The sequence below is a fragment of the Cavia porcellus genome, unplaced genomic scaffold (genome assembly GCF_034190915.1).
Source record: "Cavia porcellus strain 051 isolate PalLab524CR breed Dunkin Hartley unplaced genomic scaffold, mCavPor4.1 scaffold_2, whole genome shotgun sequence".
NCBI classification, from domain to species: Eukaryota; Metazoa; Chordata; class Mammalia; order Rodentia; family Caviidae; genus Cavia; species Cavia porcellus.
The window spans coordinates 102925436-102997524 of record NW_026947485.1 but is presented as its reverse complement, the minus strand read 5'-3'; positions in this window follow the sequence as shown (position 1 = coordinate 102997524).

Here is a 72089-nt window from a genome sequence, read left to right as displayed (position 1 = left end):
GAAGTCCTAGTGTTTTGTGGTAGAGCACAGCAAATACACTCAACAATGATGCTCTGGGTATCTCAGAATAGTTAGAAGAGAGGATCTTGAATATATCCACCATAAAAGAGTGCTAACAGTGTAAGGTACTATGTATGTCCACAGTGGTAGACTGGAGCAAGCATAAACATCTTTTGATTATTTTCATTCCTGTTACTTCCATCTCCCTTCTTTCCCTTCTCTTAATCCTTTACCTGTTAATAGAAAGACTAACTTTTAGTTTCCTGCCTTCTCTCCTTTGTAATTGGATTTTTTACATAAGAAAAAGCATGCAGTTTTTAACTTTCCAAAACTAGCTTTTTGTATTTTTTTTTTGCTTAACATTATAGTTCACAAATTCATCCACTTTGCTCCAAATGACAAGATTTCATTCTTCTTTATGGCTGAATAATACTCCATTGTGTATAAACACATTTTATTTATCATTCATTTATCAGTGGGCACTTAGACTGATTCCATATCTTGGTTATTGGAAATAGTGCTTCAATTTACATGAGTATATTTTTGTGTGTTAAATTTATCTCCTTTGAGTATGTATTCAGGAGCATCTAGCAGATTCTTATGTGGAACAAAATCAATTTCTACATTATCTATTCTGGGTCCTATATCTATATATCTATATATATCCTGCTCTTAGTACTGCCATTTTTAATTATCATAGATTTTCATATATTTAAAGAACTAATTTGTTTAGTCTCATGTCATTACTCACATTTCCAATTTGGGCTTTCGGAATAAACTTATTTTTTTTTTTTTTTTTGCTGAGAAAATCGGACCAGAGTCATATTCTCCAAAATTTTCACAAAAATTTAATTTCATGAAGATCATTATGAGATTTGATTCTGCAGAGAAACAGAGCCAGTGGGCTAAAATAGATACAGCTGTGTGTGTTCTCTAAATGGTAGAAAATTTTAATCTCTTCTGACAGCAGAAAATAGTAATCAGACAAGTTGAATGATGCAGTGGAAATTTAATCTGGTCTTATTTTAGCCAGGTGTAAAAATCATGATTGTTGATATGGCTGGGAATCTTAGTGACTCCTGAAGGTTGCTGCTCCTTCTCTGTCCTGGTGCATGACTTCTCAGAGAACACAAACATGGTAAACTTAGATTCGTCACCTCAGTCATCGAATGGGTCATCTCATTTCCTTGCAAGTGAAACTAAACAAGGAAATCATAGATTCTAGATGGTATTTAGAATCCCAAAGTTAAGATATTCGTGTAATGTGCTCTCAAGATAGTAATGCTTTGTTTTCCTTTCAAGTAGGTTCTGGGTATAAGTGCAAAAAAAACTAAAACACGCAAATGACAAAAATACCCAAAGAAATGCTTGTGAATAAAACATCTTAGCCACAAAGACTGATCACCTGAGGGACAGGGTTAATGTGGTGTCATTTTTCAGTTCTCTGGTGTTAAAAAAGGAATCCTTTCTTTATGGTTAACAAGACAAGTTACAATACAAACATAAATAAATAAAAGGAGATTAGAGAAACAATCAGCAGTGCTGGACTCATCCCTGAGACCAGCTGAAGTGTTTTCCTTTCTTTTCTTTTCTTCTTTTCTTTTCTCTCACTTCACTTCCCTTTGCTTCATTTCATGTCATTTTGCTTTGTTTTGTGAGACTCTGCACTGAGCTGCATTCCCCCGTCCTATTTCTAATTTTTTTTAAATTTTAAGACAGGATCTCAGCAAGCTGCTAAGTTGCTCCAGCTAGGCTTGACCTTGCAATGCCTGCACTTCAGGTTCCCAGAATGCTGTGTTTGTAGACATGAGCCACCATGCCCAGCGGGTTTTAACTTTATGCACTTTTATTCATACTTATTTTAGATTTGTGAATTTAAAATAATGATAAGCTAAAATCAAGGGAGTCAGCTCCTCCAGTATAGGCTGAACGAAATAAAAAATTCACTATTCAACACTCACAAAACTAAAGTCAAAGGAATTTTTAAGTTTTATCTCAGACTTAATGTAAAGCAAAAACATTCTGAGATGAAATGAATTTTTCATACATGACTATGAGAGTATAAATATAAAGGTACATATAGGCAAATATTCCAGACTCTGTGTGAGACTTTTCAGGCACAGCATTAGTGGAGTCCTAAGCAAAAGCTCCAGTGGCAGAGAAGGGCACAGGTTTTAACTTAGTCACAGACAGAGCAAAGAGGACAGCTTCCATGACCTGAGGAAAGGCTAGAATGGGAAAACAGAACTGAGTGGCTGGGCATAGGGGTGTGCTGGGCAATGGTATGGAAAAAGCATTAAGCACACCTTCCTCGGATTGTTTCTGCCTCTAACCTCAGAACCCCTTTCTGACTTCCTCCTGTTCTGTGATCCAGACTTAGGAATATAATTAAGCTCCTGAACCCTCAGAACTCAGTTGCCTCAGAGCCTTGTGATCCAGGTAATGGAAAAATTCTCTTTCCTGAAGTGCCAGATACCGAGCCATAGCTTTGGCTCAACTCACTTACATTCCAGCCCCAACTGTGTTTTCCTGAATGCTATGGGGTTGCTTTTTTTGTTCCTGTGCTACCTGCTGTTGAAATGATTTCTACCAACACTTTGGAAAAATAAGAACATCCACAAGGTAAGGAAATGTGGGTTAATCCTCATAATGAGTTATTTGATATTTCCTATTTACCGTGGAGTAACATGTATTTGGTAGCTTGGGAAACTCTTCAGATGGGATGTCTGAAAATAAGATAGATCATTGCACTTTAGAGGAAGTGGGCAGGCAGGGAGAGGGGCTGAGGGAGAACTAATGTCTTCATCTGAAGTTTTGCCATTACCTCTCTGGTGAGCTTACCAGGTAACAATCCCAAAGCATGCTTCCCTAGGTGCTGTTTGGCTTAATTAAGACTGCAGATATCCTGAAGGGAGACAATCATCTTGACACTTGACCATGAGTCCCATTCCCATGCCTGATGTCCCCTTTTCCTGTTGTACTGATCAGGAAAGCAATAGTGAGCTTTGAGCCTCTGAGCAGAGGCTGGACCCTGAGCTCTGTCCCCAAATCAAAGGATCCTCTGAGCAGTAAATGCTAGCCTCAAATTCTGTTCCCTCCTGGAGCAGAGAGCTTCTGACTGGGAACACCAAATGTGAATCACAGACTAAATCCTGTCTTGAGTTTTTAAAGAAGGAAATATTGCAAATAATTGATTATCCTTAAAAGTTAATAAAAATGAATAAATCCCTATTAAATTCATAGTCATGTTACTCTTATATAATGGATGTTTGAGCTTCCTCAGAAGAGAAGCAATAAAAATGAATCCCAACCCCTTATTTTATTCCTTTTATTCTCAGTATCAGTGTAAAGCAGGAGAAGAACAAAAGGTAAAACATTTAAAGGTATGTTTGCTGAGCTACCCAAAGTGACACCTCCAATTGCTTCCATGAGGTCCCAAGTCTATGACCCCCAACATCAGGTGATAACACAGTCTCCCCTAGAACACAGAGCCCTCAGAAGTGAGGCTCACAGGAAAAAAGTCAAATCTGAGACATTTTCTAGAGTCTCCTCCCTGCCAATCATGGGTATGAAACTATGATGGAATTGAGCAGTGAGTGTTAACAGGTGACCATGAGAAATGTCTGTGGAGTGGGAGCTTCTCCTGACACTATGTAAAGTACTTTATTCCTGAGTGTTCAAACCCATTAATGAGTTAACCACTGACTTCTGCATGTCATATGTTGACTGTGAGCATCACATGAAATGATGCGTGTGAAGGTACTCTAACAGTGAATACACATATACATGGGGAAGTTCTTCACCATTTCACCTTGCCTACTGATTTTGGGACTTTCAGACTTTAATAACTTGTTTCCCATGAAAGAACTCCTATATAGGATCCTGTGTTTCTACCTTCACAATATTTTACAACCATCTTGGTTTTCCAAGTTGGAGAACATGGAAGAGACAAGACAAAGATGGGAGGACAATACTCTTTATCCTGAAAAGATGATTAGTCAACTCTCTTACTTTGCTGGTCCCTTTTCTTAACACTCTATGAATTCCAAAGATTCAGGGCAGCCTTTCCCTCAGAGGGGTAGCTCAAGTAATAAGTATGTGAGTAAAGACCCCAAGGTGAAGCTGAGAGTGTTTTGTGAAGTTGTCAGTGTGGAACACTGTGAAGGGGACATCAGGCTTCAGGTAGCTTCCATTGCTGGACCAGCAAGCCCTCCTTTCCCTGTGCTTGTCCTTCATACAGCTTTTTCTACATCTTGCAACCTCTGTAGGTTACTGTCATAACACCTCCAGCTTTTAACAACTGCTGTGTCTAGAACACAACAGATGCTAGATTTAGTCATCTGCTATATCATACATCCTTGGAAGACACAGCTCATTCTATGTCCACTAGTTCTATGGCAGAGCTGTCATTCACTCTGACCTTTACCCTCTTGCCAACTCTTCCAGTTCCTCTTCCTGAGCCGCCTTCTCCTCTGCCCGTTTTCTCACCTAACCAAGTCACCTTGTTACCGTCATCCTCAGGACTGGGTAACCATGCACCAGAGCCTATTTCTCCCTTGAGGCCAAAGTCCTAGTGGCCCAGTTCCTAATACAAATGCCTTTATTTCCACCCCTCCCACCACATCACAGGGAGCAGACAAAGAGAAGCCACTTTGTGTCTGGTGGAAAGTCTTGGTAAATACTTATGTTCCAACAGCAGGGGTTAGGACCTTTTCAGCTTGGCAATGTATGAAATCACCTGAAAAGAACCTTGTACCAAGAAGACAGTCCCTTCCCAGTGACATGATATAGATAGAAACTTTATTGCCCTTTATTCTTGAGGCCAAATTTGAAAAACACATTGCAAGCTACCTCATAGAGTGCGGTAATTCCTGAGTTCTCATCCCTGACACTCTGGAAAAGAGAAATCAACAATAGGGATCATTTCCTAATATAAGACAAAAAGAAAGAGAAAACAGAATCTTTTCCAAAACAATCTGTAGGATTACCAGGAAAAATGTTAGAATCCGTTGCTGAATAGCAGAACTTGGAAGTCTCCTTTATCTTTTGGAGCAGAAAAGGCAAACCTGAGGAGCTGCACCTAAATCAGAAGTCCCATATCTTTGGGGTAATGAATCTCTGAATCAGTTATAGCAAAAATAGATCCAACTTTTTTGGGGTGTCCCATCTCTGCATAGTGAGTCCCTGAATCCTACGGTCCCTTTCTCAGGTGACTATTCCTCAGTCTTTAACTGATCAGTTCAATCTCCAGTGCCTCCACAGCCCATGAATCTCCGGTCCTTCCATACCCTGTCCTTACTTGGGATCCAGCCTCAACCCTTACCCCAATCCCGTAACACCTCCCTTCTCTCCAGACCCAGGTTCAGCTTGAAGCCCCACTCCAACTTTGCCACCCACTTGTCAGTTTTAGACCACAGAAAGACCAGATGGAGCAGGTGCAGGAACTCTGGATCAAGAAGTCCACAAAGGACAGGGACAAGATGACCACCAGTTGTCAAGAGATGAGTTTACCAGAGCAACTAAAACAGGACAGCCTGTTAATGGGGATGCAAGTTTGGTGATATGTAAGCCAAGAAGGAAGAGCCACCGATCCTTAAGACAGGACAATAGAGGAGACACTTAGAAGAAAATCCTCCTCCACCTAAAGGAACAGACCCTGCCTGAAGTCATTTCAAGAAGCAGATGATGCACTTTTCCAACGCCTTTTTTCTTGAATAAAACTCAGAGGAAAAGAAAGTGCCTTGGAAGGGGCAGCCACTCATCATCATCTGTACCGGGTGGTGGTCTCATTAAGAAAGCTGCCTTTCCTGGCAATGCCAAAGATCAGAAAGAGATCATGAGAGACTATGGGAAGGTCCTAGAGAATAAATTGGAGATTAGGCATGGAGAAGACCTCACTTACCACCATGAAACCTTCTTATCTCCAATGAAGTCTGGTACAACTCAACACAAGGAAAAACTTCAGATCTAAGTACAGCCCATCCAAGGACATCACAGAATTCCTGGCTCTAAAGTAACAAGTACCAAATCTTCTGCACTTTTCTCAAATTGAAGCCACTCAATTTGGTCAGCAGATATCCTGGGTTCAACATTCACATTGGAAATAGAAATAGATGGAAATTTTGCATCAAAAATCTGAATCCATTTTCTTCCTTCCAGCCTCGTTTTCTTCCTTATTTTATTTCTTTCTATTTTACAGAAAGATATTTCTTTCCAGGGTCCCAGCCTCAAAGAAATTATTCTTCCTGAAATATATTCATCAAGAGTTAGCTAAACTCCTTGTCCTGATGGACTGATCCACCCTTCCCAGCCATCTTTATTGGACTGTCCATCTCTGCATGAAATAAATCCAATAATGTCCGATAAAGCCAGTCTACATCTTTCAGGTTTAAAGGTTTCATTCCAAAAATATTTAACCAAATGCAGAGGCAGATACAAAAATGTAACTTCCCCCGTACTCTCAACTCAACTTTCACAATTATTATTTGACATATGTTAATGTGTCATATTTTTGAGTTTATGAATAAAATGCAAAACTCCACTTAAATATTTTGATATCCATCTCTTAGATGATATATACCCTCTGTTAAGGCTTTGATATTTATCATATAAGAAGCAGAGTTATCTACAACATAGGTATGTAGGATTGGCAATGAAAAGCATAGAAACTTTTAGTCTTTTTTGTCAAACATGAGAAATTATTTGCCTAAGTCCACACCCTCTACAACACAAAAGAAGGAATCCTTGAAAACTCAGGACAAGGAGTTACTTAATCAGCAGACTAATCATAGTACAAACTATATAAATAGAAATCTGTACATGTTTTCAAATTGTCAAACACTTGAGAATTCCATGTCAATATTTTCAAATATTTAGAATCAGTTTTCTTGTCACACAATTTTATCCTCTCCTTCCCAAAATGTCAATAAAATAACTGATTACACAAACATGCTCAACATCATTAGTCATCAAAGAAATGCAAATGGAGTTCCTGATGAGAGAGCATCTTACACTGACTACACTGGTAAGAATCAAAAGGTCAGATAAATTTTTGGCAGAAAAGAAATTAGAAGTATATACCGTTAGTGTAAATGTTAAATGATAGTTACTTTAGAAAACTTTTAGGTACACATATTTTAAAAATGAAAACATATCTCCACATGGAAACTTGTACATGAATATTTAAAACAAAAAGCAAAAGAGAGAGAAAGAAGAAAAAAGAAAGACAGAAAGTTGTAGTTTTTTGGGAAAGCAATCTGGCAAGTACTCAAATTTGTTTTAAAAAAACCAAAATTATCTCATAAACTAACAATTCCATTACATTTTAGGTAAATAGATTAAAAATGAAAACATATATCTGCATAGAAATTTGTATATAAATATTTATAACAAAAAACAAAAAAAGAAAGAAAGGAGAACCCAGCCCTACATACATGCAGGTCAGCAAGAGACCCCACAACCCACTCATTCAGAGGAACACAGGAAAATGCCAAAACAAAGGATCAACAGGTGGTCTCTAGCCTTCAGCCCAAACAAAACAAATCCATGGATGCAGAAGAAAGCAGAAGTTACACAACTGAAATTGCTGGGATGATGGCAATTGAAGTAAAGAGACCACTTCATAAGACCCACCTCTGCCTGCAGAGCACCACCACCAGAAGGCCCTTTCCTCATGCACCCAGTGCGAGCAGAGAGAACCAGAAAAAGACTCACTTCTTCCTGCCAGCTGCTGCCACCAGAAGACCCTTTCCTCAGCATGCCCAGCACAAGCAGAGAGAACCAGGAGATCTGCTTCTGCCAGCTGGGCACTGCCACCAGAAAGCCCTTTCCTCCACATGCCCAGTGCGAAGCAGAATTCACACACCTGAAATTAGAAGGAGACAGACAGTTCTACTTCTGCCTGCTGTGCACCACCAACAAAAGGCCATGTCCTACAAGTGGCCAGTAGAGAACCAGGCAGAGAGAACCAGCAGATCCACCTTCCCCTTCAGGGAGTTGCCACCTGAAGGCTCCGTCCTACAGGCAGCCAGAAGGAGCAAGGACACACAGCCAGGTTAGCCCTGTGCATCCAAAGGCCACCATTTGAGGCCTTTGGTTCCCTCAGACAGTCATCATCCACTAGCAGACTCACATAAACACACTCCTGTGTGTCTGTCACCATCGCGAGAGTCTCAGTGTAGACACATAGGCTGAGAAAAGCAGCCCCACCTCCATGCCTCGTGATCATCAGTGAGGCCCCAGTGTAGCTGCATAGCTCTGGAGAAGCCCACTCCACATCCTGCTGCCTCTCTGTTAATCTGGAATTAGAGGAACCCAGGTGCCTGTCCCATCCCACTGCATTGCCTACGGGTAGCCAATGTGGGAAGTGCCTGGGAACCCACAACCAGCTTGTTGGGAAGAACCCAGGAGAATGTAAAGATGAAGGAGCAAAAGGCAAACTCAGGCATCCAGCCCACACACAGTAAGTCTGGAAGATATAGTCTTGAAAGAAAATGTAAGTCACACACCTGAAATGTCTGAGAGAATAGCAACTGAAGTAAAAAAACAATTTCATGATATTGTAAAAGCAGTCAAATCAGAAATAATATCTCAGGTAAAAGAAGAAATCACAAACATACTGAAAGAATTGTTCAGCAGGTCTAAAGAAGACATAGACAATAAAAAGGAGCATAGTAAAATGATGGAAACCTTGAATGAATGTAGGAAGGAATTATAATGCATGAAACAGATTCAAAGACAGATGCAGGAAATTAAAAATTCAATCAAAAGCTGGCAAAACTGCTTGAAAGACACTGAAGATAGACTTTCAAACCATGAAGACAGGATTGCAGCTAGTGATTGCAAAGGAAAGATCTCTTAAAAATAACAGAATCAGGAAATAACTCAACAGCTGCAAGATAATGCAAAGAAGCATAATGTAAGAGTGACAGGTAACAATGAAGAAGTAGGGGTCAATACAAATGAAATTAAAAAGATATTCACAGAAGTAATAGAAGAAAACTTCCCAAACATGGGAAGTGGATCTGGCATGCAGATAAGTGAGGCATATGGGACTTCAACTAGCCATAACTAAAGTAAATCTATGCCCAGACATATAATAATCAAGATCCCAAAAATTCATCACAAGAACAGAATATTAGAAGCTGTTAGAGAAAAGAAACAGATCATCTATAAAGGAAAACCAATTAGAATCACAGCAGACTTAACACAAACCATCAAGTCAAGAAGAGTTTGGAGTGAAGTGTTTCTAACCATGAAAGAAAACAACTTCCACCCCAGATTGATCTACCCTCAAAACTATCTTTCAAAATTGATAGGAAAATAAGATATTTCCATAATAGAGAACCAAAGGAATTCATGACTACCAAACCAACCCTACAGACAGTGCTAAAGAATATTCTAGAGATAAAGATGACCATGGTTCCAGGAACAGCAGCAAAGGAGGGTTACCAAACAAGATAGGCAGTTAAATGAAGGGGGAAAAGTGGAGGCCAACAACTGGAGGATAGTGTGATAGAGACAAACCAATATATGCTGGTTGTAACATTTAATGTTGATGGCCTCTGGTAGCAACAAAACGAAGCACAGGGAAAGTGGATCAAGAAACAAGATCCATCAATATACTGTATACAAGGCACACATCTAACTGGAAAGGAAATTCATAGAATGAAAATCAAAGGAGAGAAAACAATTGTTCCATGTGACAGGAGACCAAAAAAAAAAAAGCAAGAGTAATTTGCCCATCAACCACAGAATAGATAAGAAAGAAAGATATAATATTTTCATGCAGTGGAAAGCTACCCAGCTATAAAGTAGAATAATCTCAAGGCTCTGGTAGGTAAATGGATGCAACTGGAGATCATGTTCATGGATGAAACAGTTGGAACTCATATGCATGAACCCTAGCATAAGAAACAGAAGTAGTTAACGGGATCGAAAAGCAAAATAGATAATGTAAGAGCAAAGGGGAGGAAACACCTGGAAGGGAAAGGTAGAAACTACTGTCAATTTCTTATTGCTTTATCTTTAACTTTTGCATTGTTTACATAATTTTGTTAAGTTTGACTTTGTTTTGTCTTGTTTTGTTAGATTTTTTATGTCAGATGGTAGGGGCAGCTATTTTGAATATAATGAAATATTTTATGGTCATGAAGTTTTCCTGTATATTGCTTTGAAGTCTTATAATGATTTCATTCATTGTTTTGATTGATTTTATTCTGCTTTGTTTGACTTTATTATGTGTGATGGTATGAACAGCTAGTTTGAAGAAAACAAGATATTATGGCTGTCATTGCTGATTTACTATCATCTTGTTTTGAAGTTCTACCATGCTTTTGTTCTAATGTTTTGATTGGTTCTATCCTGTTGTATTTTATTTGATTTTATTATATGCAATGGTATAAAATTTTTTAAGGAAAATGAGATATTATAGTAGCCATTGTTAATTTCTTGCTATTTGGTTTTGAAGTCCTGTAATGCTTTCATCATCTTGAATGGTTTTATACTATTTTGTTATATTTGATATTATTGTGTGTGAAGATATGCTCAACTATATCTCAAAGAAAGAGACATTATGGCAGCTACTGATGAAATCTGGTTATCTTGTTGTGAAATGCTGTTTTGCTTGCACTGTTCTGTTTTGATTTGCTTTGTTCTGTTCTCTTTTGTATTATTCTCTTTAAAATTAAAAAAAAATTTAAAGAAAGAAAAGAAACCACTGCATGAGGCCGTGAAAGAAATCATATCAGAAATACTATCTCAGGTAAAAGAAGAAATCACAAACCTAATAAAAGAGGTGCTGAGCATATCTAAAGAAGGCATAGAAAAAAAAGAGAAGCCTAGGAAAATGATGAAACCTTGAGTGACAATATAGGAAGAACTACAATGCATAAAGCATATTCAAGAGATATCCAGCAAATTCAAAACTACATCAAAAGCTGGCAAAACTGCTTGAAAGAGACCGAATATACACTTTCAGGCCTTGAAGACAGGATTGGGGCTAGCAATCCTGTCTTCATGAAAGGAAAGATCATGAAAGAAAAGATCTCACATCAATAACAAGAAACCAGGAAATGACAATTTGATGACTGGAAGACAATGCAAAGAAAAAGAAGAGCAAATAAAACTCAAAGCTCATAGAAGAGAGGAAATTATAATGGTCAGAGTAGAATTAATGCATTTGAGACTAAAAAAACACAAAGAATTACTGAATCAAAGAGCTGGTTTTTTGAAAGAATAAACAAAATTGATAAACCTCTAGCCAAATTTAATCAATAAAAAGAAAGAAAAAACTCAAGTTCATGCAATAAGGACTGAAAGGAGAGAAATATCTACAGATCCCATGGAAATTCAGAATATCACACATACCTACTTTGAAAACCTTCTCTCACATAAGATAGAAAACACAAAAGAGACAGACAAATTTTGAGAAACATGAATTGCCAAAGCTGAATCAAGGAGATGCAAAATGTCTGAATAACTTACAAGCAGCTACTGAAATTGGCAACATGATTAAAAACTTACCAACAAAAAAGAGCCCAGATCCCGATGGATTCACAACTGAATTCTACAAGACACTTAGAGAATAATTAATGCCAATACTTCTCAAACTCTTCAGTGAAATTGAAAGGGAAGCAATTCTCACTAACTCATTCCTGGAGGTAAGTATTACTCTGATACCAAAACCATAGAAAGACCCAACCATAAAGAAGAACTATAGCCAGTCTCACTAATGAACATAGGTGCAAAGATTCTCAATAAAATACTGGCAAGTAGAATGCAGCAAATCATCAAGAAGATTATACATCAGGACCAAGTGAGATTTATCCAAGGAATAGTACAACATATGCAAATCAATAGATGTAATACACCACATCAAGAGAGCCAAAGACAAAAATCACATGATCATCTCAATAGATAAAGAAAAAGCTTTTGATAAGTCCAACACTTGTTCATGATAGAAACCCTACAGAAACTCGGAATAGTCGGTACCTATCTCAATCTGATAAAGGCCTTTTATGACAAACCAACATCCAATATTATACTAACAACTGAAAGCTTTCACTCTAAAATCAGAAACAAGACAAGGATATCCACTATCACCACTCCTATTCAATATAGTTCTGGAAATATTAGCTAGAGCAATCAGACAAGAGAGAGAAATAAAAGGAATAAAGATAGGAAAGAAAGAGGTTAAATTATCATTATTTGCAGATGTCATGATACTCTACAAAGAAGACCCTAAAAACCTGATCAAAAGACTACCAGAGTTAATAAAAAAAATTCAGCAGTGTAGCTGGATACAAAATCAGCACTCAAAAATCAATAGCATTCCTGTACACAAACAATAAGCTCAGTGAGAGAGAAATTATGGAAATAATGTTTTTCACAGTAACACACACAAAAATGAAATACTTTAGAATCAATCTAACCAAGAATGTAAAAGACCTATATGCTGAAAAATATACTCCTCTAAAAAATGAGATTGAAGAGGATATTAGAAAATGGAAAGATAGGGCTTCCTGTCTGGTCCAGTAAGTCCAGCAGAGGCGCAGAACTCTCTTCTTCGCCTGAGGGCCAGGCTCTGGCTTCCTGTTGGGAGGAGTAAGTCCAGCAGAGGCAGGGAACCCCACCCCAGCCAGCAGAGCTCTCTTCCTTGCTTGGGGGCCAGGCCCCGGCTTCCTGTGGAAGATCAGTGAGTCAGGAGGGGGCAGGGAATTCCATCCCAGCCTGGCTGACCTCTCTCCCTCACTTGGAACAACACTTAAAGCTCAAAAACATAGGAAAATGACAAAATGGAAGGCCAAAATGCAATCTCAAACATCCAGCCCATCCTAAGAAAGCCTAGGAGCCATGTGCATAGAAGAAAATATATGCCACATACCTGAAATAATAGTAACTGAAATAAAGAAGTAACTCTGGGAAGCCTTAAAGGAATTCAAACTAGAAATAATCTCTCAGGTAAAAGAAGAAATGATAAAAGAAATGCAGGGGAGGCTGAACATATCTAAAGAAGACACAGTTTAAAAATTGGAGAAACTAAACAAAAAAATAAAGTCCCTGGATGAATAATATAAGAAACAAACAGAATATATAAAGCAGATGCAAAGAGATATACAGGAAATCAAAAACTCCATCGAAAGTTGTAAAAACCACCTCAATGAATGTGAAGATAGAATTTCAGACCTCGAAGACAAGATTACAGCCAGTGAACAGGAAAGGAAAGATCTTTTAAAAATAACAAGAAATCAGGAAATAACAATTCAACACCTGCAAGATGATGCAAAGAGGAACAACATAAGTTCAATAAGGATAAATGAAAAAGAAGGGGACAACATAAAGGATGTCAAGAGGATATTTAGAGAAGTAATAGCTGAAAATTTGCCAAACATGAAATTGGAAACTGATATCAAGATCAATGAAGCATATAGAACTCCAAATAGCAAAAACCAAAATAAAACTACACCCAGACACATAATAATGGCCATCCTAGAAATTGAACAAAAGAATAGAATACTAAAAGCTGTCAGAGAGAAAAGACAGATCACCTATAAAGGAAAACCTATCAGAATCACAGCAGACTTCTCAGCACAAACAATAAAGTCAAGATGAGCATGGAGTAAAGTATTTCAGATCCTAAAGGAAAATGATTTCCAACCTAGATGGAAGTACCCTGAAAAACTGTCCTTCAAAATGGATGGAGAAATAAGATACTTCCACGACAAAGAACAGCTGAAAAACTACATGATCACCAAGCCAACCTTGCAAAGAATACTGAAAGACAGCCTAGATACATTTAGGAAAAAACCACTAAACAAAGCAGACAATTAAACAGAATGGAAAGATAAAGATGCAACAGCAGAAAGATAGCATGACAACAATAAACCAATATATAATAGTTGTAACCATTAATGTAAATGGTCTCAATGCACCAAATAAAAGTAACAGACTGGGAGAATGGATCAAGAAACAGAATCCAACCATATGTTGTTTACAAGAAACCCATCTAACCCAAAAGGATACCCACAGACTGAAAGTCAAAGGATGGAAAACAATACTTCATGGAACAGGAATCTAAAAAAAAAGCAGGGGTGGCTATTCTGTTTGCAGACAATGTGAACTCCAAGCCAATAATGATCAGAAGGGATAAAGAAGGTTACTACATACTGGTTAGGGGAAAACCCCAAGAAGAAGAAATAACAATCTTAAATATATATGCACCGAATTCCAGAGCACCCAGTTATATAAAACAAGTACTAACAGAAATGAAAAACCAAGTTAACAGTAACACAATTCTAACAGGAGATCTTAACACAACATTGACACCAATGGACAGATCAACCAGACAGAAAATCAGCAAAGAAATAAAAGAACTGAATCATCCTGTGAACAATGGACTTAATAGACATATACAGAGTATTCCACCCAACAATAGAATACACATTCTTCTCAGAAGTACATGGGTCATTCTCTAAAATAGACCATATATTAATTCACAAAACATATCTAAATAAATGCAAAAGGGTTGAAATTACCCCTTGCATGCTATCGGACCATAGCGCTATGAAATTAGAAATTAATGATAAAAGATACTGCAAAATTCCCACAAACACACCGAAACTGAATAACACACTCATGAATAATCAGTGGGTCACAGAGGAAATTAAGGAAGAAATTAAACACTATCTACAAGAAAATGAAAACACAAATACAACTTACCAGAATCTGTGGGATGCAATGAAAGCTGTCCTCAGAGGAAAATTTATTGCACTGAGTTCACACATCAGGAAAACAGAATGAATACAAATAAATAACCTGATGTTACACCTCAAACATCTAGAAAAAGAAGAGCAAGTCAACCCCAAAGCCAAAAGAAGAGAAGAAATTATAAAAATCAGAGCAGAAATAAATGCAATAGAGACTAAAAAACAATCCAAAAAATCAATGAATCAAAGAGCTGGTTCTTTGAAAGAATAAATAAAATCAACAAGCCCCTAGCCAACCTTATTTTAAAAAGGGAAGAAAAAGCTCAAATTCATGCAATAAGGAATGAAAGAAGAGAAATCATTACAGACCCTATAGAAATACAGAAAATAATCAACATCTATTTTGAAAACTTCTACTCTCAAAGGACTGATAACACAGAGGACATAGACAGATTTCTAGAAGCATACGAAGTACCAAACCTAGGTCATGAAGATCTAAAACTACTGAATAACCCAATTTCTATTAATGAAATTGAAAATGTAATTAAATCCTTACCTACAAAGAAGAGCCCAGGCCCAGATGGATTCACTGCAGAATTCCACAAGAAATACAAAGAAGACCTAATGCCAACATTCCTCAAACTCTTCAATGAAATTGAAAGGGAAGCAATCCTTCCTAAACTGTTCCTAGAAGCAAATATTACTCTAGTACCAAACCTGAAAAGGACCCAACTGAAAAAGAGAACTACACAGACCAATCTCCCTAATGAACACAGATGCAAAAATCCTCAATAAAATCCTGGCAAACAGGATGCAGCAAATCATCAAGAAGATCATACATCATGACCAAGTGGGATTCATCCCAGGCATGCAGAGATGGTTCAACATACGTATATCAATAAATATAATACACCATATCAATAGAGCCAAAAGTAAGAACCACTTGATCATTTCTATAGATGCAGAAAAATCTTTTGATAAGGTCTAACATTCATTTATGATAAGAACCTGATAGAAAATTGGAATAGATGGTCTTTACCCCAATATAATAAAGGTCATCTATGAAAATCAACAGCCAATATCATACCAAATGGCCAAAAATTGAAGGCCCTCACTTTAAAATCAGGCACAAGACAAGGATGTCCCTTATCACCACTCCTATTTAATGTAGTACTGGAAATACTAGCCAGAGCAATTAGACAAGAGAGAAAAATAAAAGGCATTAAAAAAGGAAAAGAAGAAGTTAAGCTATCATTATTTGCAGATGACATGATACTCTATATAGAAGATCCCCAAAACTCCATTGAAAGACTGCTAGATATAGTAAATAAATTCAGTAATGTAGCTGGATATAAAATCAATACTCAAAAATCAATAGCATTCCTATACACAAACAACAAAATCACAGAGAGAAAAATAAGACAAGCCACATCCTTCACACTAGCAACCAAAAAATGGAATATCTAGGAATTACTCTCACGAAAGAAGTGAAAGACCTGTACAGGGAAAATTATAATACGCTGAAAAATGAAATTGAAGATGATCTCAGAAAATGGAAAAACATCCTTTGCTCATGGATAGGAAGAATAAATATTGTGAAAATGGCCATTCTTCCAAAACTTTTATACAGATTCAATGCAATCCTGATAAAAATACCATCAACATACCTCATAGAACTCGAGAAATCACTCCTAAAATTCATCTGGAGTGAGAAGAGACCTAGAATAGCAAGGACAGTTCTAAGCAGCAAATGCAAGGCAGGAGGCATCACAATCCCTGACTTGAAGTTATACTACAAAGCAACAGTAGTAAAATCAGCATGATACTGAAACCAAAACAGAGCTGAAGATCAGTGGAATAGATTAGAAGATACAGCCACAGCTACAAACACACTCAACCACCTTATCTTCGATAAAGGGGCCAAACATGTTCACTGGGAGAACGAAAGTCTCTTTAATAAATGGTGTTGGAAAAACTGACTCTCCATATGCCGAAAACTAAAACTAGACCCATGCCTGTCACCATGTACTAAAATAAAATCTAAATGGATCAAAGATCTAAATATTAAAATAGAAACACTAAATCTATTGGAAGACAAATTGAGTAAAAAAAACTTGAAGACATAGGAATAGGTAGAAAATTCATGAATAGGACTCAAACCGAATGGCGAATACTTTCCAGAGTCAGTAACTGGGATCACCTCTTATTAAAAAGTTTCTGCACGTCAAAAGAAATCTCCAATATAGTGAAAAGAAAACCCACAAACTGGGAAAAAATCTTAGTGAACTGTCCCTCAGACAAAGGACTTCTGTCTAAAACATATAAAGGATTAAAAAAATCAGACCCCCAAAATTCAAAGACCCAATCCAAAAGTGGGCATCTGAGATGAATAAACAATTCTCAGATGAAGAAATACAAACAGCAAATAAATACATGAAAAAATGTTCATCATCATTAGTCATTAGAGAAATGCAAATTAAAACCACACTGAGATTTCATCTCACTCCTGAAAGAATGGCCAAGATCAAGAAAACCACCAGTAAATGCTGGAGAGGCTGTGGGGAAAAAGGAACTCTCCTGCACTGTTGGTGGGAGTGGAGACTAGTGCAACCACTGTGGAGGTCAGTCTGGAGATTTCTCAGAAAACTGGGACTGGAAGCCCTATTTGAACCAGCTATACCACTTCTAGGCATATTCCCAGAAGAACTGAAAGCATCATACCACAGTGATATGTGTGCACCCATGTTTATAACAGCACAATTTGTAATAGCCAGATCTGGTGCCCATCAACTAAAGTGCCCATCAACTAAAGTACCTAAGTGCCCATCAACTGAAGAATGAATAAAAAAAATTGTGGTATTTTTATACAATGGAGTACTACTCAGCTATAAAGAATGATCACATTGAGACATTTATAAATAAATGGACGCAGTTTGAGACCATACTCATAAGTGAAATAAATCAAACTCACATGTATAAATACCGAATAGTTTCCCTAGTGTGAGAAATAATAAGAATACATAAAAATATGGTAAACATGATTCCCAATCATATTGATTTGAATCCATATAATGTTTTCACTCATTAATTGCAATGGTTTTAACCTGGGTTGTTCGATTTTAGTATCTATGATAGTACAAATAGCTATTTTGAAGAAAACAATACAACATAAAAGCTAGTGCTGATTTAATATCATCTTGTTTTGAAGTCCCATCAAGCTGTGGTACATCTGTTTCCACTGGTTTTAATATGTTGTGTCTTGAGAGGAGGAGCTGCGCGGATCCGGAGCGGCTGCAGAAGCCCCTTCCTTTGTCTGGAGGAGGAGGGATCCCAGGTTCCTGAGGCACCTCGGCCTATGCCCAGCTGCACCTAGCCATCGGTGTGCAGAGGAGGAGCTGCGCGGATCCGGAGCGCCTGCAGAAGCCCCTTCCTTTGTCTGGAGGAGGAGGGATCCCAGGTTCCTGAGGCACCTCGGCCTGTGCCCAGCCGCGCCTAGCCATCGGCGTGCAGAGGAGGAGTTGGGCGGACCCGGAGTGCCTGAAGAAGCCCCATCCTTTGTCTGGAGGAGTGAATATTTCTGCAAGCAGGGAGGGATCCCAGGTTCCTGAGGCACCTCGGCCTGTGCCCAGCCGCGCCTAGCCATCTGCGTGCAGAGGAGGAGCTGGGTGGATCTGGAGTGCGCGCAGGAGGCCCTTCCTTTGTCTGGAGGACTGTGGATATCTCTGCAAGCAGGGAGGGATCACAGGCTCCTGAGGCACTGCGGCCTGTGGTGAGTACCCTAACCCGGCTGCGATCCAAGAGCTGTGGATCTACCAAGGGGCAGGTGGGCGCACAGTGTCCCTGAGGGCCAGCTTGTCTGGAACCGCGGAGTTCTGAACAAGCAGAGGAGGGCCATTGGTTTTGCAGGCCCAATGGCCTGGGGTAGAGTGGTGCCAGAGTCTCAGTAGCTGCAAACATAGAAGGGGATTTTCAACAGATCCTGAGGAGGCTTTCAAATAACACTTGAAACACAGAAATATAGGAAAATGACAAAACGAAAGACCAAATTACAACCTCAAACCTCCAGCCCATCTCAGGAAACCCTAGGAGGAATGTATTTAGAAGAAAATATATCCCATCCTCCTCATATATCAGACACAATAGCTACTGAAGTTGACAAGCAACTCCAGAAAGCTTTAAAGAAATTCAAACTCGAAATAATATCCCAGATAAAAGAAGAAATGATAAAAGAAATGAGATTCTAAATATATCTAAAGAAAACACAGATAAAAAATTGGAGGAACTAAACAAAAAGATAGAATCCCTAGATGAGCAATATAAGAAACAAACAGAATACATAATGCAGATGCACAGAGATATACAGGAAATAAAAAACTCCACTGAAAGTTGTAAAAACCGCCTTAATGAAAGTGAAGATAGAATTTCAGACCTTGAAGACAGGATTGCAGCTAGTGAACAGGAAAGGAAAGATCTTTTAAAAATAACAAGGAATCAGGAAACAACAATTCAACAACTGTAAGATGATGCAAAGAAGAATGACATAAGAATGATATGGATTAATGAAAAAGAAGGAGACAACATAAAGGATATCAAGAGGATATTTAGAGAAGCAATAGCCGAAAACTTCCCAAGCATGAGATCAGAAACTGACATCAGGATCAGTGAAGCATATAGAACTCCAAATAGTCATAACCAAAATAAAACTACACCCAGACATATAATAATCACCATCCCAGAAATCCAACACAAGAATAGATTATTAAAAGCTGTCAGAGAGAAAAGACAGATCACTTATAAAGGAAAACCTATCAGAATCACAGCAGACTTCTCATCACAAACAATAAAGTCAAGAAGAGCATGGAGTGAAGTATTCCAGATCCTAAAGCAAAATGATTTCCAACCTAGACTGATGTATCCTGCAAAACTATCATTTAAAATAGATGGTGAAATACGATACTTCCATGACAAAGAACAGCTGAAGAACTTCATGAACACCAAACCAACCCTGCAAAAAATATTGAAAGACAGTTTAGATACACAAAGGAAAAAACCACTAAGCAAAGCAAATAATTAAACAGAACAGAAAGATAAAGATGCAACAGCAGAGAGATAAGATTCCTACAATTAACCAACATTTAACAGTAATAACCATTAATGTAAATGGTCTCAATGCACCAATCAAAAGAAACAGACTAGCAGAATGGATCAAGAAACAAAATCCAACCATATGCTGTTTACAGGAAACCCATCTAACCCAGAAGGATACTCACAGACTGAAAGTCAAAGGATGGAAAACAATTCTTCATGCAGCAGGAATCCAAAAAAAGGCAGGAGTAGCCATTCTGTTTGCAGACAACGTGAACTTTAAACCAACAATGACCATAAAGGATAAAGAAGGTCACTACATACTCGTAAGGGGAAAACTCCAAGAGGAAGAGATAACTATCTTAAATATATACGCACCAAACTCCAGAGCGCCCAGTTATATAAAACAATTATTAACAGAAATGAAAACTCAAATTATCAGTAACACAATTGTAACAGGAGACCTTAATACGCCATTGACACCAAGGGACAGATCGACCAGACAGAAAATGAGTAAAGAAATAACAGAACTGAATCATACCTGTGAACAAATGGGTTTGATAGACATATACAGAATGTTCCACCCAACAACATCAGAATACACATTCTTCTCAGCAGTACATGGATCATTTTCTAAAATAGACCATATATTAGCTCATAGAACATATTTAAACAAGTGCAAAAGAGCTGAAATCATCCCTTGCATGTTATCGGATCACAGCGCTCTGAAATTAGAAATTAACGATAAAAGATACTGCAAAAATCCCACAAACACATGGAAACTGAATAACACACTCTTGAGTAATCAGTGGGTCACAGAAGAAATTAAAGAAAAAATCAAACAATACCTAAAAGAAAATGAAAATGCAGATACAACTTACCGGAATCTGTGGGATGCAATGAAAGCCGTCCTGAGAGGAAAATTTATTGCACTGAGTTCCCACATCAGGAAAACAGAACGAATATAAATAAATAACTTGATGCTACACCTCAAACAGCTAGAAAAAGAAGAGCAAGTCAAGCCCAAAGCCAAAAGAAGAGAGGAAATTATAAAAATCAGAGCAGAAATCAATGCAATAGAGACTAAGAAAACAATCCAAAGGATCAACAAATCAAAGAGTTGGTTCTTTGAAAGAATAAATAAAATCGATAAGCCCCTAGCCAACCTTATTTAAAAAAAGGGAAGAAAAAGCTCAAATTCATGCAATAAGAAATGAAAAAGGAGAAGTCACTACAGACCCAATAGAAATACAGAAGATCATCAACACCTATTTCGAAAACCTCTACTCTCAAAAGTTTGATAACACAGAAGAAATAGACAGATTCTTAGAAGCATATGAAGTGCCAAAGCTAGATCAAGAGGATGTAAAATTGTTGAAACACCCAATCTCGGTTACTGAAATTGAAAATGTAATTAAGTCCTTACCCACCAAGAAGAGCCCAGGCCCAGATGGATTCACTGCAGAATTCTACAAGAAATACAAAGAAGACCTAATGCCGACACTCCTCAAACTATTCAATGAAATTGAAAGGGAAGCAATCCTTCCTAAGTCATTCCTGGAAGCAAATATCACTCTAGTACCAAAACCTGAGAAAGACCCAACTAAAAAAGAGAACTATAGACCGATCTCCCTAATGAACACAGATGCAAAAATCCTCAATAAAATATTGGCAAATAGGATCCAGCAAATCATCAAGAAGATTATACACCATGACCAAGTGGGATTCATCCCAGGAATGCAAGGATGGTTCAACATACGCAAATCAATAAATGTAATTCACCATATCAATAAAGCCAAAAATAAGAATCACATGATCATTTCTATAGATGCAGAAAAAGCCTTCGATAAGGTCCAACATTTATTCATGATAAAAACTCTACAGAAAATTGGAATATATGGTCTTTACCTCAATATAATAAAGGCCATTTATGACAAACCAACAGCCAGCATCATACTAAATGGCCAAAAATTGAAAGCCTTTACTTTAAAATCAGGCACAAGACAAGGATGTCCTTTATCACCACTCCTATTTAATATAGTACTGGAAGTACTAGCCAGAGCAATTAGGCAAGAAAGAGAAATAAAAGGGGTAAAGATAGGAAAAGAAGAAGTTAAGTTGTCATTGTTTGCAGATGACATGATACTCTACATAGAAGACCCCCTAAGCTCCATTGAAAGACTCTTAGATACAATAAATAAATTCAGTAATGTGGCTGGATACAAAATCAATACTCAGAAATCAATAGCATTCCTATACACAAACAACAAAACCACAGAGAGGGAAATAAGGGAAACTGGACTATTCACATTAGCAAGCAAAAAAATGAAATATTTAGGAATTACTCTTACGAAAGAAGTGAAAGACTTATACAGTGAAAACTATAATACACTGAAAAAGGAAATTGAAGATGATCTCAGAAAATGGAAAGACATCCCTTGCTCATGGATAGGAAGAACAAACATTGTGAAGATGGCCATTCTCCCAAAACTCTTATACAGATTCAATGCAATCCCAATAGAAATACCATCAACATACCTTATAGATCTAGAGAAATCACTCCTAAATTTCATCTGGAACCAGAAGAGACCTAGAATCACAAAAGCAATTCTAAGCAGCAAAGACAATGCAGGAGGCATCACAATCCCTGACTTGAAATTATACTACAAAGCAACAGTAGTAAAATCAACATAGTATTGGAATCAAAACAGAGCTGAAGATCAATGGAATAGATTAGAAGATACAACCACAACTACAAACACACTCAACCACCTTATCTTTGATAAAGGAGCCAAGCAGGTTCACTGGAAGAACGACAGTCTCTTTAATAAATGGTGCTGGAAAAACTGGCTCTCCATTTGCCGAAAACTAAAGCTAGACCCATGTCTATCACCATGTACTAAATTAAAATCTAAATGGGTCAAAGATCTGAATATTAAAACAGAAACACTAAATCTATTGGAAGACAAATTGGGTAGAAACCTTGGAGACATAGGAGTAGGTAGAGAATTCATGAATAGGACTCAAACTGCACGGGAAATACTTCCCAGAATCAATAACTGGGACCACTTCTTATTAAAAAGTTTTTGCATGTCAAAAGAAATCTCCAGCATACTGAAAAGAAAACCCACAAACTGGGAAAAGATTTTAGTGAACTCTCTCTCAGACAAGGGACTCTTGTCTAAAACATATAAAGAATTAAAAAAACTCAGACCTCCAAAATTCAAAGATCCAATCCAAAAATGGGCATCTGAGATGAATACGCAATTCTCAGATGAAGAAATGCAAATGGCAAATAAATACATGAAAAAATGTTCATCATCATTGGTCATTAGAGAAATGCAAATTAAAACCACACTGAGATACCATCTCACTCCTGAAAGAATGGCCAGGATCAAGAAAACCAACAACAACAAATGCTGGAGAGGCTGTGGGAAAAAAGGAACTCTCCTGCACTGTTGGTGGGAGTGTAGACTGGTACAGCCTTTGTGGAGGTCTGTTTGGAGGTTTCTCAAAAAGTTGGGATTGGAAATCCCATTTATTCCAGCTATTCCACTTCTAGGCATATTCCCAGAAGAACTGAAAGCATCATACCACCGGGATATATGTGCACCTATGTTTATAGCAGCACAATTTGTAATCGCCAGATCTTGGAAACAACCCAAGTGTCCATCAACTGAGGAATGGATAAAAAAGTTGTGGTATTTCTATACAATGGAGTATTATTCAGCTATAAAGAAGGATCGCATTGAGATATTTATCAATAAATGGGCGCAGCTTGAGACCATACTCATAAGTGAAATAAATCAATCTCGCATGTATGAATACCGAATAGTTTCCCTAATGTAAGTAATGATTCAAATATATAAAAATATGTGCTAATCATGATTCCCCATTATGTGGCCTTGAAGCCTTATAAAATTTTCACTTATTAATTAGAAAGGCTTTATTCTGGGCTTTTTGATATGGAAATATTTGAAGCTATAGTATATGAAGTTTTATCCAAATATTTTAAGGAAAAAGACAGACACTATGGTAACTACTATTCTTTAAAAAAATTATTTAGCTATTTCTTATGTTTATTTTAATTAAGGGAAAAATTTAAAAAATTAGGATATATAATAGTAACTCTTTTCGATCTCCTATTAACTTGTTTTGAAGTCCTGTAATACTCCCAAGATCTTGTTTTGACTGATTAGACTCTGTTCCATTCTGTGCGATAGTAGCAAGTCTGAGGGTATAGGCAACTAATTTGAAGGCAATAAGATTCACAAAGATGCCCATTCTGGTTTGACTATTGTCTCCTTTGGAAGTCTTGTAATGTTCACAATGCCTAAGTTTTATTGGTTTTGTTCTCCACTGTTTTGTCCAACTTTATAATATCTAATGAGATAGACAATTCCTTTTAAGGAAACAAGAGACAATGTTGATAACCATTGTTAATAACCTTGTACTCTGTTCTACATCATGTGCTATGTCTATCCTTGGTTTTGACTTACAGCTTTGTTTTGCCATATTTGACTTTATTCTCTCCCCCCCCAAAAAAGTAATAAGAACTAAGGAGTAATAAAATCCAAAATGTGTAAATTTTGCTGTAAAAAAGAGAGGGAGGAAAAAAAAAGAGCTCTAACGGATATAACAGCAAGTGTGTTTAGGTGTGTTAAATAGCTGACTATATTAATGTTTTTGGATCATTGAACACAGCTGTTTGCAGTCTCTCTGTTTGAATGTCTACTTTGTATTCTTTGATACTGTGATTTGAGCAACTATTTCCAAGATGATAATATGTAATCTATTAACAGGTGATTTCTTACTGTTATGTTTTTTTTTGTAGTTCTGTATTATGTGTAACCTTACACTGCTTTGTTTTGTTTTGTGTTTTTCTCTTTTTCCTCTTAAATAAAAAAAAATATGTTGTGTCTTACTATATTTCACTATATGCTATAATATAAACAAAGTTCTTTATAGGCAAAGAGATAATATAGAAACCATTGTTCGTTTTCTATTAGCTGGTTCTAAATACCCTGTAATTCTTGCATTCTCTTGAATGGCTTCACACTATCTTGATATGCTTGATGTTATAGCATACGAAGTTACACTCAAATAATTAAAGGAAAGAGGCAATATGGCGACTACTATTATGTTAGATTATCTTGTGGTGAAACACAATGATGCTTGAATTGTTCAGTTCTCACCTGCGTTGTTCTGTTACAATGTCCTCTCTTATCTCAATCTTCTCCCTTTTTTTAAATTAATCTATTTTCTCTCATTTTTTTTAATTAAGGGAAAACTAAATTTAAAAATAGCGGGACATATTATAGTAACTTTCTTGGTTTTCTTATTAACCTGATTTGAATCCCAGTATTGCTCTCCCCATCTTGTTCTGTCTGATTATTCTATATTCTATTTTGTTTGATAGTATCAAGTTTGAGGGTATAGGCAACCACTTTGATGGCAATAAGATATACTATGATGCCCATTATGGTTTGACTATTATCCTTTATTTGAAGTCCTTTAAGGTCTCCAGTGTAGGTTTTATTGGTCTTGTTCTGTACTGTTTTGGTCAATTCTGTTATATCTGATAATATAGGCAACTCAATTTAAAAATAGCAAGAGGCACAATGGTAACCACTTTTGATTCCTGGTATTCTATTTTTGCATCATGTACTATGCCCACCCTTCTGTTCTAACTGACTCTGTTTTGCTTAGTCACGTTTGGTTTTATTCTCTTCAAAAAAAGTAATAAGAACCGTGGGAGTTATTGTAAAAAAGAGAGGAAAGGAAGGTGGACTAAGGGATATAACCGCAGTTATGTTTCAGTGTGTAGGATGGAAAAACATAATACTGAGCTTTTGTTGGATCATTGAACGGAACTGTCTCCAATTTCACTGTATGAATGTCCACTTTCACTTTATATGCTTTAATTTTGTAATTTGGACAACTGTTTCTGGGAAGATAACATGTAACCTATTAACTAGTGATTTCTTACTGTATTTTTTTTTCTTGAAATTCTGTATTACTTGTACCCTTTTACTGCTTTGTTTTTTTATGTCCTTTATTTTTTTCTCTTTAAATAAAAACTAAATAAATTTTTAAAATAAAAAATAAATAAAAATAAAAAAAGAAAATGGAAAGATATCCCTTGTTTTTGATTAGGAAAAACCAACATTATGAAAATGGCCATACTCCCAAAACTGTTATACAGATTTAATGCAATTCTGATCAAAATGCCAATGACATACCTTACAGATCTAGGGAAAACATTCCCAAAATTTATTTGGAAATAGAAGAAACCTAGAAGAGCAAAGACAATCCTGGGCAACATTAGCAAGGCAGGAAACATCACCATCCCTGACTCGAAATTACACTACAAAGCTGATAAAGTCTGTATGGTACTAGCAAAGAAATAGACCTGAGGATCACTGGAACAGATTAGAAGATGCAAACACAACTACAAAGACACTTAGACACTTTGCATTTGACAAAGGAACTAAACATGTTCACTGGAGGGAGGATAGTCTGTTTAATAAATGGTGTTGGAAAAATTGGCTTTCCACAGGCCGAAGACTGAAACTAGGTCTGTGTCTATCACCTTGCACCAAACTAAAGTCAAAATGGGTCAAAGATCTAAATATTAAAACAGAAACACTAAGTCTGCTGGAGGAAAATGTAAGTAAAAATCTTGGAGACATAGGGGTAGGGAAAGAATTCATGAATAAAAGTCAATCACATGGGAATTACTTCAAAGAATCAACAACTAGGATCTCATATTACTCAAAAGTTTTGCACTTCAAGAGAAATCACCAACAAAGTGAAAAGAAAACCCACAGAATGGGAAAAAATTTTAGCCAGCAGTACCTCAGACAAAGGACTTATTATATCCAGAACATATAAAGAATTGAAAGACATCAAGCCCTCCAGATTCAAAAATCCGCTCCAAAAATGGGCATTTGAGATGAATACTTATTTCTCAGATGAAGATATACAAATGGCAAATAGATACATGTAGACATGCTCAATAATACTGGTCATTCAAGAAATGCAAATTAAAACAGCATTAAGATTTCATCTCACTACAAAAGAATGACTGTCATCAAGAAATCAACTGATAACAAATGTTGGTGGAGCTGTGGGGAAAAAGGAACACTGCTCCACTGTTGGTGGGAGTACAAACTGGTGCAGCCACTACAGAAATCAATATGGAGATTTCTCAGAAAACTAGGATTGGAAACCCCATTCAAGCCAGCTATTCTCCTCTTGGGTATTTTCCAAGAAAAATTGAAAGTCATGTCACAGCGATATATGTGCACCCATGTTTACAGGAGCACAATTTGTGATAGCTAAATCTTGGAAACAACCAAAATGTCCATCAACTGCAGAATGGATGAAAAAGATGTGGTGTTTTTATACAATGGAATATTACTTAGCTATTTAAAAGGATGATCTTGAGACTTTTATAGGTAAATGGAGACAACATGAGAGTATTCTCATAAGTGAAATAAATCAGACTCACATTTATATATACCATTTGTCTATTTAGTGTAAAAATAAATAATAATAGTAATAATAAACTGAAAGAGTAATAAGATCCAAAATGTACAATAGATATTATAATAATGAAAAGGAAAGAAAGTGCTCAAAAGGAAGCAACAACTTGTAGGTATACACATATAACTGAATGTATGTTTAAGTGTGCAAGATAGATAACCAGACTACTAATTCTTTGTTAGTTCATTATAAAGGATAGTTTGTGCTGTCATGTTTGGTTGTGTGTTCATTTTTCATGCTTTGATTTTGTAACTTGAACAGCTACTTCTAAGATGACAATGTGTAATATATTAACTAGCATTAATTTCTTACTTTTATTTTTTTGAAATTCTATATTATTTCTACACTTTTTTCTGTTTTGTTTGTTAAAAATAAAATTTTTAAAAGAAAAAGAATTAATATGTAGAATATATAAAGAACTATCAAGCTCAATCTTAAGCAAACAAGCCAATTATAAAAATAGGCCAAAGAAATGAAGACACAAATTACCAAAGAGGGTATGACAGGTATTACAAAGAGGACATGCAGCTAAGCATGTGAAAATATGCCACTATGAGGAATGAAAAATAAAACAAATATCTCTGCATATCTGTTGGGAAGGCTAAAATTAAAATTAGTGATACATCAAATGCTATCTAGGATGCAGAGATGCTGAATTACTATAAAATGATATGGCTACCCTGTAAATATTTTTACAATTTCCATAAATATTATGCAGTATAAAAATAAAAGATCCAACACAGAAATTGAACTCCTGGCCCTTATTCCAGAGAAATGTAGACCTGTATTCACACAGAAGCCTGTGTATGTATTTTTAATATCTTTATTTGTATTAGACAAAAACTAAGAATAATTCAGATGTCCTTCATTGGGTGAATGGCTAAACAAATCATGAACAATCCATACCATGGAATACCATTCAGCAATTAAAAGGAACATTGTCTAAGCAGCAGCTTAGACAAATGTCCAGAAAACTGTGCTCAGTGAAAAAGCCAGTCACAAAAGTTCATGTACTTCATGGATCCATGTATATAACATTTTTCATATGATAAAAATACAGAAATGGAAACAGATTCGTGTGTAGAGGACAAAGAAGAATAAGGGCAGAAGGGAGGTAACTGGGGTACAGAAACGCTACATGGGTAATCCTCCTAAAGAGAGTAATGTTACAGTGTATCAATCATGGAAGTTAATATCCTAGTTGTGGCACTGGACTGTAGTTCCGTGACATGTAGCCTTTGGAGAAAGAGTATTTGGAATCTCTACACCATTTCTTGTAACTGCATGTGAATCTACAATTACATGAAAAATAGAAAACTTCTACATCTACATCTACGTCTACATCAGAATTTCTTGGAAGTAAACAAATGCTCTTTCCTAAAAAATAAAACTTCAAGGAATGTGTATTAGTCAGTGTTTTACTAGAGAAACAGATGTAACACAAGATTAAAAATATATAAAAAATTACAAGATTGGCTTATGATGATCACCCACTGAACTGGGTGAGAAGCGTACAAAGGAGTTATCTGCACACTGAAGACTGAAGGTGTCAGTCCAAGGTCTGGAGTTCACTGCTGTGTCCTGTGCATATCTGTATCAGGGGATCAATGGATCTGCAGTGGAAGGCTGGAAAGCCTACTCCAAAAGGCTGAAGGATCTGAGAAGAAAGCCCAACAGTCTGTGCTAAAAGCCAGGAGATGACATTCAGACTGAAGGCGAAGACTGAAGCTCCTTCAAACAAAAGAGATCTGTGGCATCTTTCCTCATTTCCCATCTACACCATCCAGGTGTCCAGCAGCCAAAGATCGGGTCCTCTACACCCTGTGGTGTAGAATTGCTGAGCTGACAGTTAAGCTTCTAAACTTCTCAGGTGAACTCAATCGAACAACTATTACAGAGGTATGGTGGTTACTAATACGATCTATTATTGAGTGAAATCCAGTTTTGACAATACTTCAAATTTACGTACCTTATCACAAAGACTAGAATACTACTAGTAAAGGAACTGAACAATTTTAAATTTGAGTCTCCTAAATTGCACTGCCTGGAGAACATTGTTCTTTAACATATCTATTCTTGTAAATCCTGTAATTATCTTGAGAACAGAAGACTCTTACTACTTTAATGTTTAATGTTAAAGCATTACTTTACTTAATGTCAACATATAAAATATCCCAGAATTTCTGTGATTCTGCTGTGATTTGGAGAGGTTAATGTTTTAATAAACCATGAATCTCAAAAAAAGGAAGAAATTAAAAGACTATAACACTAAACATAAAATCCAGAATTATAAATGCTCCAGAAGAAAACCTAAAAGAAATCCTTGAAAGCTTAGGAAAGGGAAATTTTTCTTAGGCACGATTCAAAAACATGAGCCAACAGAAAAAAATGAAAACTGGACTTTGTTTCTATAAAATCGCCATTAAGAAAATGAAAGGCAAGCCACAGGTTAGATGAAACTATTCATAAACAATTGATGAAAGGACTTGAACCCAGGATATATAAAGAATGCTTATAATTTAAAAATAAATAAAAGATTTGAATAATGCTTTACAAAATAACATATATAAATAGCCAATGAGCACAATTTTTAAAAAATGTTCAACATCACTCATAGTTTAAAAATGGTAATCAAAACTACAATAAGACACTAAGGCATATGTATTAAGGTGTCTAAAATTAGAAATCCTGGCAATTTCAAGGGTTGACAAGGATGTGGAGAAACTAACTGTCATATGAGGTTGGTATTGTACGAAATGGTACAATTGCTTTGGAAAACAGATTGTCAGTTTCTTAAAGGTTAAACATGCACTGATCAGAATTCACAGGCCCAGGTGTTGTCCAAGAAAAAAATTATGCATACACACACTTGTACATGATTGTTTAAATCACTTTCTTCATAATAGCTAAATCTGGACTGACCTTTTCCTTTTCCCCTGTGTAAATAGTTAAGCTCCTTCTTATTGCTTTGTAGTTTCCCAGTGTATACCACAGTCAGTCATCCACTTATCTGTTGATGGACATCGGGTTGCATACACTTCAGCCCTAGACCTAGTTCTAGATCTAACCTGCAAAATACACCCATGCTGAGGCACTTGGGGTCACCCAGCCAACCACGTAATGGTGGGCTCCAGAGACAAAATTCAGTTCCAGACCTCCAGAGGCACCTTCCCCATGCTTGTCCTTGAGTCAACCTTTGTGTGTGAGAAGAAAACAATTCAAAGGAAGAAGTGAAAGTAAAAGGGGCTGAGTTGATGAATATGTCCTGGAACTGACCCCAGACTGTGCATGTGACTTGATTAGGAAACAGAGTCTTTGCAGATGTAACCATGATGAAGATCTGGAAGTAAGACCATCCTGGACTTATGGTGGACCCTAACTGCAATCCGTGTTGTCCTTAAATAGGAAAAACATGAGAGGAATGGGCATGTGAGGCTGGAGAGAATGAGATACAAACCAAAGATGAGGGTGACAGCCAGAAATCAGGAGAGCCACTGAATCGATTCTGCTTTTAGATCCCCAGAAGTAACCAGCCCTGTCAAGATCTTGATCTGGGGTTTCTAGTATCCAAAGCTATGTGACACTTTCTGTTGGAAGCCCCAAACATCATGGTATGTGGCTAGTTAGGGAGGAACAGATGGGGCAAGGGGCATGAGCTGGGTGGCTAGTATAACACAGATAACCACATGTTTACACGTGACATGATGTGTTGGAGGTGGCTACCTTTTGTAGGACCTCTGCATACCTTTGCTATTGCCCATAGATCCTGTGAACCTTGGATCACCCCAGAAACTAAAGTTAAAACCCTAATTGCGCCAATCAGTGAAAGGCTAAGACCCTAATTGCACCAATCAGCGAAATAGGACCACAGCCCACCCTATAAGTATGAAGAAGACCAAGATGCTATGCTGAAAAGTTGACCTCAAGTTTCTCCCTATGTACAGCTCACTCACTATGTAGCAGCCCCTGACCCTCACTCAGAGCCTTTGCAATATTATCTATAAAACTTCTGATTTAATTACCTTTATTATCTAAATTACTCATTCCTCACCAAAGAGGCTTTTGATTCTGAGTCATCATCACTTCATGCCTTGCATTCCTGCCCAGGTGAAGCAGAGGTTCTCTTCACAGGAGGACCCCAGACCCCCAGAACCCTGGCTAAAACAACAATAGTGACATCCACTGGTAGCTTAATAAAGCCAACAGTTTCAAGTGAAGACCTTTTGGAAAGTGAACTGTGAACTGGACCCTGACTTCTGGAAAGGGGAATGTGGGAGCTGCTGCCTTTGTAGACATGAACATTCCTAGGTGATAGCCCTGATCTTTGACCAAGCCCTTCTCCTTTAGAAAGTCTACAGAAGCAATTGAATACATTAGCAATACCACATGAATAAGGGTGTCCTAACCCATTGGTGTGTGACAACAAAACTGAATAGGGCCTTCTCCTTCTTCCCTGTCCAACATGGGCAGAAGCCTGGATGCTCCTTGGTCACTCCAGGGCGTTTCTTGAGCCCTCTCCTCCTAGAGTCTCCACAGAACTCAGATCAGTTTCATCTAGAGATGGAAGATGACTCTGGGTGCACTGTACATACAAGTCTGGTCTAGGGAGTAACAGGAGACTCACTTGTATCCTGCTCTGTCCAGGACAGTTCAGCAAACAGCTATCCCACTGTCCCATCCAGGTCAGCATTTGCCCCAGAACTTTTTATTTGTAATAAAGTAGAACTACTATGGGCTGTGTTGAGGTTGGTCTAGGTGGGCAGACCCATCTTTACTCCCAGCTTTGCCTCACAGTTTGAAAGACAGAAGTGTGTGGGTCAAAGCTTGCTTTTCAACACTGGTTTAGTCTGAAAGACCCTAACAATAGCTCACCCCTCACTCCTGGTCCCTGCCATCCCACTGTAATAAGACCATTAACAAACCCTCATTGAGAAGAAACTTCTCTGTATGTACCTGCTTAATTGAAGCAGTCTAGTGTACACAAGAGGGATAATTCAAGATGACATTTTCAATTTACTGACAATAAAATACAACTTTGAAAAAGATATCAGGCAATTTGTTAAAAAACTAAATGTAACACTGCATTTTGAAAAAAATTATTTTCAGAAAAATATCAATGACATTCAATTAACAAACAAGGCCACATTCCTGAAGGAATAATCTGTGGTTAAGAAGCAAGGTGGCTGCCGATGAAGTTAGCTGTGGGCAAGTTTCTTGGTTGGGGTCAGAACTTGGACAGAGCAGTACCACGAGGAATCAAAGAGCTTCCAACCCCAACTAGTTCCAAGTTAGTGTCAGGGCAGAGTTCTCAATCACCCACCAAATGCAGAGAAGAGATGAAGTCAACCTCAGTGGTGTCACAAGCACACAAACTATAACAGACCCATGCACCACACACACAGACTCACATATTGCCTTACACTCACATATGCACTCACATTGTCTCACACTCTGACACATATTTGCATGATACTGACATTTATACTCTTATACAATTCACAGCCATGTGTACATTTACATGCTCAATTTATTCTCACATACTCATGCCCACACTCAAACTACCATGCTTTCACATACACATCTAATACTATTAGACACACATTTATGGTCCTACACTCACAGTAGCACATTCATCATATCTACACAATCACATTTGTACTATCATGTGCACTTACATCTTTACTATCCTCTCTCTCTCTCTCTCTCTCTCTCTCTCTCTCTCTCTCTCTCTCTCTCTCTCTTTCTCTCCAGGGTAGCACCAGTTTTTTCCAACACAGAGAGCCTCACAGAATAACCTTCCTATCAGGCAGCTTATACTATTGAGGACAATGGGAAGTAATAGAATCCACCAGAGCCTTGTCTGTGATGTCAAATACAAAGTACCAACCAGTGGGCAGCTCAAGGGCTGCAGGCAATGGAGGTGTGGTCTGATCAAAGCTGTGCATTGTCCAGCTGCCTTCTGACAGATAGGGAGCTTCTTACTTCATTTGCCCACCTAGTTAATAGCAACCCACCCAGTCCCTATGTAGATGCCCAGCTTCTATAGGACCTGAGTACAGAAGGGATAACTTCAATATTTGAAAAAGTGAACAGTACTCCCCTTACATGGGATGTTTTTGGCATGAACTAAGAGTATACACAACATACATTGTATTTGCATACTCTTAACACTAGAAGTCCATAAAATAGAACTGAGCAAAAAATACTGTGCTGAGTATAGCTGGGAAGGTGAGGCAAGAGAAACCAGAGGCTGCTCATGAACTAAGACTTGGGCAGCTGAAAAAAATCTACCAGAGCCTCCTCTTGCCTATGAGATGTGACTTGGTAGGGCAATAGCAAAGAGGTGGCCTGAAGCCAACAATGAAGAAGGGACATACGGAAGTGAGGAATGAAAGTGTAAATGGAAGAAAAACAGGCTGTCCAAGACTGCAACAATAGCCTTCCAAAGCTGAGGACAGAGGAGGCTCCATGCAGGCAGAGGAAGAAGGGCTTCCTTTATGGCAAGAACCAAAACATGCTTCCAAGAACAGTGGCTGGTATGTCAATGATCTCATGATTCTCAAGAGATAGGGGCACAGCCTGAAAGATACGATAAAAACTGTACCAGACTACTGTAGCTGGCTGCCCAAGATCAAATTCCTAAATCCACATCCATCAATGGGGTAAAAGCAATAGCTGTGATTTGGGTCAGCTTTGACTTATTTGAATAAATCCAGCATCCTGAAGCATTCTTCAGAGAAAGATAGGCCTCAAGGAACCTTTCCCACATAAAAATTCTGCACTGAGTTTGCCAGGCAACCTCACAGCAAGACACATTAATGGGTTTAGGGCTACAGTCACATTTCATGGGCCTACAATTTCATTCGGCAAACACTTCTAAACTCCTACTAACTTCCAGGGTACTTTTATACAATTAACTCAAATCACACCCATATTAGTCTCCTAAGGCTGCCATAACAAAGTGCTAAATACTAAGCACTAGTGGCTTAAATAGCAGAAGCCAATTGTCTAACACTTCCGGAGACCAGAAGCTGTGGCAAAGATGGTACCTTGCTTGGGCCACAGAGAAAGGATATGTCCCAGGCCTCTCTTCTTAGCTTGTGGATGGCCATTTTCATGTGCCCATGGCCTTTTCCCTCTGTATGTGTGTCTAAATTTTCCCCTTTTTATAAGGACATAAACTCTATTGAATTAGAGCCACCTTAACACCCTCACTTTAACATTATTAATAATGCTGGGGGTTAGGACTTCAACATACAAATTTTGGGAGGACACAAACTCAACAACACTGGTTACTAACCTACAAGGTTCTCATTTTAAAGATCCAGAAAACTGAGTCTCAAAGACACTGAGAAACTTGCTCCACATCCTATTCCTGCTGATAAGCCAGAACTGAACCTCAGTCTGATTAATTCCAAAGTCTTTGCTATTTCTAGCAAGTGAAGACAGAAGACAGTGACAAGTGCCAGATGAAGGCAAAAAGACATGCAGGTGTCAGCTAACAACACACAAAGTTGGACCTTTGGAGATCATGAAAATGACCAGAAAGACACTTAGGCTTGCCTCAAACTTATAATCCAGCATGGGACCAACACTGGGACGTCATAGAGAACATTTCTCTGAACAGCTACCAGTCCCCAGTGAAGGAGGGGAAGAACTATTTATTGCATCTCCTCCACTGCCAAGCTAGCCACCCCTCTCCACCTCCTCATCCATCACAGGAATTTGTACACCTCTACTACCAGTGTTAAATAAAAGAGCTTCCTTTCATGGCCAACCTAGCAGCTCTTTACAGTGGGATAATTTTTCATGATTTTACTAGATATTGAGCAATTTAGGAAACTAGTCATTCCCTCCATTACTGTGGTCTGAAAAATAGAGAGTAAATACAATGCTCTGATAGCTATGGACCAGGGAAATTCACCCCTCAGAACTGGTATGAAGGGTTAGGGCATTTGTTTCCTCAAGGGTCTGTGTCCCCCCTTGGGCTGTACTCCAAATGACTTTCTCAGTAACCTTATCAGCAGATGAGGCCCACCATTAGCATTATCAACCAAGAAAGGCCCAGCAATATAAGGATCATATAATTTGTCCCCTAAATTGAACCAGTTGTGAAAGTCCAGGTGAGCATGTTAATAATTACCCAGGACAATGGCCACCTGCCATCTTCCCTCAACAAACCAGGACTACCACCTACTCTACCCAGTGTGCCCCTGCTGGTGAGTCTCTTAGGGACACCAAGTCTATCTAATAGACTGTTGCTCTGGGCTGTGGAAGGACTCAGTTCCATGGCTCAGCTGAGGACTGAGAAGTCCTGGAAGGGATGAGATGGGTTCCTGGGTTTATCATGGGAGAAGAGGGATTTCCAGGGGTCCTTGCAGGATTTATCTTTTGGAGTTTGGCATTCAGAAGCTTAGACAGAGAGATGTTGCCATTTTACTGACCTGAAAGGGTAGAAAGGAAACCAGTTCTCCAAGGGCTCCATCCACACAGATCCTGGACTCTAGGTTGATGTGTCCTTAGATGATCTTCTTCTCAGAGACTGGCCATCAGCAGGTCCTACCCTTAGAACTCTGGACCTTTGCATGACACTCAGTGCCATTCCAGCTAAGGGACTCAGCATAGATGGTCTGAATGGACAGTTGCTCAAACTCCTCTCCATAAGTGTAAAAGACCTCTGTCAGAGGAATGCTTGAAGGGGCATCATCAGCAGGCTGTGGGTCTCCAGGGGAAAGGATGAAGACAGTAGATAAAGAGCCAAGACGGCAGGGCAATCAGGGGTCCTCTGAAGTCATCAGGGGCAAAGGTGGCGTTAGGGTGAGCCAGGTCTTCCTCTCCCAGTATCCATGGACAGAACAGCCTCACAGCGGTTCTTCTGAGTGGCGTCCAGACTCCATTTGACACATCCTCTTTGAAGAGGGGAATCTCCTTTTGTGCATCTGGCTCCTGGCATGATGTTGAGCATCTGAGACTCTATGATAATCAGAAAGAAGCAAATTTGCCACTTCAAGACTGGCAACTGGAAAGGAGAGTTCTCACTGTGGACTCAAAGCACAGCTCAGAACACAATATGCTTCCTCTGGACAGTGAACTGCACTCTGGAAGCAAAAGACCTCTTAAATTAAATGCCCTTTGCTTTCTCCTATTCACCACCTCCTAGGTCCTCTCAGACAGGAATAAGATATCATAGATCATTCCCCATAATTATCATCGCCACCCACACCTGGCCATTCCTCATAATTCTTTGCACTGTATTGCAGACACATTCTTGATTGAAGACAGACTGTTAGTCACCTGAGTTTTGTTTCTTCAGAGATAGCCAAAATCTTTGTGATGACACCTAACATGTGATTATTGAGGCCTACTCTCCAACTCGCTTCCAGGTATCCTGTTCTCAATTAGTGAGGTCCAAGCATTCAAACATGAGGACAGTGAATAGGTAATGAACGAGATGACCCTGCCATGATTCTGATAGCAGAATCAAAGAGGTAGACTTAAAATCATGAGAAGGGCAGACACATTTCAAGGACTCCTCTACAAAAACAATGGCTATCACTTACCACCTATCAGAGTGTCAAAGATCTAAAAGCATGCCATCAGTGGGACTATAAATTGAGTCCACACAGTGCAGGACAGTAGAGCAATAGGAGTCACAAGTCTAAAATGCATCTGCCCTTAGGTTTGGCCATTCCTTTCCTGGGAACTTGTTCCAAACAGACCATTAGCTAACTGTGAAAGAATATATATTCAAGTCACAGTGAAACAACCTAAATCCCCATGACTGTATGGTTGATTACATTTGTGAAGATACATGGGTGGTTCTATGCAGCCACTGATAAGAGTGTAGGTTACCAACTCTGATTCCCAGGGGTTAATGGCATTGCCAAGTGAAGACAGATTATAGCTATGCCACATAATCTGATACCTGTAAAACTGTGTGTGTGTATGTGTGTGTCTGTGCACGCACATGCACATGTGCATTCCTGACTATTTAGAAAATCTTCGCCTGGTAGTTCCTATGGAGAAAGGGCTATGGAACTGGATTTTTACTTTTCTATTATTTACTATATTTCATGGTTAAAAACATCAGTGTGGATTCTCTTTATTATTAGAAAAGAAGTTTTTCACTTAAAAAATACACAGAATAGCATCCTTATTTTTTTGAACTTCAGTCATATCCAGGAGATGACACTGTATTTGTAGACCACTGTGATGGATGATTTTATGTTTCAAGTTGTGTGGCTGGATATTAGGTCAAACAGCAATCTGGATCACTGTGGAGGTATTTGTCAATAAGATTAGCAATTAGTGCTTTGATTAAAGCAAACTACAGTCATACTTGGGTGGACTGTGTCCAATGAATTAAAGGCTGTAAGGAAAAAAATCTAAAACCCCTGAAGAGAAAATTCTGTTCAAACTGGAAATTAGAGGGATGTTTGTCTGGTACAAAGAATTAGTAAACATTATAGCCTGGTAGATGATGTGTGTGTATGTGTGTGTGTGTGTGTGTGTGTGTGTGTGTGTGTGTGTGTGTGCATGAGCCCACACCTATGTGTAGGGAATGCGATAAGGAAAATTATTTCAGAATGAAAATCCCATGGAATTGACAGTAAGTGGAAATCTTTTTGATGAAAAGGTCAAAGGCCATTCATTTTCTACATGGGACCACTGTTCCCCCTGTGATTCTCCTGGGAAGGGTCTGTGGCTGTTTTAGGGTCTCCTTATCCATCTTACTGGAATCCCAGCTCCTTTTCTGTGTCTATATCACGGCGAGGGCACTGGTCCCTCTCTTCATGGCTGCTTACCGAAGGAGTGTTTAATGCTTTAAGTCAAAACTATTGTTCTCATACATGTTTCCCTTACATGGAAACCAATTTCTCAATCATTCCACTTGTCAAGCCGGGTCAGCCCAGCAAGCTCCTGCCTTGACAGATCATAAAGGACATGGCAGCAAGTCCTGTAGCCAAAGGTCATATCACTTGATTACAAGGATTATTAAACCCAAAGTTAGAGACCTATTCACTTTCAGCAAAGAGAAGCTGGCAAGCCCTGACTGCCCATCCACCTGTCCACCTGCCCATTTATCTCCTGGGTCAGATAAGGACATTCAAGACTTTGTGGTGAGAATGGAGCAGCTTTGTTTCCTTTTCTCATGGGTGGGGACTAGCAGCTTGGTGAAAAGCAAGAAAAGCTCACGGGATCAGGGTTAAGCGGACCTTGTGTATCCCCCCTTCACTTGAAGGAAAGTGCCAGGGCATCAACGGCATTTACTACCTGAGCCTGAAGGCTCTGGAGTGCTGCTGCAGGAAAACAGAGTTCAAGGGCCAGACCCTGACAGCCCACTGGGAACATACACCTATTGGAGAGCTCTTCTCAGAGCTCCTTATGCATACATTTCTTAAATAATGTACCAAGCTCCTACTGTGTACACACCTGTATGGGAAAATGGTTTAATGTTCACCGGAAGGAAGGTTTTAGCAGCATCTCCATTTCCCAGAAATCGAGACTGAGGCATAGAGAAATGAACAAATAGTTGGTGGGAGTTGATCTTTTGACTCTGCCCCTGCTTCACTGCTGCTCAAGGGAGATTGGGAGGCACTTGTGATCTCACACCTAGGCCTGATCATCAAGAGTAAAAGCACAAGTTCACACACCAAAAACACCCTTTGGTGGCAATGATTTCTTAGGCTCTTCATCTACAAGGTAGCTCAGAGGGAATGGGAAGCCAGTATTTAATGGGGACAGTTTCATTTTGAGAAGATAAAAAACCTTCTGGAGATGGATGATGAGGATGGCTTTAAAGCAATGTGAATGTGCTTAGTGCCATTAGCTGGATATCTCAAAAATGTGGTGGTCACAAGTTTATTGCCATATGTATTTTACCATGATAATACAAAGCATGAGTAGTTCTGAATCCTAGGCCCCCATGGCTGGTAAAATGACATCAATTCCATGTGGAGGTCCCCACTGAATACCTGTGGGAATCCCCTGGGGACCCAGGGGACACAGCAGCAGAGGAACCTGGACATGCAAGGACATCACCTGGGGAGCCAGGAGACAGATAGACTCCCAGGACCGCTATGGAAGAACAAGCACATTTGCTTTTGAAGTAAGTAACCAGCAAACCAACATAAGACTCACTGCTGGAAATAAAGGAGGCTAGAAAGGAAGGTGCCTTCCTATAAAATGTGCCAAATTGATTTTTATTAGAATAATAGTGTAGGTGGCTGGTCCATAACAGTAGCATGAATTTCAGCTTAGTCAATGTGTGTATTCTATAAGGCTGATCAAATTCGCAGATCACTATAAGGCATCTTGTGGGATTCACTGACAATTGAAGAGTAAACATTTGAGCATGACACATTTAGTGTTTTCCATCATTTCTTTTCCATTACAGCTTGAGAATCATATCAGCAAAGAGAAAGGGCACAGCATGTGGTAAGGATACAGTGTCCACAGCCTGAGAGTGAAATAGGCTGGGAGCTTCCACAGGCCAGCTCTCTACCACACAAAATACCTGGGACATAATAGGTCCTTCTTCTATCAAGGACAAAAAAGGAGATGAAAAAGGAATTTCAGTGGCCCCTACTAGGGTCACAAGAAGAGATTAGATGCATACAGAGACCCCAGAAACGTACATGTTCAAAGGAAAGACCCTATAAGGACTCAGGGAAAGCACTACCTATGCCATGTAGAGACACTTCAGAAGGAAACCACACTTCCACACCTTTAACCGTGAGAAGATATGTTTCTGTTGCCTAAAGCGCCCAGTCCCAGTACTATATTATAGCAGAATGATCCTACACATAGATGTTACCTTCTGTCTTTTGCAGCATCTGATATTTCTTAAGCTTGTCTGAGACAAGGGCAAGCAGTTTCCCTGTTTCTGCATTGTCTGTCAATCAGAAAAAAGGCACAGAAACTCAGACCTCAGTTTCTCACCTCGGGAGAAGGAAGAACACACCCTGTAAAGTTCACAGTCCTTCACATTTAGGAAATGATGTGGCTTTGCCACACACTGCTTGTACATACTCTAATACCTAAAACCACTCTCAGGATAAGTTTCCTGTGGTCACAGCCACATTGCCCACTAAGTGTAGCAAGGGAATCATGGCCAGACATACTGTCCAGCTTCCCTCCAGAAGCCTCTTAAAATCTTCACTAAATCCTCGTTAGTTTTCAGCACAGGAGTTGCCGATCAGCTGATGGAGCTGCAGAAAATGTCAGAAGCATTCAGTGTACCTGAATTCAGTCCTGTGATATAAGGGACTCCTCTGCGTATCACACCCAAGCCAGCATGTGTCTCAAAGAATTCCTGTTGCCCCACTGGAAACCATGTAGGATGCACAAGATGACAAGGACAATGTGTTTTGCTCAGGGACCACCCTCCAGCAAGGGCTCTGTACCAGCTCCTGCCTCCCACTCAACCCCTCCAGTCAAGGCCTCTGGAGTGGGCACCATGCCATTTGCAAGTTTCCTAGGCAGCAAGGAGGAAGGAGAGCTCATGTGTGAAAGCAACCATACCCTTTCAATAACCCTTGTGGTCCGTGGTCCCTACATCTCTCCTGAATGCCTACCAGCACAATCCTCCAAGGTGCCACGCTCAGACTGGGGGTTCCAATTTCAGTAAAATCGTGTCTGTGGGAAATACTGGTTCTCAGAGCCAGCCATTCTTAAAGAGGAATCCAAACTCTCATCACACAGACACTACTGGGCTGAGCCAATCAGGGCTGCTGACATGGGCACATTCCAAAGCTTCACCTTATTCCAGATAAGATGCAGTGCCATCATGCAGTAATCAGGGTTTCTTAAGCACAGTCATTTCCTCATAAGCTCAGCTGATGGCCTTCCCATTATTGCCTTTCAGAGGAAAGATTTAAGATAGCAGAAAATACTATGAAAAAGAATATTAGGTTTAGATTGACCATAACAAAATTATTATAAGAACCGTGCTATCTGGTTTATATTGTATCATTAACTACACATTCTCCCAATGCGCTGTTCAGCCGACCGGCAAAGCAAGTGTTCATTGTAGAATTCAATCTTGGTGAGCAATAAACGCAGTGTTTTGCATAAATAGATTCCACAAACTCTGTTTATTGTGATTTCCACATATATGGGATGGAAAACAGTGCTGCAGAGCATTCTCCCTTCTCAGGGAGATCTGAGCATCAGAGATGTAAATCACGTCCACTAGTGTCAACACAGGTAGGACCAGTTGAGCACAAAACCAAAAAGTACTTGTATGACCTAAGGTTGTGAGGCTCTGTTCTCTGTGTTTCAACTGCACATCAGATTGCTTATCTCCCTCCAAACTTAGGTGTCAACTGCAACACTATCACTGATAACACCTTGCTGAAAACAGGCCATTTCATTCAAGATAGGGATACAATACAGATGCCTCAAACTACAGTGAGGGGAGCCAGGCCTGAGCCTTCCTCCCTCTGACCCTCTCAGTCCCTTCTATAGGTCATCTCCAGTGACTCCCTGAGGTCAGATGGTGACCATGGGCCGAGGCACCTCTTGGCCAGCCTGCTTCTGAGGGTCCCTCTCATTATCCTTTGGTACCTGTGTGTACCAAGCAAGCACACAGCAGCTTCTTTATCCAGCAGTTTCAGTCACCAGTGTCAGGATGGCCTTCTCTGGCATCTGGAAAACTTACCACAGATGTAGTTGCTTAAAGCAACAAAAATTTACTCTTTTTGCAGTTTTGGGAGTTAAAAGTCCTAAAATTCAAACCTCAGCAGGGCTGGTTCCTTCGATAGGCTTCAGGTAAGGGTTTATTTCCTATGTTCTTTGTCTCACTGATCCTTCCTCAGATCATCTCACCTTGCCTGGTCCCTCTTATAAGTAATGATTTGTGATTCCACTGGAATTCCCCAGATAATCCAGGATGATCTCCTCACCCCAAGATCTTTAATGACATGTATAAAGTACTTTTTGCTGTGTCAGGTGAGCTAGTCATATATTCTGAAGATCAGGACATTGAGGTTTTGAGGACCAGGGCATGGACATTTTTGGAAGTTGTTATTGTGCTTATCACAGTAAAGTCTGATTTCTTAGGAAGTCTATGATACAAGATAGTTTATGAATATCTTGATTATTTATCCTAGGACAATTTTTGTTGGAAATGTATTGTTTGTGAGTGCAGAAAAAGCCTTACTGGGGGAAGAGTCATACAATGTCCCTACACCTTGTAGAGATATCCTCCTATTTTCTCTACCTCAACACTGTAGTGGCAATGTGGAGACTTTTGCATTTCCACACTCTCTTAGAATTGACTTATTCATTATGCAAAAAGACCTGTAAGATTTTTATTGAAATTACAATAGATTTATTTGTCAGCTTGGGCAGAAATGACATCTTTACAATGGTTTTCTGATACATGAGCATTATCTATCTTCCATTTACTTATGTTTTTATAAATTCCTATAAACTGTGTCTTGTCCACATGCACCTGTTATTATTTTAGTTCTTGAGTACATAATACTCTTAATATTGTAAGCATTTGGGGGTGGGGGTACTGGGGATTGAACTCATGACCTCACACTTGCCAGGCAGGCACTTAATGCCACTGAGCTAAATCCCCAGCCTGTAAGAATTCTTAAGTTCTCTGTGCTACTATTGCTCACTGCATTGATCCAGTAGATATGAAACTGGCAGAGGTAGTCTGCTGGAGTAAGAGTTGCACATAATGACATTGACCCCAAGAGAGGGGTCAGTTAGTAATCAGTTTATGCCACCTGTTCACCTTCATTTATTGAAAATCCTGAAACTAATGGTTGACCAGACAGTTGACCAGGTTTTCAGCTGGTTTTGATGAATGCTGCTGAGTGCAAACCAATAGAAAGGCAAGGATCTTCAGTATAAAAGTGAGACATCAAACCTTAGTAAGAGCATGTGGAAAGCTTCATCGTATTCAGTGCAGTCAGTTAATTGTGAGTTATGACTGAGAGAAGGTATTATTAAAGCGTGCAGTAAACGATGAATCATGAGCAATGCATTTCACTGGTGTCACACATTTGCTTTTCCAGATTCATTTTTAAAGAAATGTTTTCACTTGGGTCTAGGTTATGATCCTGAGATCAAGATTCAGAGTTCTCAGTGGGAATTACCAAGTTTTCCTTATACAAAAAGCAAGATCCACTACCTATGTGACATTGATTGTGCTCTTTGACCTTGACAGAATTCTCCAAGTTGAATTACAACAAAAGGTGACAAGAACAGTGGGACAAGTATGTTCAAAGTGGGGGCAGATTCTGAAGGGTAATTAATGATAATGCATCTTTTACTGCAATTATTTTCAAATTTAAACATGCATTGTATATTTTTATTCTTGGTCACATAAGGCATATACTTACATGTTCTCAACTTGAAGTACTTTAAATATTCATCAGTAAGTATACAAATGTTACCTTCCATTTCTAATTCTTTTGAGTTCTTTGCATGAATAGATGTTGAATTTTTGTCAGAGCCCTTTTACTCATCTAATTTTTGGTTGATTTATTTTTGTAGCAAACTGGTGAAAATTATAAAGTTCTTTCTGCTCAGCTGAGCTGAATCAGTTTTTAAGTGTGGTAACTTTTTTGCCACATAGTTCTATGTATTTTCTAAATTCCTCTTAATGTAAGAGTCACTTTGTTGGTATGCTGCCAATTCATTTCTATCACAAATATAAGTAATACCATCTCAGTCAGAGATCTGAAATCAAGTTTTAAGTTTGTTGCTCAAAAGTCCTAGATTGACAGTAGTAATATTTCTTCTTCTCAGCTACCAAGAGGCACCACAGCATGGAAGTAAAAAGCACTGAATACCAACTCATTTATCCTCAATTATTATTTCTGGAAGTGAATACAGTTCAGCCATATGTAAATGAATTAAATCATCACAGGTGGGTTTAGAACCTGCCCCTCTTCCCCATTTGAGCCCTTTGTGAGAAAATTCACACCTGCATCATTCTGTCTGGAGTCAGAAAAGCATGTCAGATACTAAAGATGAACAGACCAGAGAAAAGGAGGTTGGGAAAGCAAGTATTGAGTACCTGCAATGTAAACTTTGAGCAGGCCAAAAGGCAGAGTCAGGCCATGGCTTTACCAGTCTCAGGGGCATGGGTTCTTGAGCTTGACCCCCTAATCCAATATAGACTCAGCTGAAGCAGGCTGTATCAAAATAATACCTTTATTTCCTACAGCAACAGAAGATGCATTTGGAGAAGCGTGTGTCCTCTTAGTAGAGGAAGGTGTCAGGCTTTCCTTGGTGTGTAGCTCTGTATCTCTTCCCTCTAGATTCCTAGAGCTTTGGGTCTCTCCTGTGGGAGGTCAGGGACCACAGTGGAAGTCTGTCACCCACCTGCCCACATCATCCCAAATCTGAAGATTTAGTTGCCTGCACAGCACTGTAGCTCCTCCCTCCTCTCCTTGCCTCTGTGGCCTCCTCGCTGACACCTTCCTTCCTGACATTCACCCTCTGTTTCCTTTGTTTGGTATCTGGGATCTCCTGAAGGCAAATACTGGCTGCACGTTCCCCAATGTTTTCCCCATATCTGTAATGGTGCCAAAAACATTTAAGGGTGGCTCCATCTTGGTGCCTGACCACAAGAGGGCAGCAGAGATGAGTGGACAGGATCAACAGTGAGGACACTGGGGGCTCAAGGGCAGTGACAAGAGCCTGGATTCCAGGCAATGAGGACAGAACAAGGTACTGCAAGTAAAATGCACGGTGTGGTTTTGAGTGACTCACATGAAATTCCCAGATTCTTGCGCTGGCCCCTTAGAACCTCCAGTTAGTCCTTGGAATCCAACCTAAGAGCCAACCACACAGGCGTGAGGGCCGTGGGCTGAGATCACAAGCCAGACTCAGGCCAGGGGTTTTCGTTCACAGTCCTGAGGGGCGTTGCCATGGCCTCTGCTCCACAGAGCTCACTTCCACTACACTGGCCTTTGAGCTCTGGCAGACAGCAACTCTCACCCATCCCTGATGTCAGTCCACCTGTGAGCCCATTCAAGTGGGATAAAAATGGCAGCTTTCAAGAGGTGACTTCTTCTTTGATTGGTGAATAAAACTTCATATTTCTAGCCATCCATCAATTTAATCAACCAAATTATAATCAAAATTTATCAGTTGAATGTATTTTATAATATCCTTTTTACAAATGATTGTTATTCTTTCCAATCAGCCTTCATAATATGTAGCAAACTAGAATTACAATGTAAAGACAGTTTATATCAGACAAAGATTATTTTGATCTCTGATTATAAAGGAGTCTGACACTCTAGAATTTCACCATTCATTGCCCTTGCTTAGTGTGAACTTTTATGAAACAATACTTGTCTGATTCTCCCCTGGAACTTATGGATCATCACTCTGTGCACTGCCTGTCCTTCCGGATCCTAGGAGACAACCACCTAAGTGTCCATCCTCACATGGGCAACTGCTGACAGCAGATAGCCTAACCAGCCATCCTCAAAGGCCATAGAACACACTGACTATAAGTTAACACATTTTGCTTCTCTTTACCAATTTTAATAAAAATCAATTAACAGCAATTCTCTTTCATAAAATCAGGCATGTCTTAGGGAGGCTTTTGCTTGATTGGAGAAGCTTTTACTCCTGAGTACCAACCTGCAGTTTTTCTCTAAAGCCTGACATTGATTCAAGGAAACTAGGCATTGCCCCAGTGTTAAGTGGGTGTTTCCATATTCCTTAGTCTTTCAACCTCTACTTTATGCCAAGATAAAAGTAGAGACAAACAAGAAGCCAGTATAATAATTAATTTTCAAAAAGCCTTTACATCCTTGGTAGTCAGCACTATTAGTTTTAAAAAGGTATTTTTCTTATTTTTATCAGAGCAAGCAAAGAGATATTCTTTAGATATTAAGTAACTAACTTGGTAAACAAATTCATTCCATTTATAACAAAATTGATCAGGAACTGTCCTCATGATTACCTTCACAACATGGAAGACATTTGTAGGCATGAGTAAATTTCACCAAGAGAAAACCGTTAAAAATTATGATTTCCACTTTCCCCCAGGATATAGAAAACCTGGAAGAACATTGTCCTAAAAAAAGAGAGAGAGACTTTTTGTCCTAACAAAAAAAAAGCAAACTTTCCTTGACCCATCAGAATGTTGAGGTTGTGAGGAAGTCTAGAAACCTAAACTTCCAGGAAAGACAGACCCCTCCAAGGAGCAACCAGGTAGGAAGCAGCTCACCTGCTACAAAGAAAGTGCAGATGGAAAGGCTGCCAAAAAGCAAGTCAAAATACCCAGGAATCCTGAAGGGCTGCCAATATCCTGGCATCCCACACTATCTGATGCCCTGGCAATGATGGATAAGGCTATACATTTCCTCATCAGGTGCTTATAAGAAAGCTGAAGGCTGAAAAAGAAAAAGGAGAATTGACAGAAACATAGACATAGAGCAGGACTGAGCTGTGAGTTAGGCAGCCCTCACCACCCCACCTAGAGCTTTCTCCCTCACAATGAAAAAGCCTCAGATCCAGCTGAGTGCAGTGGCACATGCCTGTATTCCCAGCAGTCAGGAAGCCGAGACAGGAGGATTGACACAAGTTCAAGGCGAGCCTGGGATACATAGTAAGGTCAGGGTCAGCAAGACCTGATTCAAAAAGCAAACCAAAAAGCCTTAGCCCCACGAGCAAAGGGTCAAGCAAAGACCCACCACACAAGAAAAGAATGGCAACAAAACCTCTGCATCACAGAGGGAAGGACAAGAAACCATCCTGGACCTAAATCCCATGCTGAAGCCCGGGAGAAGGTTGCTGCCCTTGAGGAATGAGGAGGAAAGGCAGAAATTTCCCATGCAGGTATAGTTTGGGCACCACATAGGAGAGGGGCAGTGATGACATACACAGTAAACAAGAAAGCTGGGCTGGGACAATAGAGATCATCCTAAAGAGTCCTCCCACCACTCACTGAAAGCCTAGATTGAAGTTACAATCTGCTCCATCTCCCTGGGGAGGGGTCCGAGCAAGAATGGGTTCTAATATAAGGAACAAACATCCAACCATGGCTGAAAGCTAAGCACAAAATCTGAGGAGTTTGTCCAACACCAGGTTCCAAACCACACATAAATTAGTGATAGTCACTACAGGACAAACTAGAAAGTATGCAATGGAAGACAGCATGACAGCAGGACATCCTGATCTCAGCTCATTCTTTATTAAGTTTAGTCAACCTTCCACATGAATGGCCTCCTGTTTAAAGGCATCCACACCTCCAGTGAGATTATTATTTAACTCAGTTTGGCATATTTTATTTATGATGTTCGGCATTCAGCAAAAAAACTACACATACACATGCATGCAAAAAAACAATACACCATAAAGAAACCAAGCAATCCACAGAATCAGATGCAGATTACCTAGATGGTGAAAAACTCAAGTGAAAATGTTAAAATCATTATGATTTTAAAAAAATTTTAAATGAGATTAAAAGAGAACATAACATGACAACACAGGTCAGAACAGAACAAGTTAAGCAACATAATGTTTCACCACAAGATAACCCAACATAACAGTAGTTACCATAGTGTCTCATTCCTTGAAATATTTGAGTATAACTTCATATACTATAGCATCCAACATAACAATACAGTGTAAAGCCATTCCAGAGAATGAAAGCATTACAGGATATTTAGAATCAACTAACAGAAAACTAACAATGGTTTCTATATTATCTCCTTGTCTATAAAAAAATTTTATACTATCACATATAATAAAATACAACATGATAAACTGATGGAGACAGAAGAACAAAAGCTTGGTGGGACTTCAAAACAAGATGATATTAAATCAACACTAGCTATTACATTATCTTGTTTTCTTCAAAATAACTGTTCATACCCTCACAGACAATAAAATCAAACAACCCAGAATAAAACCATTCCAACTGATGAATGAAAACATTATAAGGCTTCAAAGCAATATAATGGGGAATCATGATTACCACATACTTTTATGTATTCTTACCATTTTTTACACTAGGGAAACTATGCAGTATTCATACATGTGAGTTTGATTTATTTCACTTATGAGTATGGCCTCAAGCTGTGCCCACTTATTTATAAATATTTCAGTGTGATCAATCTTTATAGCTGAGTAGTATTCCATTGTATAAAAATACCACATTTTTAAAAACCATTCCTCAGTTGATGGACACTTAGGTTGTTTCCAAGATCTGGCTATTTATTACAAATTGTGCTGCTACAAACATGGGTGCACATAGATCACTGTAGTACGATGTTTTCAGTTCTTCTAGGAATATGTCTAGAAGTGAAATAGCTGGAACAAATGAGACTTCCATCCCAGCCTTTTGAGAAATCTCCAGACTGACCCCCACAATGGTTGCACCAGTCTACACTTCCACCAACAGTGCAGGAGAGTTCCTTGTACCCCACAGCCTCTCCAGCATTTGTTGGTGGTGGTTTTCTTGATCCTGGCCATTCTTTCAGAGGTGAGATAAAATCTCGGTGTGGTTTTAATTTGCACTTCTCTAATGACTAATGATGGTGAACATTTTTTCATGTATTTATTTGCCATTTGTGTTTCTTCATCTGAGAAGTGTGTATTCATCTCAAATTCCCATTTTTGGATTAGATCTTTGAATCTTGGGAGTCTCATTTTTTTAATTCTTTATATGTTTTAGACAGAAGTCCTTTGTCTGAGGGACAGTTCACTAAGATTTTTTCCCTATGTGGGTTTTCTTTTCACTATGCTGGAGATTTCTTTTGACATGCAGAAACTTTTTAATAAGTGGCGATCCCAGTTGTTGATTCTGGGAAGTATTTCCTGATAGGATTATTTCCAAAAGATGAAAAATATTTCCAAAAGATGAGAAATATAAAACAAAAGAGGCCTTTATTCTGAGAACATGGAGAGAGATGACTGGCATGCCAGCTGCTGAAGTTTGGCGATCTCTCTCGCTGACACGTGGCATGGGGGAATATAAGTAGCCTAAGCTTAGGGCAGTGCCCTACGGCCATTAGAGATGCACAAGTATTTCATTGGCACACTTTTGGTGCCAGGGGCAGATTCCAAAGGGTGGGGGGATACAGGGTTACAGGTAAATTTCTAGGGGTGGGGGAGACAGGAGCTCCCTAATTCCGGCTGAGGCTTTTTCTGGTTACAGTGTCCGGTCTGGGTCAACAACCCTTTCATTTCCCATGTGGTTTGATTCCTGTTCATGAATTCTCTACATACCCCTATGTCTTGAAGGTTTCTACCCAATTTGTCTTCCAATAGATTTAGTGTTTCTTACTATTCAGATCTTTGATCCATTTAGATTTTAATTCAGTACACAGTGATAGGCAGGGGTCTAGTTTTAGTTTTCAGCATACGGAGAGCCAGTTTTTCCAACACCATTTATTAAAGAGACTGTCATTCTTCCAGTGAACCCATTAGGCCCCTTTATCAAAGATAAGGTGGTTGAGTGTGTTTGTAGCTGTGGTTGTATCTTCTATTCCATTGATCTTCAGCTCTGTTTTGATTCCAGTACCATGCTGATTTTACTACAGTTGCTTTGTAGTATAACTTCAAGTCAGGGATTGTGATACCTCTTGCCTTGCCTTTGCTGCTGAGAACTGTCTTTGCTATTCTAGGTCTCTTTTGGTTCCACAAGAATTTTAGGAATGATTTCTCTAGATCTATGAGGTATGTTGATGGTATTTTTATTGGGATTGCATTGAATCTCTATAACAGTTTTGGGAGGATGGTCATTTTCACAATATTTGTTCTTCCTATCCATGAGCAAGGGATGTCTTTCCATTTTCTGAGACTGTCTTCAATTTCTTTTTTCATGGCATTATAATTTTCCCTGTATAGGTCTTTCACTTCTTTCATGAGAATAATTCCTAAATATTTCATTTTTTTGGTTGCTGATATGAATGGTGTGGCTTCTCTTATTTCTCTGTCAGTGATTTTGTTAGTGTCTAGAAATGCTATTGATTTTTGAGTATTGATTTTGTATCTAGCTATATTGCTGAATTTCTTCATTATATCTAGGAGTCTTTCAATGGAGTTTTGTGGGTCTTCTATGTAAAGTATCATGTCATCTGCAAATAATGATAATTTAACTTCTTCTTTTCCTATCATTACCCCTTTTATTTCTCTCTCATGCCTAATTGCTCTGGCTAGTATTTCCAGTACTATATTAAATTTGAGCGGTGATAAGGAACATCCTTGTCTTGTGCTTGATTTTAAAGTAAAGGCCTTCAGTTTTTGGCCATTTAGTATGATACTGGCTGTTGGTTTGTCATAGATTGCCTTTATTATATTGAGGTAAAGACTATCTATTCCAGGGGCTGGGGATTTAGCTCAGCGTCATAAGCACCTGCCTTGCAAGCAGGCAGTCGTGAGTTTGATCCCTGGTACCAATAAAAAGGAAAAAGACAAAAAAAAAAGACTATCTATTCTAATTTTCTGTAAGGTCCTTAACATAAATGAATGTTGGACCTCATCCAAAGCTTTTTCTGCATCTATAGAAGTGATAATGTGATTCTTACTTTTGGCTCTATTGATACGGTGGATTACATTTATTGATTTATGTATGTTGAACCATCCCTGTATGCCTGGGATGAATCCCACTTGGTCATAGTGTATAATCTTCTTGATGATTTGCTGCATCCTATTTACCAATATTATATTGAGGATTTTTGCATCTGTGTTCATTAGGAAGACTGGCCTATAGTTTGCTTTTTTAGTGGGGCTTTCTCAAGTTTTGGTACTAGAGTAATGTTTCCAGGAATGACTTAGGAAGAATTGCTTCCCTTTCAATTTCATTGAATAGTTTGAGGAGTGTCGGCATTAAGTCTTCTTTTTATTTCTTGTATAATTCTGCAGTGAATCCGTCTGGGCTCTTCTTTGTAGGTAAGGACTTAATTACACTTTCAATTTCATTAATAGAAATTGGGTTATTCAGCATCCTTACAACTTCTTGGCCTAGCTTTGGTCCTTCATATGTTTCTAAGAATCTGTCTATTTCTTCTGTTATCAATCCTTTCAGAGTAGAGGTTTTCAAAATAGGTGTTGATGATCTTCTGTATTTCTACAGTCTCTAGTGAATTTACCTTTCTAATTTCTTATTGCATGAATTTCACTTTTTCTTCCCTTTTTTAATAAGGTTGGATAGGGGCTTATCAATTTTATTTATTCTTTCAAAGAACCAACTCTGATTCATTGATTCTTGGGATCATTTTCTTAGTTTCTATTGCATTAATTTCTGCTCTGATTTTTATAATTTACTTCCTTTTTGGCTTTGGGCTTGACTTGCCCTTCTTTTTCTAGATATTGAGGTGTAGCATCAGGTTATTTACTGGTATTCGTTCTGTTTTCCTCATGTGGGAACTCAGTGCAATAAATTTCGCTCTGAGGATAGCTTTCATTGCATCCCACAGATTCTGGTAAATTGTATTTGTATTTTTGTTTGCTTGTAGGTATTGTTTAATTTCTTCTTTCATTTCCCCTGTGACCTACTGATTACTCAACAGTGTGTTATTCAGTTTCCATGTGTTTGTTGGATTTTTGCTGTATCTTTTATCATTAATTTCTAATTTCATAGTGCTTTGATCTGAGAATATGCATGGGATAATTTCAACTCTTTTGCATTTATTTAAATATGTTCTGTGGGCTAGTATATGGTCTATTTTAGAGAATGTCCCATGTACTGCTGAGAAGAATATGTATTCTGATGTTGTTGGATGGAACACTCTGCATATATCTATCAAGTCCATTTGTTCACATGTGTGATTCAGTTCTGTTATTTCTTTGCTGATTTTCTGTCTCATTGATGTGTCCCTTGGTGTCAATGGTGTGTTAAGTTCTCCTATAATTTTGTTATTGCCAATTTGGTTTTTCATTTCTGTTAATACTTGCTTTATATAACTGGGTGCTCTGGAATTTGGTGCATATATATTTAAGATTATTATCACTTCCTCTTGAAGTTTTCCCCTAACCAGTATGTAATGACCTTCTTTATCTCTTCTGATCATTATTGGTTTGAAGTTCACATTGTCTGCAAGAAGAATAGCTACCCCCACTTTTTTGGGAGGGGAGGGGGTTCCTGTTGCATGAAGTATTGTTTTCCATCCTTTGACTTTCAGTCTGTAAGTATCCTTTTGGGTTAGATGGGTTTCTTGTAGACAGCATATGGTTGGATGTTGTTTCTTGATCCATTCTGCCCGTCTGTTTCTTTTAATTGGTGCATTGAGACCATTTACATTAATTGTTATAACTGTTATATGTTGGTTTATTATTGACATCTTATCTTTCTGCTGTTGAACCTTTATCTTTCCATTCTGTTTAATTATCTGCTTTGCTTAGTGGTTTTTTTACTAAATGTATCCAAACTGTCTTTCAGTATGCTTCACAGGGTTGGCTTGGTGATCATGAAGTTCTTCCGCTGTTCTTTGTCATGGAAGTATCTTATTTCTCCAACCATTTTGGAAGACAGTTTTGCAGGGTACATCAGTCTAGGTTGAAAATCATTTTCCTTTAGGATCTGAAATACTTCACTCCATGCTCTTCTTGACTTTATTGTTTGTGCTGACAAGTCTGCTGTGATTCTGATATATTTTCCTTTATAGGTGATCTGTCTTTTCTGACAGCTTTTAATATTCTATTCTTATGTTGGATTTCTGGGATGGTGATTATTATATGTCTGGGTGTAGTTTTATTTTGGTTATGGCTATTTGGATTTTTATATGCTTCACTGATCCTGATGTCAGTTTCCATTCTCATGTTTGGAAAATTTTCAGCTATTACTTCTCTAAATATTCTCTTGACATCCTTTATGTTGTCCTCTTCTTTTCATTTATCCCTATCAATCTTATGTTATTTTTCTTTGCATCATCTTGCGGCTGTTGAATTGTTACTTCCTGATTCCTTGTTATTTTTAAAAGATCTTTCCTTTCCTGTTCACTAGCTGTAATCTTGTCTTTGAGGTCTGAACTTCTATCTTCACTTTCATTGAGGTGGTTTTGACAACTTTCAATGGAATTTTTATTTCCTGTATATCTCTTTGCATCTGCTTTATGTATTCTGTTTCTTATATTGTTCATCCACAGATTCTACCTTTTGTTTAGTTCCTCCAAATTTTTAACTGTGTCTTCTTTAGATATGTTCAGCATCTCTTTTATTTTATCATTTCTTCTTTTACCTGGAAGATTGTTTCTAGTTTGAATTCCTTTAAAGCCTCCTGTAGTTGCTTCTTTATTTCAGTTGCTATTATTTCAGGTATTTCAGGTGTATGGCATATATTTTCTTCTATGTACATAGCTCTTAAGGTTTCTTGCCTTGGCTGGAGGTTTCAGCCTGTATTTTGGTCTTTTGCTTTGTCATTTTCATATATTTCTGTGTTTCAAGTGTTGTTCCAAGGCTTCCCCTGGATGTGTTGAAATTGTCTCTTGTGCCCTAGACTCCTGGGACTGAATGGAGTCTGCTGAGCCTGGTCTAGTTAGGCCCTCACCCCTCCCGTGCCACCTTCAGTGTTCCAGGTAATGGGGCAGGGGCCTAACCACTGTGGATGATGGGCTAAAGCTCTCCCTGGGTGAAGACCAATGCCCTTGAACTCACTTCACCTACTCTCAAATCCCATATTTGAAGAAGGTCACTGGGCGTAATATAGTTGATCCACAAAACCTCCCAAGGCTAGTCTAGTGTGCCTGGGCTCTAGTCAGGTCCTTGACCTTTGGAAGAGATGATCTTAAAGTCTCCCGGGGCTTGGGGTGGCACGCGGCCTTACCCCAGCCACCAGCTGAGTTTCCCAGTTTGGAAGAAGGTCACTGGGCATGTCCTGGGCAGACCTGAAACCTGCCAAGTGCAGCCTAGTGTGGCTAGGCTCTGGGCGGGTCCTTGAACTCCAGAAGAGTTGATCTTAAAGTCTCCCGGGGCTCGGGGTGGCGTGCAGACTTACCATAGCTGCCAGCTGAATTTCCAGGTTTGGGAGAAGGTCACTGGGTATGTCCTGGGCTGATATCATTATGATTAACATGTGGAAGGACCCAGAAAGAAAAGTGGCCAGCATGTAAGAGCACATGGAAATTTTCAGCAGAATGGTGAGTGCTTTCCCATGTGTCCACATTGGCCTCAAACCCTGGAGTAATGCTGCTCATTCTGACATTCAAAAGCCTTGTGCTCTGGCTCACACTTCTTCTGGTATGAGCCACAACATTTCTCAAGGCAGGAGGCCCATTTGTGATGCCATCCTTGCTGCTGTCCTTGTGACCTTTCACCTTTCTCATGTCATCGCACAAGCAGTGCCTGCCTTCTTTACCCATGAACTCATGGGAAATGAAATGTTTCACTGAAGGACAGAGTAGGAAAAGGATCATCAGCAACACCAGCTCACTTTCTCAAACATGGAAGCAACCATGGACTGCTCATCCCAATGAGCAAAGCAAAGTATCAGATGCAGCAAAGCAATCCAAACAAGGGCAGGATGGTACTTCCAGAAAGCATAACAATCAGTGGCCCTTGCAAGAGAAGGATCATTGCACTGAAAAACAGTTAGACTTTTAATATGAGACACTATCTCCAAATACCCCCATATTGAAGGCTAGATCCCCATTGCCTCAGTGTTCAAAGGTGGAGCCTACAGAGATGATTGGATCATTAGGTTGCTAACCTCATAAACAGGTTAATCTATCAACACTCCACAGTTGAAGGAGATATTAGGATGTAGGACGCAATTGCAGAAAGTAGATGACTGGGGACACGCATGTGAAGAGGCTATCCTGTCCCCAGTCCCTTTCCTTTATTCTTGTTCTTCCCTTTTCTCTGTTTCCCATGCTATGAGTTAAGTACCTTTCTTCCACTGTGACCTTCTGCCATGATATTTTGCTTCACCAAAGACACAAAGAAATGTACCCACTAGACCACTGGCTAAAACCTCTAAAACAATGAGCTGAGATAAACTTTTCCTCCCTCAAATCTGTGTATGCCAGGCATTTTCTCATAGCAATGAAAAGCTGACTACACAAAGATGAAAGATCTCAGTGATAATAGAAATAGCTAATAAGACAACTCTTGTACCAGAGCTGATGGAAAAATAAAATGAAAGACTGAGGAATATATTTGTTAGTTTGAAACACAAAAGACAACAGGAACAGCTGGTTATTCTCTATATCTATATACATGTAAAGGGAGAATCACGTGTGTAATGAAATCTTTCACTGCTTCACACACAATGAGGCAAATGTAATAATGAAAAAATGTACCACACAGATGGATCATCTGCCTTATTTCATAGAAGGCAGAAAAGTTTATAAGGCCCTCCTTCCTGGTAAGTGGCCACAGTAGGAGCAAGCAGCAGATGAGCCAGGAAGAAAACCATTCAGCTTCTCCTGTGAGCTTACCAGCACGTGGGCTGAGAATCAAACATCGCATTCCCCATCCCTCTGCCTGCCAAGACTTTCTACAGTAGCAGATATGCTCTATACCAGTACTGTCCAAAGTGACAGGGACCAGCCACAGGTCGCTTTTAAGTCCATGAAATGTGATTAGTACACCTGAGAAACTGGGTCTTTAATTTTGCTCAATTTGAATTAATTTCAATGAGTGGCTACCTGTACCTAGTGGCTTCCCTGTGGAACAACACAGGTTTGGTCAGCAAAACTTGGGTCTTACACTGAGGTAGGCTGGAAGAAATTAAAAATAGGTCGAAAGACAAGGAGATCATAAGCCAAAAAAAAATTGTACTTTTTCTTTAAGTTTTATTTGTATTAGTATATGTTTATAGTGCACCACAATTACATTCCTGGAGGGGAGCTGATACGTCTATATAACACATCTTAATTTTTTTCTTTCCCTCTCCTCCCACCATCTCTTGGAACCTTTACCATTCTTTAAAAATACTAATTATGTTGGTAAGCCTCTGCATAAAGTCACAAGAGAGGAAAAAGAAAGAAAACATAGATACTATTAGGAGAATAAAAAAAGGACACAGACACCTACAGGAAGTACTAGATCTAAAATTTAAAAAGGCATAAAAAGTTTATAAAATACATTGGCAACTTAAGTGTTTAATTTTCTGGAAGAATAAATTGCTCAAAACTCAGCAGAAGAGTCAGCAGCTCCCAAGATCCAGCAATGGTGGAATTTAAGCAGCCAACCAAGAAAGCAATTCACCCATCCTCTTGGTAAGTGCTCCTGGTACAAGCCAGGAGGAGAACCAGTCAACAGCTCCTGAGATCCAGCCATGGTGCAACTTAGGCAGCTGACCAAGGAAGCAATTTGCCTGCCCTCTTGGTAAGCACCCAGGCGTGAGTCAGGAGGACCAGTCAGCAGCTCCCATGAGCCTACCTGCACACAGGCTGAGCGTCAAACGTCCCAAACTCTCCCCTCCCCTGCTAGCAACTGGGGGTAGAGATCTGAGCATCTCTTGGGAGGACGATCATATGCAATATAACAAATAGGGAGGATTTCCTTCTGTCTTCTGTTTGAAGGCAAATGTTTTCACTGTTTTGTTTTGTTATGATTGTTTTGCTCTATTCAATATTCTGTTTTGATAGGTTTTATGATGGTCTGTATTTAGTTTGAAATTCCTATACCTGATTGAAAGGACAACTATTGTGAAAATAATGAGATATACTATGGTACCTGTTACTGTTATCCTGGTACCCTGCTGTGAAGTTCTGTACCAATTTCACTGCATAGTCTCGATTGGCTTTGTTCTGCCTTGTTCTATTGTATTTAACTACCTTCAAAATAAAAAAAAATAAATAAAAATTTATGAAGTTTATGTTCTTATTTCTAATTTAGAAATCAGTAAAATGATATTTCAAGAGCTAAGAGGAGTGGATAACACTGATAATTACTAAGTAGAATGAGCTTGACAACTCAGTGACAGTAAGTTCAGCTATTTTTTTCCCCAAAGAGTTTTGTCAATTATCAAGGGTGGCATTTAGTGAGAAAATATTATATAAGAAGTAAAGTACAAAAACCTAAATGCTAAGAAAAAACACCTCTCAACAGCAGATATTAATATACTATTGTTGGATTAAAATGAGGCATAACAAAGAAGCAGGATCTCAGAGATTACATTGGCCTCAAAAGGAAACTCACAAATGGATCAGATGAAACATCTAGATCAGTTTTGGTAAGAAGACAGTGGAAGAATTTAAAAGAAAAGAAAAGAAATCATTAGTTAACTCATGGCAACTAACAGAACTTCCAGGAGTTCAAAAATAATAGCTTCAAGTATGGTACTCTAATTAAAAACTATGAAATTGTTAGGTTCTTAGTGAGTTTTAGAAGTGAACTAAGATTACATTAATTACATTAAAATATAAAAGGTCAGTAAAACATTTAAAAGTCGATGCATAATCTGTGTGTAAAGATTAAGAGAAATGCTGCGGTATTATTCAAAGACCTGTGATTGATTCCGTTCTCCGTGTTTTATGTTTTATCCATGAACCAAGTACTGACTTCCAAATACTGTTGTTTGTACCATACTATTTTAGCAACTCCAAAACATCTTAAGTGAGCTGTACTTTGTATTACAGAACTTTTTTCACTTCAGAGAGCTAAAAAGCTAAAAGTGCTTATGTCTAGATCGGCAGTGGAAAACTTTTCAGTGTATCATCTATGTGATCTGATCTCACTAAGGGCAGGACATCTGTCCCACTCTCCAGGGTCCCCTGAGGCCCATGGGCTCCTCTTTCCGCTTTGTACCAACTTTTAAAAACACACAGACTACAACCTCAGGTCCTGCCAAGCAGCACAAAGAAAGATCAAGCTCCAAAATTTCTAGTAGAAGATATGGGGATGCTGCACATGCGTAGAAGGAAACTCAGGAAGTCTAGACGACATTTCCCACAAACCACTGTGGGTCTCTCTCTCTCCGAAAACTGAAAGGTTAGGAAAAGTTTTTATCATACCAGAGACGTGGAGCTCTGGTTCTTTATTAAATTCTGATTTGTTGTGGTGTGCACATCTTTAATCCTAGCACTTTAGATTGCAAATTTGAGCTTAGCCCTGGCTATTTATTTAGTGAGAACGTGTCACAAAATGAATGAGTGAATGAATGATGAATGAATGGACTAGGGATGTAGCTAAATGTGAAGGTCCTAGCTTCAATCCCTAGCACCACCACTACACTACCACCACCACACACAAGCCAACAGCTTGGCAACTTGGGACTTCAGGAGAATAGTGGAGAAATTCTAATGAGGTCTAACTAGTTGATGACATTGATGACCAGCTCTGAAAATTCTGATTTTTTATAGCTTCATTCTAAATTGTGAAATATGTTGAATTTGTTACTTAACAGGAAATTAATGGTAACTCTCTTCCAACCCCATTTGGTTCCTCATTTGTCCCACTCTGAAATTCTCCTTAACAGATCGAATCCTCCTCAGTGACCACCACTGCTGTTTCTTTCCAGCTCAGTGACAGGTTCAGCTCCCTGTTAATTATCTCGCTGTAACTATCCAAGAGGCACCACAAGCTCAACAAATCCCAAGTGATTTCCTGTTTCTCCTCTCTTATATAAGGTATTAGTCCCATCCAGCCAGTGACCCAGACACCAAAACAGGATTTCTCACAGACTCCTCTTTCCAAATTTCATTCTCACCCAGTACTTTTGTTCATTAGTCCTTTTCATGTGACTCCAGGGTCTGCCCAGTGTTACTATGGGAGAGAGGAGTTGTTGATGTTCACAAACACACTAACTTTGTTACACTGGCAATAGCAGAACATAAAGAGTATGTTTCCTAAAAGCAATGCTTTCACCACACACATAGTGACATCTGTAATGGGCCACAGGGAGGAGGAGTGTTCAAGAGTTGGTGGAAACCATCAGAACAAATGTCAGTAGAGAGATACTCAAATAATAAAAACAAAGATGTACATATTTATATGCTGTGTACCTTTTTATAGAAATTTGTTATTCTCCCTGAGTCTTTATTAATACACAGTTGGTTATAGTTGAAAAATATGTCGTGTTTTCAAACTCCTTTAAAAATTGTTTATTTCTCATATTTCTTTTTTTTTTTTTTTTTTTTTTTTGTCTTTTTCGGTACCAGGGATCGAACTCACGACTGCCTGCTTTCAATGCAGGTGCTTATGCCGCTGAGCTAAACCCCCAGCCCTTATTTCTCATATTTCAGTAACTACTTAAAATTAATAGGGAAAAATGGAGACATACATTAGCCCCAAATATATTGATAGACCAGAACTGAGGCTAATAGATGTTTGAGAACTAAAAGTGACAACCTGAAGATTTTAAATTTGCAATTAGCATTTGTGACCTAACGTAAAATGTAAAATGTGCTTAACTCATTTATTTTGAACCTGATATTCAAGCTAAGTCTACATTCTTCTTACTGCCTATGATCTCTAATGAGTTTTTTTGGTGTTCTACTTTTCAGCTACATAACAAAGCACAATAAAACTTACAGCAGAATTTATCCTTATACATGACAATTTTGTAGGTTAGGAAACTGGACAGGGCAGGGTGACTGCCTCCTTCGTGAAGTCTCTGATCTACAGCAGGACACGCAGTCTGTTCAGGACGTTTCTGGACTCTACTGAAAGGACACTAGTGGCTGGGATCCAACCTCTGTTTTGTAGACAGCTTGGAGTTTCTCAGTCTGGCGCTCAGAGGGTAATCTGGTGTGTCTGATTCTTCTGAGAGCATGTATCCAAGAGGCCCAGGCGGAGCCTTATGATCTCCTCTCTGAAGCCCCATAGCACCCCTTCTATCCTCTTCTCTTTGCCCAGCGTATCACCAAGACCAGTCCTGATCTGAGGGGAGGACAATCAGATTCCACCTCTCAATAAGAAAAATAGTAAGAATTTACGGCAGTTTTAGATAAACCATAATTGATCCTCTGACCACAAATTATTTATATGTCTGCCACATGCTAAATGTATTTTAATCTTCTCAAGAGCCCCCCAAATCTTTTCCTCTTATGGCAGTGGTGGAAAGCGTGATTGACTGAGATCACGATGGCCTGCCATCTACCCTGCACACATACCTAGGTCACGTGAGAACTGCAGCATGCCCACGGTGGGTTCTTTCCTTCACATAGCAATGGCAGGAGGCAGAGGCAACCTGCAGGCAGTGGGCTAAGCAGTTACTCCCTTTGGCTGCCTGCTCCAGTTCTTTGATGAGGGACCAGTCCTGGTGTCTAAGAAAGATGCTTGATTTCTCTTTACTCTGCTCTCTGGTCCTTGCCATTCTCTATCAACATTCTGACCAACTTTTCCCATCTATTTCTTCCTTATGGTAGATTGTATACCCAATGGCTGACTGGCTGTCTTCATGTCTTTTTTTCTTTTTTCCTGACTGGTCTAGAGATAAAAAATCGTATTCAGGGTAGTCCTTTCTTTAAAAAGTGTAGGTACCAGCATTCACTAGAGCCACCTCCAGACAGTGAGACAGAACTTTGGTTCTCTGAATTCCCCTTCTAAGTCTGCCGCGTAACAATAGCCTTAAAGTTCTATTGTTCATCAGTCACCATATGGCACAACCCTAATCTCCTTAGAATGCTGAAAAAAAGTTTGCACTTATACTCCAGAAATAAATTTTTGACATTTTTATTTGATTTTATTTATTTTTGAAAAAATTGTGTTGTATTTTTGGGTTTTTTTTGTTTTGTTTTGTTTTAGTACCAGGAATTGAATTCAGGACTTTGTGCTTGCCAGGAAAGTGCTTGTGCCACTGAGCTATATCCCCAACCCTTGAATTTTACTTTAACTTAAACATAAAAATGAACTACATGTATTATGAGGTACCAAATAATGTTTTGATGCCTGTGCATATTGTATACAGTTTAAATCTGAAAATATTTTGATCTTTTATCTTCACTCAAAGAACAATGGATTTGATCTTTGCTACAAAGCCATTTCTTTAAAATGTTTCACTAGGCTAAACCAGGTATGAAAAATGGTTATATTTCAAACCCAGCAAGTCCTGTAATATTACTTCTAAATTCTGTTTGAAAATTGAACATACTTCTTTAGTGTATCTTTCTTCTCTCATAACTCCTCAGTAGCAGAGGTATAACTCCATGCTCCTCCTGGAAGTCTCCTTAGGCAAAACTCTGAGGTGGTGAGGTGCTCTTTTAATTTTCCATACTATGGTTGCCCACAGAACTCTAGTATATAACCCATATGCCTTTTTCTTCAGTTTTCAGTGACATTGTTATCACTATCTTTCAGGACCTCACTAGTAGTATTAATGCCCTTTCTCAACTGTATTTGAGTCCTAGCTTCTGCTCAATTCTACAGCCAATGCGACAGTTAAATATAATCATACATTAACTAATTTTAATTTATAATTTAAATGTTATGTAATAACCTTGTCTCTTTTTTACTTTTTTTTTTTTTTTTTTTTTGCTTATGTCTATTTTAGCTGATGTAATTCTTGTACTCTTGCTCAGTTGGTTTCTATTTGTAAGTAATGTCCCTTTTAACTCTTTCATTTTCGGCCTGTGTATATTCTTCTTCTAAGTGAAATGAGAGGATTTTTGCTCTAAACAAGTGGCCTGTCTTTAAACTGGTGCATACTACTGATATTAGAATCATCAGATTGATTCTGGTGTGTTGCTACATGCATATAGCATGAGCATCATGAGGAGGAGACGAGTCAGTGCTGGCTCCTCCCATGGAACAGTGCCGCTCTCTAAACCTGGCTCTAGACCAGTGATAATGGCTGGACAGTGCAAAACTGCAGATGTTTTCAGTACTAAGACAGGCTACTGAGTCGCCCTGCTTACCATTTCTCTGTCCATAGAGCCTTAGAATATTAATCGGAATATTTCAAATCATCTTTTTAAAAGTTTCAGTATTCTAGCCATGTTTGTCTGATAACTTGCTCTTTCCATTCAGATTGTATTTTGTGGGGGCTGGCGATTTAGCTCAGCGGCATAAGCGCCTGCCTTGCAAGCAGGCAGTCATGAGTTCGATCCCCAGTACCGATAAAAAGGAAAAAAGACCAAAAAAAAAGATTGTATTTTGTTGGCTTTTAGCATTATTGTACTTACTTGGGGCTTACAAAGAAATAGATTTAATACAAGGGGCATATTTTATAGGATTATTTTATAATACTTACCCAAAAAGTCAAATGCAGCAGAGTACAAGACATATGTCCATGCTCTACAGACCCAAAGAATCCAGCTGAGGGCCTGGATCCTGTGGGAATGTCTTGTATGACTCTAGCTGAAGATCTAGAGCCCTTGGCAATGTCCCCATGTGTTCAGCTGGAGGCCTAGAGCCCATGGCAATGTCTCATGCAAGTTTGTGTCAAGGATCTGCCCTGGGAAGACTCAAAGGTCAGTGGTGGAAGCTAGAAAGTCTGCACCAGTGGGATGAAGGGTCTATGCCAGCAGGCTGAGGGATCTGCACTGGCACCAGGAAGCAACACTCAAGGAGAGAACCAGAGCTCCTCCAAAGAGAAGAGCAGCCCTCCTCAACAATAATGAGGACCCAAGCTCCTCTGATGATCATTACAGCTGAGTTCATATCAGGAAAATCAGTGTGAAAACTTTTCCAACAACAACATGCTGTATTCCTCTCCAGTTCTTCTTTTATGCCATTGGCAACAATCCTCAGGTGGGTCTTCCACACCCAAAACCATGCTGACCTCAGTTCAGCTGGGTTTCCCAAGCTGACTATTAACCATTAATTAATCTACCACAAGTGCTAATCTTTGATTTTTTACTTTATAGCTAGATCTGATATATCAGATTAAAAGAATGACATATATAGGCATTAAGTACAGAGTGTTATAGTGTTGGGGAACTATCTTAGTACATTCAGGATGCTGTAACAAAACACCTTAGACCAGTTGTGCCAAACCTAGGGCACTCGTGCCACGGTGGGCTGTTTGTGTCATTGAAAGCTCTAAAACATTCGCCATGTTTGCCATCACTGCCTTAGGCTGAATAATTTATAACAAATTTATTGCTCTCAGTTGGGAAGCTGAATAGTCCAAGTTCAAAGGTGACAGGACATTCAGTTTCTAGTGAAGGTTCATACCTCATAAGTAGCACCTGCTGTGAGTCTTCACAGTTATTGTAAGGACACTTGTATATATGAGGCCTTTGCTCTCGTGACCTACTTTGTTACTCCCAAAGTGAGGACCTTTTTAATTCTAGCACATTGAGATTAGATTTCAGTGCACAAATTAGGAGGATACAAATATTCAGACCATGACAAAAGTGTTCTCTAGCCCTATAATTAGGTCTTATTCTTGCAGTGAACTCTACCTTTGGACCATAGACTTCACTAGTGTTTTAATTTGCTTTTCTTTCCCAGTTTAGATGGACAGGATGGCTGCAGTAGGCTAAAGTTGGATCCTCCCCTTTTCTCCATGTGGAAGTCTATTTTGGGTTGGCGTTGAATATTTCCCTTTACCCAGTACTTTTAGATTCTCACAGTATTGCATCCATTTAGGCTCTGGTTCAGTAGTTTCTCCTGAAGGCATGTCTTGTTAAGAACACAGTGAGTGAGGCTCCACCTCTACATTGGCATACTGAGAACCAAGCCTCTAATATATGAACCTTTGGAGGATGTCCTCAAACCACGGTTAAACCATATCAAAGGAATCAAGCTCGTGATCTCATGCTTACCAGTCATGCATTGTTATATCTCCTGCTGAGTTATATCCCCAGTTCTTCCTGACATTGTGGCAGCTGCCTATTGGAGATGAGTTAAAAAATTATGCTCAGGAGACTTCCGGGAGAACATGGCAGATCGATAGCAGCAGCTACGGAGGCTCTCTAAGACACCCCACTTAGAGTCCAGGAATGGTGCGGTGCGAGGAGTCATAAGCATGGGGAGACGTACCCTGCCGACCCAGGAATGAACTAAGCTAAGAGAAACCAACTGGAAATGCAATCCTGGTGCTACAGGAACAGATAAGGTCTCAGTGTGGAAGCACTGAATTTCCTGCTGCCACTGCTGCAGGAAATTTCCTGCTGCCACTGCTGAATCAGCACAGCAGGGAGAGAGATGCGTGAAAACTCTGAGAGTGGGAACCAGCAAACAGAGTTGAGAGCAGGACTGGCAAGGAGCTCTGCATCAACCTGTGGAGAGTGAGAGGAACGGGGACCCTTCCATAGAGTAGGGGGCTTCGGCAAAGGATATACTGGGACTGGGCAGACTTACCGGAACAGGATGCTGCAGTGACTTTAGTCACATATTCCCCTCTTAAGCAGGATTGGTGCATAGAGCCTGGCCTGGGTGAGGCCACTGACTAAGACCCAGTAAGCTAGCCCAAACCAGGTCCCAGTGCCTGGAAGTGCACCCTAGCAGTGAAGCCTTCGGTAGGTTGACCTGGAGGGGCAGGCCCACCAGAGGCTGCCCAAGTCTGTGTCTCCCTACTGCACTACAGCGGGTGGGAACACCTAGCTGGTGCAATTCAAACAAACTGTAACAGACAAAGAGAAAAAAACTGGGCCTCCTATACTTGCTTGTATGGAAGGAACAAAAAGTATGGGAAGAGGAAGCAACAAGAAAGGGTCCTCAGTCCCCAATCCTGAGAACACTGATCCAGGAAAGGTAAATGCAAAGGAGAATGAAGAAAGAAAACATGCAATATCAGACATGGCACCAATAGACATAAAGTGATATCTCCAGAGCCTCATAGACAAGTTTAAAAGTGAAGTATTTAATGAAATAAAGCAAGATATAAGTAGAATAGTTAGAGAAATGCTAAGCACCACCCAAGAAAAAACAGATGGTGGAGTGGAAGAACAGAAAAAAAGGGGAGAATTGTTTGATGGAGAAAATAGAGAAAACATAGAATACGTGAAGCAGGTTCAAAGAGATTACCAGGAAACTAAAAACTCTATCAAAAACTGACATAATAGCTTGAAAGAAACTAAGGATAGATTATCTGAATTGGAGGGCAGATTTGTAATGTGGGAGCATGAAATGAAAAACTTCTTAAAAATAACAAGAAAACAAACAGCAATAATACAAAGGCTAGAAGATTATAAGAGGATCTATAACTCAAGAATTAAGAACATAAAAGAAGAAGTAGGGACACAAACAAATGGACTACAAAAGCTATTCACAGAAGTAATCCAAGAGAATTTCCCTAATTTAGCAAAAGGTAAAGATATTCAGATGTATGAGGCATACAGGACCCCAACCACCTACAACCCAAACAGAGCTCACCCAGGCATATAATAATCAAAATTCCAGAAATCCAATATAAGAACACAATATTAAAAGCCATCAGAGACAAGAAACAGAGCACTTACAAGGGAACACCCATCAGAATTATAGCAGATTTCTCAGCACAAACCATCAAATCATGAAGAGCATGGGGGGAAATAATTCAAGCTTTGAAAGATAATAACCTTCAGCCAAGATTGATATATCCTGCACAACTGTCCCTAGAAATTGATGGAAAAACAAGGCACTTCCAGGATAAAGAGGAACTAGGGGAATTTGCAACCACCAATTCAACTCTACAGAGAATACTGCAGGATATTTTTAAAAAAGGAAAATACAAGATCCCAGAAACATTGGCAGAGAAGCCACAATGAATGGAGTAGAAAGCAAAATGAAGAAGACAAAGTGACAACAAACAACAGAAAAAGATCTCAACAGAAATGAGGCAGAGAAGATTGAATGGTAGGAACAGCTATTTTGGAGAAAACAAGACATCATAATAGCTAGTGCTGAGTTAGTATCATCTTGTTTTGAAGTCCCATCAAGCTTTTGTTCTTCCTTCTCCATTGGTCTTAACAGGTTGTATCTTATTAGATTTTTATTTTATGTGATAATATAAGCAAAAACTTTCATAGACAAGGAGATTATACAAATCCATTGTTCATTTTCTGATAGTTGGTTCTAAATATCCTGTAATACTGTCATTCTCTTGAATGGTTTTACATTGTCATGATATGTTTGGTGCTATGCTATAGGAAGTTACACTCAAAGATTTCAAGGAAAGAGACACTATGGTAACTACTTTTATGTCAGGATATCTTGTGGTGAAACACTATTTTGCTTAAATGGTTATGCTTTGACCTGTGCTATTTTGTTGTTATCCCCTCTTTTATCTAAATCTTTTTTTTAATTATTTATTTTTTTATTTTTATCTTTTTACTTAAGGGAAAAATAAAAAATAGCAGGATACATTATAGTAACCCACTTTGATTTCCTATTAACTTGATTTGAAACCCTGTATTGCCCTCACCATCTTGTTTTGACTGATTTTCCCCTATTCTGTTTTGCTTGATAGTACCAAGTTCAAAAGTATAGGCAACAGCTGTGAAGACAATAAGATTCATTATGACGCCCATTCTGGTTGACTATTATCTTCTTTTAAAGTCCTGTAGTGTCTCCAATGTTTTGGTTTTATTCTTTACTATTTTGTTCAATTTTATTATAACTGATGATGTAGGCAATTCTTTTTAAGATAGCAAGAGGCAGTATGGTAACCATTGTTGATCACCTGGTATTTTGTTTTTACATTATTTATTATGTCCATCCTTTTGATTTGACTGACTCTGTTCTGTTATGGCACATTTGGTTTTACTCTCTTCAAAAAAAAGTAATAAGAACTGTGGGAGTAATAAAATCCAAAATGTGTAATTGTCATTGTACAAAAGAAAGGAAAAGAAAGTGCTCTAAAGGATATAACTGCATATATATTTAAGTGTATAAGATAGATAACCATATTACTGAGTTTTATTAGATCATTGAACAAAATTGTTTGCAGTCACTGTTTGCTTAATTAATGTGCTTTAATTTTGTAACTTGAACAACTATTTCTAAGATAACAATATGTAATCTATTAACTAGTGATTCCCAACTGTTTATTCTTTCTGAAATTCTGTATAACTTGTACCCTTTTTCTGTTTTTTTTTCTTTTTCTCCTTAAATAAAATTTAAAAAAAAAAAGAACACAGTGGGCTGCATATTTTGAAATGGGTAGAAGCAAGAAGGAAATTTTTTACAATTTGTGTTTCCATACATTTTAATTGACAGGTTTTAGCTGGAGTAATTTTATAGTTATATATACAATAACAATGATTAATATTCACACTTGAGCATTAGATGAGTATTTTTGTAATATTTCTTCATAAATTAAAAAGGAAAAGATAATGCAAAGAAAAATGTGGTTTAACATCAGAGACCTAATTTACTACATTAATTCAGTAAAAACAAAAAGCCCTTATACTGTCAGCTCTCTATATCTACAGCTTTCATACTCAAGGAGTCAAATGACTTCAGATCAAAAATATTCAGAAAAAGACTGTGTTGGGCCATTGATGTAGCTCAGCAGCACAATCACCTGCCTAGCAAGCACAAGGTCCTGAGTTCAATTCCCGGTACCAAAAAAAGAAAATAAACTATGTCTCTACAGAATATGGAAGGACTATTTTATCATTGTTACCTAAGTACTAGTATAGTAACTGTTAGCATAGCATTGACATTGTATTAGGCATCATTAGTAAACCTAGAAATGATTGTTCAGATTACATACAAGTATGTTATTTTATATAAAAGACTTGAGGGAGCATCCAAAGATTTTATTATTTACAGCACATCTTGGAACTAATGCCCCGTAAACACTAAAATAAATCTCTACCAATACCCATTATTGACTTTTCTAAGATTTTTATACCACTAAAATAAGAAGTAACTTCTTTACCTTTGTACAAGTATTCCCTGGGAAACGTTTATGTTATTTATGGATATTGTTAGTTTTTCCTGATTTCAGATGCCCAGGTAGTCAATAACTTAATTAAAAGGAGATAAAATCATAGCAGACATCTGTGGGAGCTTATACACCAACAAAATATTAGCTGAGGAGAGATTTGAATTGGGAAAAACATCTTATTTTGTCCCAAACCATACTGCAAATCAGATTATAAATAACAGGTTATTCAGTAATGAGGCCTGAAGAGAATAATTGATATGAGAAAGCTCTTCTCCCTAATGACCTTACAATATGTGGTGACCCTGAGATATATGGTGGGCCTGATGCCCCTAATACAGATAGGAAGTTCGACAAACATCATAAACATCACAAGAGGCAGACTGAAGAGGAGTTTTTTGAATACAGTAGACAAGGGAAAGCCCTCGACCCAGAGACAGTATTCTTTGTTCCTAAGAGATTTCATATGGAAGAGACCTCCCATGCATAGCATGAATATAAGAAAGCCTGTGACAAGTCAGCTCTCATTTCTCAAGATATAACTCAAGTAGAGAAGAGCACTTCGGATAAAAAGACAACTTCACAGATTTTCCTTAAAGGGATCCCAGAATAACTGGATGGGAAACAAGTACTCTTAACATAATATTGTGACTTACTTCATGACTTTCACATTAAGTGACATTCTACTGTCCTTATATCTTGATTACATGTATTAAGTATTAGCATACTGTTTTCCTTCTGCTCTAACATTTGTAAATTTGTGTGTTATTTCCCAACTGTCCTTTAAGAAGATAATTTTTTCTACAGATTCTAACAGAACCAGCCAATGGATCTAAAAGAAACATTATTTACCTCCAAATACACAAATCAGACACAATTGTTAACACCGTAAGTCTAAATTTAGGCAGCTGTGAATAGAAATACTCATTCCACTCCATAGAAATCAGTCTCTAGAAGGAAAACTTCCCTTTGGTTCCTATTCCTTAACTGCATCTTCAAATGAGGCAACAACACAGATATATTAGTGTAGGTGTCAAATTAGTGTAGGTGTCAGATAACTAAGGAATCTATGATCGAATTTCCAGTGGTGAGGTTCTATATGTGTGCCTTGTCACTTCAGGGGGCAACGTAACTCCTGGCTCCACTTGATACATTTAAAACTTTTGACCTTAACTTCAGTGGGCTTCTGTGCCTACATATTCTAAAGGAAATTATAATAGAGCCTGCCTCATAGGGTTACTGTGAGGTCAGTAAAGTACTTCAGATATCATCTGGCCCATGGTGTTATAGTATAGTTCTAAAGTATCCCCCAAAATTCAAGTGTGTGGAAAGAGAACAGGTCATGGGAAGCTATATTCATCCAAAGATTTATCCATTGATGAGTTCATGAGCACATGTGCCATTAGGAAACAGAATTGAGTTAGGGTTATGATCTGGAAGCAGGTATTCTTGCCCCCAGATCCTCCCTTCTATCTCTGTATTTTGGCTGCCATGGGATTAGCACAGTCTACCCTTCCATCATGCCATTTCTGTCTTGTACCTAACTAACCATAGACTAAGCCAAAATAAGGCTCCTCTAAGTTGTGAATGCTAGGCATTTTGTCTTATCAATGAGAAAGTAATTAAAACACATGGTAAACCACATATAATTGGCTTCTGTGATAGCGATGTTATAATTTATGAAATTATTATGTGATAAATTAGTAGGGAACAGTAACTAACTTGCTTGGCTGCACATAAACTAGCTCCATTTTTTTGATAGTGTTGATTTGGTCTTATTATCTGCTTTTACATATTTATCCAGAAGTTTATCTTGGTGGATCTTTTTATGATTAGCTGGAACTAATCTTTGCTTTAGTGGTGCTTTTGGGCTGTGTGTGTGAGCCAGCTCAGTCAAATGACATGCTAGGAAGGTCCTGTTGCATGTCTGGGAAAAGTTCACCCAAAGAAGGAAAACATGGTCCTTCTGTGGCAAGATAATTAATCTTTATGTTTAGGCAGGTCCCCTGCTTACCTATGGAGGTTCAAGGTCTCAGGTGTGGAGGTTCAGAATGGCAGGGCAGAATGCTCTGGAAGCAGTACGAGTGGTGATGTGAATGGCCACGGAAATAGCCAACCCAGGAGCTGCTCCTTGGAGACATTAGTGTACAGTAAAAGGTTTCTGTTCTTGTGTGAGAAACAGTCTTTTACTTATTGGCTCAAAAGTTACATCATGCCTTGGTCACTTGCTCATTGCTAGGACAAAATATTCAGAAACCACAATTTCAAGATTTTATTTTGACTCATGTTCTCACATTTTGGCAGCCAAGAAGCAGAGAACGAAAGACAGCGGGGAAGCAAAATACATACTTCCACGACATGATCTCAGTGACTCACCTCTGCAGACCAGGCCCAACCTCCTAGCATCACATTTAACTGAGCACATGAAGCTCCTAGAAGACAACTAGATCCAAACAATGACACATTGACTAAGTTTCTGTGGGTTGGGAATTAGAGATGTCTCGGGCATATTCTCTACCAGGGTCTCAGCTGCTGTCAAGGTATTGACCATAAAGTCTCCTCCTCTAGAGGATCAACTGAGAAATTTTGCTGCCAATACCATTCAGGTTTGGGTGGAATGTGTTTCTTTAAGGGCCTATGATTGAGGACCTAGTTCCTTACTTGTTATTGACTGGAAAACACTCAAGTTACCTACGCTGTGACCCTCTCCATTGCAAGGTACACAGAGCCACTTGCTTCTTGAAGCCCCACGGGGGAGGGACACACTCAATGTAGTAGGATAGTCATAAGTAAAACTGTACCTACAAGAGTGATATCTCTGCATTTTGCCACATTCTGTTGATTAGAGCTAAATCATAGCTGCATCCACACAGTGGAGCAGAGAAGTACACGAGGATGTGACTGGTTAGTGATCACCTTAGTGTGCGCCCGCCACATGTAGATCATCAGCTGGAGCTGGCTGCAATGACATTATAAAGTTTATTTTGGGGAAGTTTCTTGAGACAGGGTCTAGCCATATAATTCAGGCTGGCTTTAACTCATTATGTAACCCAACTTGACCTTGAATGTGCAATGATTCTCCTGGCTCATCCTCTCAAGTGCCAGAAATACAAGCGTGCATTACCACACGTAGCCAAGAGTTTCTAGCTCTTAAATAAGAAGGCAGCCACTTGAAAGCATCTAAACTATCAGGATAATTTTGTAACTTACTTACTTCAGAAAGATTGCATACCACAATTACAGTGCAGCACTACTGTGTATCAGGAACTGTATCGAGGATGGGCATTTGTGCGTCATGGGGTAACTCCAAGCCCTAGAAATAAAGCTATTATTCCATTGTTTGAAGGAAATGTGTTAGTGCATAGATATACCATCCTATCAGTACAATATTCTTCTTGGAACATAGTGTCAGGGCTTCTTGCCCTTTAAATTTTTGAGAGTGACTATACTGACTTTGAATTGTTCACTGATACATTTGGATGGTGTTGCTTAACAGTGAGACCAGGAGATATAAAAACAATAGATATTTAGAATAAGGATCTAAATAAACTGAAATAAGCCCTGGAAAAAAAATAGAACACACCAAGGGAAAGAGGCTCACTAAAGTCTGCTCCGGAAAGTTATGAGTTCAGGGAAAGTTTATTTTCCTGCCATCAGAGGCCAAGCAAAAACAGCACCTGCGCTATTTCAGAAGAAAGGGGTAAAATGAGATGTGCCCCAGGGAGTGGGGGGCAAGGGAAATCTGTCTTCCTTCCTAGAAAGCCTTAGCTAAAGAAGCAAGCACACTGTTTTGTTGTCTCATGCCTACTAAAATAGTCCACCAAAGCCTACGTATAAATCCCTAAACTTGGGCACCTCCGCAGTGTCCTCTCCTGGAGCTCCTCTCAGCAAGTGGGAGCTTTTCTTCATCCTCTTTAATGAAGTTCTCTCAGCGTGTCTCCATCTATTTCATTCTTCATCATCCTCAGCACAGGAGCCCAGAGATAAAATTGCTAACATTGGGATGCAGTGTGGGTTTAGTATCTAATTTTACTTTCTCCCACCATTACATCCTTAAGCTGTGGGTCAGGCTAATAGACTCCTGACCTATTCTATGAGTCTGTTCAGACTGCAAT